At 37.2% G+C, this 72,089-nt stretch overlaps 1 protein-coding gene across 1 annotated transcript; it reads right to left on the reverse strand.

Moving 5' to 3' along the window:
• Nucleotides 1–32,708: 32,708 nt before the first annotated feature.
• On the reverse strand, nt 32,709–59,904 carry HPGD (15-hydroxyprostaglandin dehydrogenase; the record flags this gene model as incomplete). The annotated part of the gene is given in 7 exon segments (XM_082316589.1): nt 32,709–33,379; nt 34,465–34,628; nt 36,592–36,668; nt 44,666–44,762; nt 55,430–55,536; nt 59,530–59,778; nt 59,781–59,904. Coding segments are annotated over 7 exon segments (954 nt in total). The 3' UTR covers nt 32,709–33,243.
• Nucleotides 59,905–72,089: the final 12,185 nt, after the last annotated feature.

The raw sequence follows: 72,089 nt of genomic DNA on the forward strand, positions 1-72,089 counted from the left end.
TGCAACTGTGACAAAAATATTAGCACGATATTTTATAATTTCATCATTAATCTTTGGAACAGTCTTAATGTCATTTATTTTGTGATAATGCAATGAGAAAATATCACATATGGCAACATATATTTGTTTAATTTATATCAGAAATAAAATTAGTTCATTGCAACATTTTGCAAATACCTGAGGTACCCCAGTCTATTCATACAGGCATGATGTGCTTGCTAGAGGTATTTGACAGGCAAGTATCCAATATATGTTATATCATGTCCAGGAAACAGCAGTGTCTAGCTCTTTGCTAACCTTGCTGATATTGTGCCAAGTTCTGTGTTTGAAGTGGAAATGTTTTGCTGAAGATTTATTAATGTACACTATTAAAGCATGTTATACGTTGGTCAAGACAGATACAGAGATAGCTGGCATATTAAGGTACAGAATGTAAACTCCCCCAAACTCTATTTCTGCTTCTCTTTCCTCTCTTGCACCAAAAATCTCAGGCTATGAGATGTTCGTACTCATGTTATGAGTATGTTATGAGTATGAACTTAACCTGGGACAACAGTAAATTCCCCAAAAGGTCTCTGAGAAAATAACTTCACAGTCTTGAGATGCTGAAGAATATAAGACATATTATTCATTGGATAATATTTATTTGTTGAAAATATTACATACAACTTTCTTAATAATTTTGTTCTTGTTTCTCACAACTGGAACTGCAGCAGGTGGAGATAAGGGTTTCTGAATTGTGCCAAGGATGTGGTGGTGGTGCTGTCCTTGAAGAAGAGCCTGAGGAGGCAGGAGGGGAGGTGACCAGGATGGGTAGGGACTAATTCACATCTTTTACATAAGTAAATGACTAGAGTTATTTCCCATAATCATAAATATGTAAAAAGCTTTGTACTTAGTCTTTTTAAAAACTTTAATGTAGTACTTGTCTGTGGCAGCAGAAGTTTTACCTTTTCACTCTGTTTTAAAACACATCGACTTCTCCGTTTTAACAGATGTGCAAAACTGAGCAGATTTAATAGGCTACACAGAAGATGATCCTATATTTTCAGGATAAAAACACAGCATATTCTTCATAGAACTGCGCTTCTTGCTAATGCAAACTCCAGCTCAGCCTGAGAGCTGTGAAAGAAGTTAATGCATTAAAGTTCCCTATCCAACTAGCCACTTGTGGATGGAGAATTACTTGCGGGTTTTTTTGTTTTGTTTTTTAAATGTATGATTGCAATAAAAAATAGCTGGATTTTGCGACTGGAAATTGGACCCCTCTCCAGGCATGTGGTCCTGTATGTTATAAAGCTGACTGTAACTTTATTTTTATGTTCAACTCTGACTGCAAAAGCCTTCACAGCTTGTAGTTCTACTTTCAGTCAGCAAACTTGTTGTCGTTTGTCTAATTCTGAAATCTCCCATGGTGAGCTAGACAGAATTTTATTAAGACTTCAAGGTCTCTTTATTTTTGATAATGTTTCTATAAGTATATTTTGTAAAATACTGTATCATGGCAGTTAATTGTTATGCTACATACTTGAATTCTCAGATTACCAACATCTAGTTTCTCTTTGCTCTTCCAGTGGTAACTGGTATTTATGGTCTGGAGTAGACATAGTGATTGTCTCATTCTCAGTAGTTCATCAAAACTGAGGAGGGTCTCATTGTTTGTTGCAGTTTTCACTCGAGTAAAATATGTTCCATCCTACTGTTGGTCTCCCACCCCCCCTTGCCCAGTAATCTCTTTTGTGGCATTCAGGATCTTAGAATTCAGCAGTCTTCCTGCTGGGGACAATAAAACGACGCTGTCTTAAGAAAATGCTGTATACTCTTTTTCACCTCAGGAATGCTGTTTCTTAGAGCTGTTTGGGGGATGTAGTGTGCACCAAGATATATTCGTACTTATAGTGGCCTGTGGAAGTGTGGTAGAGAGGGATAAGGGAGAAGAATTAGGGAGATTAATGTGAAGATAGAGTAGGTCCAGGTGAAAGTGTAGAAGACCTGATGACGTTTGTTAAATATATCAAACTGACAGCCCATAAAAGAGGCATCAGAGCACGTTTGCAAAACTTCAGACTTGATAGTTCACGCTGTGAAGTTTTGTACCCTGTGTTGTGGTATTTTGCGTTTTTAACTTTTATGGGTGGTTCCTTCAACACTATCAATCTCCATATAATGAAATTCAGTAAATAGAAAATTAGACAAGTTCTTATCCTTTCGCTGAGTCTACATGATATAACACTAATTGTAAATGAATAATGATTACTTATCAGCCTTGAGTGAAAAATACACATGTTGTCGTTCTTACTGGCTATAGTGGGGAGGAAGTGTATTTTAACCTGTAAAGGGTGATGAAGAGCTTCATACACAGGTGCTTCCTTCATATTCACTGCAGAGGTGGTCCCAGTCTGGCCATGAATTCTGCTCAGTGATGGCTCCTCTGAGGGTGAGAAATGTTGTACAGGTGTTACTGGGGGCCTTACTGGAGCTGCTGAGCATGTAAAGGTTAAATCGTAGGGGAGGGGATGTGTTTGAAACGGAGATTTTACAAAGCTAGTTCTGGAAAATGAGAGCATTCAACAAGTTGGTCATTGAGATGCAGTCAGTGTGATATGACTTTTCCTCTCTGTTACTGGTTTTAGCTGAGTTGCACTTTAAACTGCAAGTTCGGTGCAGGATCTCTCATCCTTTTTGTGTTATAGAGTAGGAAAAGGTGTTCAAGTTAAACTGATACCGTCCTATTAAAAAAATGTTTACACTTCTAACAGGTAAGAGCAGCATACTAAAATAAAAGGAAATTTCCTTTTGAAATGGGGTTTGATCCAGCGAAGTCCAATCAATGCAATATGAATACTTTCCACAAGGTGGCGGTGTAGGTGTGTTTTTAACTTTTCTGAGCTAAAAAAAATTGTTCTGCAAAAAACAAAGCAGTATTGTGATAACCTAGCCGTTTATAACTATAAAATATTTACTGAGTAAGTTTTTTGTTATTGCAATTAGTCAAATCCTGAGTGATACACAACTTCAGTAACTTCCATTACCACTGGGTTTTAGTATCATTTATTGAAAATGTATATAACTGCTTTCTTGCCCTTTGTTTTGTGGTTAGAAGCTGTAAGCACTCTGAGCAATGAGGTGTCTGTTTAGATAATGTACAGTGAGGGAACACCAAAGATGATGAAAAACCTTTGCATCTTTTAGCCCAAAGGTAAAATAAGGGCTAAGGTTTGTCATCAAAACATAGAGTAGAAGTTCCTATGAGGAAAAAATATTTTGGTTTGATGTTAAGAAACAAAATTCCCCCTACCTTGTCCTACATTTTTTCAAGATGAGCCTGATAGTTGTGTTTTTTTTGGTGGTGTTTTTTTTTTTCGGGGGGGTGGGGGGATGGGTATCACCCCACCCCCGAAGTTAATTGAAGGTTTTAACTAATGCTTCTGCTCAATTTAACAAGGTGCATTTCATAAGTGTTTATATCAGTATGAATTTTGCTGCAGTGTATTTCATTCAGCAGGACTGATCACTCTCTCTGGCCCGTCAGGGAGTGGAATTTCACGTGCAGCCACAAATCCATATTCTGATTTTTAGAACTACTTAATCATGGAGATCTAGTACAAATCTCATGAGGAAATACTAGAAAGCCTGTACTTCGTATAGCAGTGCGTCTTGGAGAATACCAAAATCACAAAACTGTATTTTGACAAAATCACAGCCTTTTGTACATGTTGTTTTAGAGACTCTCCAGCAGATGTCCCTTGAGGACCTCGCATTTTGTACAGGAGCACCTGCTGCATCTGCAAAGGACTGGAAAACGTAGCTCAGAGGCTTTCCGGAGACAGCTACTAGCACTGCTTTCCAGAAAGAGCTGGACAGAATATCTTCTAGATTCTTTAATCTAGGAATTCCCAGAAAGGGCTTTCACAATACAGATAGGTATTGTTTTGAACAGAGCTGAGAGGTATCCAAAGACTTTATTTTTAAGACCCATGTGCCTTTTCTGATATTATAAGATGTTAATGTGTGTTCTGCCAGGCTGCCTTTTTTTTTTTTTTTTTTTTAGACTTTCCGGTAGGAAAAATTAGGAATAACCGTTTCTTTTTAAATAAAAAAATTAATCTACCTACAAACTTTTTATGTAACACTGTATTCTTCTCTTACTCTGAATATTCAGACTTTCAAAAAAGTGTATAAATAGTGGAGAAGTTATTATTTACACCTGTGAATGCAGAAGAAGTTTATCTGTCTGTAATGCAACATGGACTTCAAATGCAACTCTGCAAGGTCATGAAACAAAAAGGCTATATGAAGCTACTAGAAAAAGAAAAGGTATTATGGAACCACATTGAAAAAGTAAGCAAATTCAAATACCAGAGAATTACATAAGACTATTCTTAATTTGTTTAAAGCAAAAAAAAAGTATTGGTCATCTCATCACAGATGGTGCATTACCTTTATCTGCGCCTCCCTCTCCCCCCGCCCCCGATTCTTTCTTAGGAGAGGAAACCTAAATTATTCCCTTTTGAGAGAAATTCTTTGCCATTCTCAAAGTTTCAGGTTTCTTATAGGACATTCCAAAGGGCTTTGTCCTGTGTGTAGTGGGAGGAGAGGAGTTGGGGACACAAATATGCTAATCTGTGTTTCATTGGCTTGTTGAATGTGCGTCTGTGAATAATCTATTTCTGCTTGGATGTTTTAGATGCGCATCATGTTGTGGCAATAAAGATCAGCATATTGGTGCCCTTTATATGGGGGAATGACTGCTAGATTGATATATTTTTCAATTAAGTAGTACATTTTTAGGTCAAGAAATAGCCTTTGCATCTATGTTATTCTTTTAACTGATTTTTTTTCGCTGTGTTTTCGTGTGGCCAAAGAACAGTAGTTTTGTCTACTTGTTAGTTTGTGAGATCTGAGTGTTTTCATTTCTACAAAACTGGTGCAAACATTCAAAAGAAAATGAAGGACTCTGAAAGCACTTTATTTAGAATATTTTGAAGTCTTGGAAATAACCAATTAAAATTTAGAGGCAATATCATCTTTAGGCACTCAAAAGAAATTTTCTAGCTCACTATCTACATCATACAATAATAAATTACTGTAATACAATGTGTATTTGATGCTAATAACAAGTTGATGTATCTTAGAGCAGAGAAGAGAAATTATTCTTCCAGTCCAAAGGACAATTTATGAGACTATAAGGCTGAAAATTAAATGCAGTTGCATTATCCTGGTTCTTTGGAAAATGGTAAGGGAACTTCAACTAATCATAAGCAGTTAGCAACTGTGTTTTCATGTCTTACAAAGGAGGAAAATGGGCAATATTATATTTTGAAAATATCACTATTGGACTGATAAAATAGAATTTTGCAAACTGGATAGTTAATGCTACTTTTTGTCTGAATTGGACTTACCAAATGTTTGAAAACAGACTTCTGTGCATTAGTGTATAGTCAGAATTTCTATGTATATACACCTGTGGTCCTTTCTTTGGATACCTGTTTATCTGTGTGTGTATACGATTCTTAGAGGCCTGATAATGCATTCAATCCTCTACTTGTTATTAACTGCTGTTCGTATTACAAGTTTTAGAAGCAAGGCAGAATTATGCTCTTAAATAATAGAAACTGTGATTTACAAAAATTCCATGCATGTTGTTTGGTTTTTTTACTACATTTCTGGAATTAACCTGGTTCTGCCTATACTAGTGGTATCACTGTAAGAGAAATAATGAAAGCACTTCAAAACAAGGAAGATAGAGAGGCAAAGACTGGAGTTTAAACACTTGTCAAGCAATATATGTGACTGTAGAGTGTGTTTTGGAAGTGTAACTATAAGTGCTCTTCTATACATGTCAAGGATGAATAAAGGGCAGGAAAAGTTTCCACAGTTAAACTGGATTTGCTGATTTTTCTCTGAGAAAGGAGAAAAAGGCCATTACCTTGCCCTTTTGGGTTGTCCAGTAGGACTTGTGTTATGTTACCTAGGTTATCGAACAGTTTCAATATGCTGCTTAAATTTATATCAGCTTCTGAAGCTGATAGAGTGTTCAGGAACTTCCCTACTTGACTGGCAATTATTGTAGTAAAAAGTGTTTGGCAATCAGTGAAGTCATGGAAACTTACTCTACAGGTTAACTACTGATGTTTGTTTAGTAGATTTCAGTACCTTGTTGAGGTCTCAGTCACTGCTCTGAGGAATTTACAATCAAAGATAGGTAGAGATAACAAACCCACATTGTGTTTACTTGGCTGAAAATTGTTAGCCAAGCCAAACATGACACACCAGGCATGACAGATATCCTATAACTTGCATTCCACTATGAGTGTGCCAGTGAAAATAATTTAAGTATTTAAATTAAATACAGGAGGAATTAAATTGGAATTAGGAATGGAGGAATACAGTGGAAAATGAGGTAAATTGCATTTCCCAGTGAAAGCTTTAACAGGGGTGGATTTTTATGTTCAAAAATCATATGGAAGTTGGAGATAGGATTATTTTATTCTTCAGAGCGAACTGTTTACATAGAAAAGTGGCCTAGAAAGGGCTGAGCTTCAGTAATGTATATAAAAGTCAGGATGAGAGAAATAGGGTTTAATCCTGGAAGATTTGCAATTATTCCTCAGCATTTTGAAGATGAAAGAACAGATACTAACTTTGTGTGGGAAATTACTTACCTGACTGCCTTCAGAATAGATTTTTTTTTTTTTTTTTCTTGAAAGCAATTTGTCTCATTTGGTTTATTGGGTTAATGACAGCCCAGTCTCGAAGCTGAGTCACAAAGTGTGTCAATTACTTGGCAAGTTCAGTGCCAGCCTGCTCTATGCTCAGTTTGCTCTATTTGAAAACACACTACTTCATCAAACTGGTGTCAGTACTTCATGGAGCATTCGAGTGCAAGTCCCGCATAGTTTTGTGCTAAAATAGGCCATTGAATTTTAATCAAACTTAAAGCTGTCCTTTCTTATCTCATCTAACAGTGATAGTGATGTGCTTTATCACTTACGAGGAATCACTGTACATAAATTGAGTGTCTCGTCAATAAAACCATAGTTATCTATATAACACAATTGTTACAGGTCCATCGTAAAGGTCACCACAATTCTTGCTCAGTTTTACTGAACAGATTTATCTTGGCTTTGTGCAGTTAAATGGAAAAGATAAATAAAATATTAGAAATGATTTGCTTCTTTAATTTCAAATTTGAAGATGGATAAGGTAGATGGATTGAGTAAGTCCTGATTTGCCTTATTCAACTTCTGTGTGGTCTGGAGTCTCACACCTTTTTTACATCAGTTATGAGTTTTCTTATTTAATTTTTCTGTATGAACTGTATTCACATTTACGTGCTATGTTATTGCAACACTTGGCTGAGTTTACGTTACATTTGCTGTTTTGTTTCATTTGGCCCTTTTCATTTTTACTCTACAGCATTGTATATGTTCTCATTTGTTCAGATGGCAAAAGCTTCATGAGAAAATAGGAGGCAAAAATTTGAAGGGGGAAGCTGTGTGCTTTAAGGAGAGAAGCAATAATCTTCCCAGTCCCAAGACCTTGTAAAAAGAATTTTGGATTAAAAAAAAATGAGAAGACTGGTGTTATCAGGAGCTTTGAAGATGTGCACTTAAAAGGGCAAAACGAAATAACTTAAAAACTGGTAAACAGAAGGAAGAGCCATCAGAATAGTTAATAAAAGTAGGCACTGGAGAAAAATTAAGAGAAGGAATGCTTAGAAAGCCTTTTCTGAAAAAAAGCAGCTATTATGTATGGGGTGGGGGAAGGTGAGGATAAGAGGCAAGTCAGAAAGGCAGATGCATTTATGGGAAAGTTATAGGAACCAAAAAGGGTTTAAAAATAATAAAAAAAGCAAAAAGCCAAGGTCCTGCGATTTTGAGAGTAGCACTTCTTTAGAGTATGAAAATCATAGAATCATAGAATCGTTAAGGTTGGAAAAGACCCTTAAGATCACCGAGTCCAACCATTAACCTATCACTGCCAAGTCCACCACTAAACCATGTCCTTGAGCACCACATCTACCCGTGTTTTAAATACCTCCAGGGATGGAGACTCAACCACTTCCCTGGGCAGCCTGGTCCAGTGCTTGACTACCCTTTCGGTGAAGAAGTTTTTCCTAATATCCAACCTAAACTTCCCCTGGTGTGCAGCTTGAGGCTGTTTCCTCTCATCCTATCACTTGTTAGTAGGGAGAAGAGACCGACCCCCACCTGGCTACAACCTCCTTTCAGGTAGTTGTGGAGAGCAATAAGGTCTCCCCTCAGCCTCCTCTTCTCCAGGCTGAACAACCCCAGCTCCCTCAGCCGCTCCTCCGAAGACTTGTGCTCTGGACCCTTCACCAACTTCGTTGCCCTTCTTTGGACACGCTCCAGCACCGTGATATCCTTCTTGTAGTGAGGGGCCCAAAACTGAACACAGTACTCGAGGTGCACAGTACTCTACTTTGAGCAGGATTTTACCGTGGTTAATTATTGTGCAGATTACTAACTCGCAAAGTAACTTAAACCTTCCTATATTCTAGTTTCTTTTTGACATGCTTTCTGAGGTGAAATTTGCTGTGCAAAAGGTCTGCATAAATAGTTCTCCTCCTGTCTGGATTAGCTTTTGGCAGGCTCTAAAGAACACTGAATATAAATGCTTATTGAGTGATCCAGAGCATGAGAGGGTATGCATATGGTTTTTGCACAGAACAGGACATCAGACTCAATAAAGATTATTTCTTAGAATAAATAACATTAAGTCTGGTTTTGACTGTGAGAAGGAAGAGGGCTGATTACTAGTAATTAAGTTTTTCCTCTATGATAACTGTTTGTGAATATTGAGTGCAATAATGCACGTGAACCATCCTGTCTGGTAATCACACTTTGTGTTAAATTCAGTAGCAAATTTTTGACATTTCATTTGCTAAAGGGAGGTATGAGAATTAGGGAAAAGTATCTTTTTGTAATTAAGAGAAAGAAGTTATTTCTTCTCTCTGTCTTATCATTCCCAACTCCATGTCCAATAAAAATGGAACAAGGTCATTTTGCTTTATTTTGTTATTTTTTTTGTTTCAATGAGAATAACACTTCCAGGAGGCCTGTGCATTCAAGTTTAAGCAAGCTCAGGAGTATGTTTTAATTCAGGTGACCTCCCCAGCTTGTGGGACCTATGGATTATTCTCCTATTCAGTTTCCTAGTGGCAAAAGCTAGTGGGAGGAACAGGAAAGGGAAATGTCACTTGAAGGAAAACAAACAAAAAGCCCCAAAAAACTCCGCAGGAGTGGGAGGCTGCTTTAGAGAGAGGCAGTAGACCACATAATCGATTTACTATGGAGCTGGGTAGGAGTTGTGGCTGTGTTACCTGTGACCTGGATACAACATTGGTACTGATGGGAGTCACAGCGGGATATTTGTAACCTGAGGCATGCTACTGCATCGTTACTTCTACTGTTTCTGAAATCCTTAGCAAATGTGTATTTAACTAGTAGGTTTAAGGAATAGCACCTTTTATTTTACATGTTTCTAGTAAGGTAGTTCTGGAGTTGTAAAGACTTATGTGTGGAGCCCTGACAATCCTGACTTGCTCTGGATCTTATTATAAGCACGTGTCATATATGATAGTGGTAGGCCCATAGCAACGTCCTTTAGTGGAGAGATTACCAGGTAGGCACACATTTACAATAGGTTCTTCAAGATTCTGGAGAAACCTGAATGATGAAAATGGTCCCTAGGGGTCAGAGTGCATTTTTGCTTTTTTTTTCTTGAGGCAAAAGCATGAATGAGGAAGCTCCTGGTTGGTGATGCCCTGCCTGCAAGCGAATGATTTCCTTCTTTATTTCCTTAGGACTTTGTAGGGCTCTTGTACTTTCTAATTTGATCTAAATCATTTGAGCAGCAACGTATTGTTGAGAGCTATCAAGTGCCTTGTCCAGTTGCTAATCCTTTAACAAAAATATTTCAGATTTCTGATTTTATATTTACATTGTCCCGTATATCCTGGGATCATACTGTGCTCACTGGCAATATGCTGTTTGAGATGAATCAGATATGTGTTATGGCACTAGTAACATGGACCGGAGTATCTCACTGGAGTCCCCATAATAATAATAGTGAGTATGAGTCAGTGCAGGAGTGGCTAAGATTAACTCAGAGTTTCGGGGAGCCAAGAGATGATTCATCCTTTGAAATAAAGAGAAGCTGCTAATAAACATTAATAGACATTTTCAGTTTTGTTTGCAGCATACCAACACTTGCTGTAGATGTTGGGGAAGTAACACAAACTGAGCGAGTATCATGCCAACAGCAGCTTTGTAAGCAATGACTTAGTAGGTACACATTGAATTGTCGCTGCTGTGGATATCGGCACTCTCTAGTGCCAAGATAGAGCAACAAATCTTTACTGGTTTTGCTACTGCAGCAGCTGACTCTTTTTCCAGTCCTTAGTGCTGTTGTTTTACACTTGAAATTTGCTGGGCATTTCCTTAAATTACTGTATGTTAAGTGAGTTTTGACAACAACAAATATGTTTAATTTATAGTATTTAAAGTGACAAATGATGCAGATAACAGGAAAGCCGCTCTGGAGTAGATCCACTGGACAGAAGAATGAATTTGCTCTCCACAGGGTAGACATGTTTGCTCCTCCAACTTACAGTAGTTTTTGCATATCTGCCAAATCATTTTAACTGGGACCTCATGCTACTCTGCCTGCTGTGCCAGTCACTCTGAACCCCCGCTGCCTTGAAGCCGTCTTCACAATTCAATGCTGAACTGTACCCGGCTGTTGTCCCACGTGCTTCCAGCTCACGCAGAACTCGCTTGCTTCAGATAAACAACAGTGTGACACTTGTTTTGCTTAGCTGTCAGATAATGTCTTGGACCTCCTTGCTGGTGTGTCAACTTGTAAGAGAGCTTTTATGCTTTCTAGTTGCTGCAGATGTTGGGTTGTTTTTATCTGGTCAAAGGAAAGAAGAGAGGTCAGAGCCAGACTCGACAGTGTCATGATAAACTCCAATTGGTATCCAATGTGATACAGAGTTTTCTGCCCTCGGGCATTTTGATCCTCCCTACGCATTGCTCAAAGTGGAAGCTAGCCTGGTGTGTCACAAGCTGTCATCTTTTCCTGGTATATTTAATGTAACGTAAAACTGCTGCTTTTGTTGTCTGTGCAGTGCCTCAGACCGTGGTGGCCACTGCTCTTCCTTTGTCCAGCCAAAATAGTTTCATCGTGTAAACTAATAATGCTAAGTTTCTTTTAGAAGCAGAAACAGGAAAGACAGACCCAAGGATACTTTTACTGGCCACGTTTGTTCATGTCCTTGATTATTTTTTTTAAAGTTATTTATTCATTTTTGCCAGTATCAGGTGTTTAAGTGGGCCAAGAGCTACTTCACAAACGTTTTCAGAAAAAAAGCTATGTCAGGCATTTTTCTTAACACCCATACGCTCCTCTCATCTGGGTCACTGTAAAATTAATGTCTTCAATACATGCTCTTAAGCTGTGTTTTTAGTTCTTTTTTATCAAGAAGAAAAAGTGCTGCAATTTTCATTGCAGTTCATCTTCTGCGCTATTGATTTCTCACTGACCTTGTACCTGCCTTGAGGTCACCATTCACACAAACAACTGTCTGACATTTTTCTCAGCTTTCCTATTTGTCTTTTTGAACAGAATTCTCCTGTACGATGGGGAAAACACCTTTGTATCTGTGAACTCAGAAGTATTTTGCAATTTGTCATCTCTTTCAATGCTCAGATATCTCAAATTCAACATGTGCCCTGTTAAATGTTCACTAAATTCCTCCTCTCCAAAAAATGATTGGCCTAAAACCTTGAGAGCGCTGTTTGGTATGTGTCTGTATATGTCTGCTTTCACAGGAAAAACTAATTTAAAAAAAAGACTGTAAAGTACACATCTGCCCTTAGCATTTGATAATGTTTTACTTTCCTTAAGTGGAAAATGTTGAGTAGATAGTGATTTCAGAGGGACTGCCTCCACCCCTCCATTTTGAGTTTTTCTCTATTCATGGCTTATAACAACCTGGTTTATAAATTGGACTGAGCTGACTCTGATTGCATATTTGACCTATATCTTGTTAAAGTCTTTTGTTTGTTCTGATTACTTTTTTTGTGTGTGTGTGAGTATACTGGTTTTGGCTTGGATAGAGTTAATTTTCTTCATAGTAGCTAATATGAGGCTATGGTTTTGGATTTTTGCTGAAAACAGGGTTGATAATACAGGGATGTTTTAGTTATTGCTGAGCAGTGCTTACACAGCATCAAGGCCTTTTCTGCTTGTCACACCACCCCACCAGCGAGTAGGCTGGGGGTGCACAAGAAGCTGGGAGGGGACACGGCTGGGACAGCTGACCCCAACTGGCCAAAGGGCTATTCCATACCATACGATGTTTGCACTCAGCAATAAAAGCTAGGGGAAGAATGAGGAAGAGGGGACGTTTGGAGTTATGGTGTTCGTCTTCCCAAGTAACCATTAGGAGTGATGAATCCCTGCTTTTCTGGAAATGGCTATACAGCTTCCTGCTGATGGGAAGCAGTGAATGAATTCCGTATTTTGCTTTGCTTGTGCATGTAGCTTTTGTTTTACCTACTAAATTGTCTTTATCTCAATCCAGGAGTTTTCTCACTTCTACCCTTCGGATTATCTCCCCTGTCCCGTGGGGGTGAGGAGTGAGTGAGTGGCTGGGTGGGGCTTGGCTGCCTACTGGGGTTAAACCATGACAGTAAGTTGTCTTGCTCCAAACTTTTCTTATCCACTGTCTCCTAATGAACTCGGGAGTACTGTGCTGCATGCAAAGAGTTTATTGATCTGTCCTTACCTATTCAAAAGTGGATAATCCTTGGCTTCAAGTGAATAATCTGTTCATATGGAAAACATTCCGATGACACTGTATGGCTAGCTACCACATAAGATAGCACAATTGAGTTATCTAAAAGAGAGATGGAATTAAGAGCATATAAATATTATTTTGTTTAAAATAAATGTAAAACAATACTTTGGTGATCAGTGAAGCGATCACTATATTTTTTTTTTTTTATATGTTTGTGTTGCAGATTTTGTTATATCAATAAGGCACCTGACTAGTAATGTCCCATCTAGCAACTCTTCCGAAGAGAGTGTTGTGTTATTGTAATAATGTGTGTAATCTTAGTGAATTTCTATCTACCACAGGCAACAGGAATCTTTCTACCTTGGAAGCTGAATTACTTAGTACAAATACTTTTGTTTTTCTTTCTCATGCTATCCATTTTTACATGCTACTTCTACGGCATTCAAGCAGATTAACTTTCCTTTCATTTCAGACTTGAGTACACACATGTAATATTTGTCTCTTTCCCAGGTAGAACTGGTAAGTGTTATATAAATCAGATACTTCCTAAAACCGAATGTTACTCAAGAAAACTATACAAGTTTTCCCAAGTTGAGACATCTTTCTCCATACCTTCTTGCAAAAGTTGTGTCAACTCTATTTAATTACCATTGACGTGATATCTACTGTACAGGCTGTTTAGAGGCCTTTGTGTTGCAATGCAGTGTTCCTTTTCATTGTGGTATGACTAGATCGCTCTGCAGTACTGATCTCCATCATAACATGTTAAAATTTAACCCATTTATCTTCTGGACATAATGGGGTTTGCCAGGTACCACTACGCTTCTGTGTAGTGGTAGAAACCTTCCTTTGTGGAAAGCTTGCATCTTGAATAATTTAATGGGAAAACTTGTAAGCATTTTAGGCTTCCTGGATAAATATTTCTTAGACAATAGTTAGCAACATCTATATATATAAAAAAGTTTACATTGTTGAACATGGAGTGAGAAGAGAAGGGAAAGAAGAACAGAAGAGAGAGATGAGAATCTGGTTGTCTTTATGCTGAAGATATTTCAAGTTCTTAGTAAGGTAGAGAAATCATTGAAAAATTACAAGACAATTTAGTATTGAGCCAAGTGTCCTAAAAAGTACTGAGTTCTCAAGCAGATGGAGTCTACTGTGTTTTTCTTCCACTCTAAATAGTTGATTAATTCCTTCCAATTAAATGTACGTTTCAGAGTGGGAACATTCCTGTGGCCTTGCGAAGCCAGCCAAACTCGAGGTGATTCATAGTAAGACTCTCCTTTGTGGGGATCCTGAATTAATCAAAATACTTATGGAGAAAATAATGCAGATATCAAACACCCTGAAAGACGGAACAGTTTTGTTCAAATTCTTTTTATATGGTCTGCTGTTTTTATTAATCTAATTCTACATGCACACTGTACGTAAAATGATATTGTTATTGAAAAGAATGTAAACATGATACTTCCCCTCTTTCTGTTGTGTAATAAGTCTTCACATTGTTTTTAGTTTGGAAAATTAAAGTAGATTAGTCAGTTACTAATTATTTATTAAACAGAATAGTTGGCAGTGTGCCTTATTTTGGAAGTTTGCATCTCTGTACTGGCTCCTAGTGTCTCTCATATTAACTGTGAGCTATTTCCCTTTACTTTAAGGGTAGTCGGTGGCCTCTCTCTTTGCTGTCCCTCTTCTTTCACACTCAGCTTGCAACATGGCCTTCATCTCTGTACCAATAGTGATTATTAGTTCAGAAAAGTGGCGGAAAAAACCCTAGGAAAAAAAGTAAAAATCAACTTGTAGTTGCTTATGTTTTTGCATGTACAGATGCAAAGAATAAGAAGAATTTTTTAGTATAATCCACTGAGCTAGAATCCAATACAACAGGATGAAATCTGTAAAATAAAATTAAGATTTGAATACGTGAAAGCTTCTTAAGAGTGAAGTCTCTGAAGAAAGAGATATTTGATAGAAGTTGTGGAAATCCCAACATGGTGGACTTTTATAGAACAAACTGCACCAAATCCTGTCTATAAAGAGCAGCCTGTATTGAGATATGCTGGATGATCTAATCCAGCAGGTCTGTCTAGGTTTTTTTTGAATGACGTAGGAGGACTGGATGCCAAAGATAAAGAAAAAAGTTAACTTTGAAATCCTGTGCTGATGTTCTAATTATCTGATGTAATAATACCTAGCAACAAGAGGAACATAAGCTGGTATTAAGATGAGCTGCAAAATTAAAACTCACTCCAAAGTTTCATCTAAATCCATCTACTAGGTCACTTATTTCCCACTCAATACAAGAACACATCTTCATTGTAACTTTTCATTATCTTCTTTTGAAAACTATGACTTTTTCACAAGAAATTGCATTTATGTGACCTCATATATCAGAGAATAACATTTTTGAAGCTTTTGATGGAGAAAGTTAAAGGAGTTTACAAAGGACAATATTATCATAAAGCTTATTTAAACTTATTTTATGCTGAATTTTCTTTGCAGTTTGCCCAGTGGGAATATTCAACACTCACATTGAAAAAGCTCCCTTTTCAATTTCTTTTTTCAATTCACATTTGAGATTACTTTGAAGAAGACATAACTTCTTACAGGTAAACAGAGTACCGGAGCCGTGGAAAAAAATTAAATCGTTCTTTCGATCTGTTTCACAGCTTGCCTTAAAAATTAGAGGCATTTTAGGAAGGTCAGAATGACTTTTTCAAATTATATTGTCTGATTCTGAGAAGCAGCACTAGGTTCACTAAAGGCCTGTAGATAGTCACAGATAATATAAGAGAACATAAGGGAAACTACTTTGATGTTGATAGTACATTTCTGTAGAAAGTTGCGTAATAATTTCTTCTGAATTTTAATGATGACCAAACACTGCATAATTTGAACCTCATTGATGTATCTTGAGGGTGGTTATAGAGTAGAAACTTTGTACAAATTGTTTCTGTTTGCTGCCATTGGCAATCCTGCACTAGAAGTGCGTGTGTCTCGGCTGGGAAAAAGAACGGTCTTCTATCATTAGGCAATAGAATTGAGCAAGAGATGGGATCTTGTGCTGTGATGGAGAAATGAGATGTTTTGTTGGAAATACACCAGAAGGTCAAGAATTTTTATGTAACATCAAAGCCAAAGGACTAAAGAACAGGCTGCTGCTTTGCAGAGATAGCAAGATTATTCGTATTTTTACAGTTATTTTGAGGATAGATATCTTCTAGGCATGAATCAATTTCAGTTCATGGGAACAGCGTTCCATATTGATAGGGGTATCTCGTTATTGTCGCCTGCTTTCTGCTGACAGTGGTAGTGACTGCTATCAGAGAGAGGATATGGAAGTTTGACAATTTCTGTGTAGTCTGACACATTCACTGTTTACATAAAGCAAAGGGAAATACTTTCGCTCTACATTGCTTTTAGCTTTAATGGAGAAAACAGATCCAAAAAGAATAAATGAAAAGTCTGTGTGCCAGAGGAGTACTTCATAAAACACGCAGGAGAAGCTGCACGTGTTTCAGCTGTGTAACTTTTTTATTAATTTTTCTTTTCTCACCCTGTAGGCAGCAGAAACAGAAAAGACTATGCTGTCCCACTTCTTGGGCTCTCATAACAGTTTTGATCCCTCTTTTTCTCTTTAAAAAGACTGTAAACCAGCTACTGAATGTTCCGACTTATGTCATCTGCCTGACTATAGTCAGTTCTGGGATTCAGGATCTGCCCTGTTTACAGTGACTGAAATCGACAGATTTTCCTCCTTTATTGGATTTGTTTCTAACAGTGTAAATTAATTCTCCTGCATCATAATCCATTTTTTTTGTGTGGAAGTGTTTTAGGAAAAAGAACAAGATTAGAGTAATTACTATACAAAGTGTTCCCAAAAAGCCCAGCAAACAAAAGGAAGCCAAGATTGCGACAGATAAGGAATGTCATTATGAACATAGCTCAGGGCTATTGTGACTTGTGGCCAAAAATGCAGGAAGTAGTTTTCCTCCTGGATCCTTTTTAAATATAGGAACAAAATAAAAGTCTGGTGGTTGTAGGTATGGTGCGTGGGAGATACTGAAAGGTCATCTAAATGTCTGGGCAATAGGATGGAGGTATCCCCGTATTTAGGCACAACAAGAGCTTTCGAAAGGATGAACGATTTTTGTTTGCACGTATATGAATTCATAACTCCTGTTAATTTTTTTTAGGATGTTACCACTAATACGCCAGCATCTGAGACGGAATTACATAACTTCTTCGCAGCACTTCCTTCCTTAACAGTCAAATAATGTGGTAGGATGTCCCTGTTCTTATGGTCTGAACAGTATGTTCACAGAATTGCTTAGAAAAACTCTTCACTTCTGTTTCCATTATGTCAACTACAAGAAGTACATGCAGAAGCTTTAGGCATTTTAATAATTAACTGGAGAACTGTCTAGATTGATTAAAAACCCCAGACAAACACCATGCGTTTGAAACAAATTAACCCTGCTGAGATAATAAATCAAAACAATCTCCAGAACTTTACCTTCTTTACTGCAGATCAAATAGTGTACATGTTTATCTCTATGTGTGTTATTTTCCATGATTAATAGGTAATTTTCAGCTTTTATTTACAGTTCAACCAACAGTACTTTCACTGCTTTCTCAGGAGACTTTATTAACATTTATGTTTGTATATTATACACATGCTCTTTAATCCCTCTATAAATGTGTTCTTTATCAGGATTTTTTTTGGTGCGAGTTTAGCAAAGTATCTTACTATTGGGTTTTTGACTCCACCACGTTTTTCATGTTGTATTTCACAGTTAATTCTTGCAAATTCAAACTGGTATCATGTTCAGCAAAAAAATATAGTTTATTGCATATCTGGCCATCTCATTTTGCAGTTGCATATTTCCTGCAGCTCACTGCTTTTTTTTTTCCTGAATGTTTTGAAAAATGAAATTTTATCTGTAAATATTCTTCCTTTACTACTTATTCTGCATTTAAATTAATTCTTCCCCAAATCTTTGTACTAAACCCTGAGGGCAAACCAATTGCTTTCATTTTAGATTCAGACCAGCAGCTTCCAGAACAAACAGAAATGGAGTTTTGGTGAGATAAACACAGTTCGCACATTACAGGAACTCTTCCTTTAAAATTCAATCTGCAAATCAAAGTTCTTAGAATATGAAATTACAACACTTGGAGTGAAATAGTCTTCTGTGGCGTAGCTGGGAATGGGGTTGCTGTTGGTGGTAATCTTGCAGGTTGTTTCATTTCTTAGTGTTTCCCAGAGAAAGTGGTGTTTTGCTTTCTTCCACTAATGAAATGCTTGCTAGTTGCAGAGGGCAGCACTGGCTTGTATAAAAGGGACAGGTCAAGTGGTTGAAGAGCTACCCAGAGGTTTGTTTCAGTGCTCCTGAGCCATCAAGCACCCATATGAATTTTACTGTAAAAAATACTACCCCCATTAACGAAAATTGTAAAAGCCCATAGACTTGAAGGTAGGATTTGATCTTAAAGTCTGCCTGTTTCAGGTCCTCCCCTGTAGATGGTAGTGATTCTTTACTGCATGATCAATCATACAAAATATAGAGTATACTTCATTAATGTGAGAATGGGAACTGTAGTAAACCATAAGATAGCAGTGCAGAATGTGATTGCGAGAGTGGGCTTTCTATAATCTATTTAATTTTGCTTAAATTTCTCTCTGTCTGGATCCCCAGCAGGATTATAGATAGTGCAGAGAAAAATTATGAAGCAGCAGCATTCCAGAAATCATACAGTGGACTCTGGAGGAAAGCATGCAAGAAAATTAAGTAATGCATATTTCATTTCATTAGTGGTTAGAAATTATGTGGATCAGAATATAAACAAAAGCTGACAGTTGACAATTTTTGTCTCAAGGGAAACAAAATGTTTAATTTTAAGTTAAAGCATTTAGATTTGAAAAAATAAACTTAGATTTGTTGACAGGAAAAGTTTTAGGACTTTCATTTGCAACATTTAATTTCAATATTTTTTTTCATAATTTATAAATATTTTTGCAAAGAAAAAAGCTGAAAAAATTCATGCACATTTTCCAAATATTTTAGTGACAGTATACTGGCATTTTACCCCTATCAAGTTCTGTGGGGAAAATTTAATTCAGGTCTCAATGTTAAAAGGAGTTGTGGTAGTTTACAACATAGCCTTAAGTCAAGATTGACTATTGCTAGCTATAACAATGTAAATTTAAAGTTAAGATATTCAAGGTCTTGTGGAAGCAGTGGGGAGTCTTCTAAAAACCAGCCCAAGATTCTACCTTTTGGGAAACCTACCACAGGACTGTAAAATCATCACTGCAAGTTTTGTGAAAAGGCTTGTTTTTTTCCTCTAGGCTGCTTTTCCTAGAAGAGGATCACCTACCTAACCTATATTCAGCAAGTCATTTTTCTGAGAGAGAGGTTCTTGGTAAGTGTTTTGAGAAAGACTTTTGGTTTTGTTGTAGTATTAGTAATGTAAATATTTAGAGGCTATGTCAAAACAAGAGCTGAGTAAGAGATGAAAACAGAAAACATGGTATAATGTTTCAATTGTGTCTTTTTGTGTTGGAATTTCAGTTTTATTTATTATGACCTTTGTTATTCACTCTTTCTTTTCTAGTTTGATTATTTTTTTTTTTTTTTCTTTTTTTTGGCCAATCCCAGCCAGACGCTGATGGGTACTGATAACTTTTGAAAGTTCCTCTTCTTCAGTATGGGCAGTTTGAGAAAGAGGTTTAGGGTCAAGGTTGGTTCCAACAAGCTCCTGGATGAAAGAGGCACTTGAGTGTGGTCTAGCAAACAGGAGGAGAAGGAATGAGGTTCAGAATTACCTGTTCCTGTAAAGACAAACCATTTTTCATGTTCTTGTTGTGTCTTTTGCTGAGAAGAGCTTGTTAGGAGAAGATAAAGGGAAGTGTGCCTCTGCGTATGCACCACTTAGTACTTCAGCAGTTTTCCCTGTTTTTCCCCCCCACACTCTAAGAAGGCCACATCTGCAAACCTTTTTGCAGCAGAAAGTCAGATCTTCGTTATAACGAATGTAACTTTTCTGCAGCAAACTTTTTTTTTTTTTACTTAAATTAGGGCTACTGATTTTACACTGTGCTATTTCTGCTGAGAATAAATTTTACATGGAAATGTCCCAGGAAGTAGGAATTCCACAAGGCATTTTACTTGCAATGTTTTTCTCTATCTGCTCTTGATATTTGGTTAATAGACCTTTCATATTCTTCTGTAGCATTGGCTGGTGCAAGGTTTCTAGTGAGAGAGAGGATATTCATATTTATTAAAAAATGGTTTCATGGCATACCAGAAATCGCAAATTGTTTGGAAACCAAGGATACATGGAATCCTATGATTCAAGTCATACATGTGCAGAGAAATGAAAGAATTTTTTATAACAAACTAGCAGCAGACAGCTAAAAGGCAGAGAAAAAACATGAAGCCAAAAGAGAGAAAATTATAAATGTACAATTTAATTCCCCCAAAATTTCAGCGACTCTACATTGGCAAGTACCCTCTGTGATTTAGAAATTAAATATTATTAAAAGTTAATCCAGCAGGCTTTCCTCCAAGCGTAAGAAAGAAAAGCAGAACATGCAAGCCCGGTCATGTACTTACAAACATCTTCCTGCGTGGTCAGGATGTGGGCTTGCTAGTCATCCTTATGCCTCCATGATCCCACACCAGTGCTGATGCCGGTGCTCCCTAGTGGTATGAACTGGGTCAACCTTCTGAAAGTTGAGTCACTCATTGTGAAGTACAAAAGACTGTGGAGAAGCTCTTGGATTACTCGTGCTACTTTATCAGCAGCTGGCTGGTTTACAGGAACAGCTCATTGAGAAAGGCTATAGCATGACCAAATGGGATGAATGTTTGGCAGTGAAGGAAGAGGGGAAGCGTGGGTATAGTCAGGTTCTTGATTCCACTTTCTTTTCCCTTTTAACCTGTCATCCTAAGTTTCAGCCCTATCTGTGCATTTAACCGTGACCTTCAAAGCTGTAGCTTTTCAATAAGCTTACTAGTGTTATTCTGGTATTACGCAAGAAACAGAAGATGGCATTTGTTCCAGTTTTTCTCATGGAGCCTGTGTACTAAAAGTGATTATATGTAGGTTGGAAAAAACCCCCAAACCAACAAGCACACACATGGAGCTATATAAAGTATGTTTCTTTTTTCAAAAACTTATGAATTACAGGGTCTGTGGTACAGGTCATGCTTGTTACTACATATTGCCACATACGATAGCAGAAACATTGCAGTTCAGCCTTTTTCTGGAGCTTCATCAATAATAATGCAATGTGACCTTCAAAAACCTGCCTTGCTGCTTTAAGTGTTTACAAGAGAGTAAGGAAGGTATGGTGTGCTCTGTTATGTAAGTGGTTTTGAATAGTAACAGAAAGAAATGATCTTTCAACTCCCCAATCAGTTTCTTCCCTTCTAAAATATGTTGTACATTGAAGCCTAATCTGTTTGCAATGTAGTATGATAGAAGTATGACAACTAGTGTTCATGAGAAAACAGAAATCATAGTTGAATATCAGTTACTAGTTAAAAAATAAAATTGCTGCCCCTACACAATAGGGTAGTCACAGCACTTATTTATGCAGGATCAAAGTGAGTTTCAGTTCCAAACAGGAGCTCATGGATTCTTGAGAATAAATGACATGAGCTCAGGCCAGAAATGCTAGAAATGCTTTCTATGATGTAATAGCATACATTATCTTTGAAATAGAAGTGTTTTTCCCTGAGGTTCCTACCTGTCAAGGAAAACAACATAAGTGCATCTGATACTCCTAGTCTCAAATAGACCGAACAAATTCAGGATTGTGTTTATCACTGACAATAAAATTTTGTATGAAGCATTTTTTTGTCTTTTGGATAAAATGAAACTTCTACTTTTCTCCTTAATGCTAGAAAATATCAAACGCCTTTTGAAATTAGAGGTATGAGAATATTTTACTAAGAGTTTGATCTCTTTATGTGAGGAAGCCTGCCTTACTAAAGTAATCCCATTTAATTGGCCCTCCATTGTGAGAATTGTCTGCTTTTGCAAAGCCAAAAAATGTAAATGCTGCAGCAGAGATCTATGAGTGTAAGTTCCCTCGTTGGCCTTTCAGTCCATTTTGCCAGCTTGCTTTCTAAGCTTGCAGCTGTGTGTTTGCCATGATTTGCAAGCTGTAGAATTAGGACCAGAGAAGGATGCACTTGTTGCATACTCCAGATCAGCTGATCAATTCCTGCTGGCGCATGGGACAAGAAAGGGAGAGGAAGACAGCTACAGTAATGTCCCCAGACCTCCTCCTGGGCAGAATTGATGTTGGAGCCTAGAACTTATGGTCTTTTAGGAAGCAAATTCCTAGCCATTCAATGTACAGTGGGTCTTTATACCATTGCTTGTCACCATCTGTCATGAGCAATTTGTCAACAGATTAGAGTTCAAGCTGGTTGTGGGATGCTATGGTGGTCTGCAAATGAGTTCCAGAAGCACCATAGTATGGCCCACATAGAGGGTGTTAAAAAAGTAATGTGCAGAACCATAGAACAGGCCATGTTGGAAGGGACCTTGAAAGATCATCTGGTCCAGCCTTTCATGGGAAAGGGAGCCTAGATGAGATTATCTAGATGATCTAGACCATCATAGAGTTCTCTATCCCAGAGGAGATGCTTCTAACAAGGCTTTCTTGCACCTTGGGTGGATCTTGTCTGTCTCCTTACCCTTCATTCTCTTCACTGGAACTGGATCATGTTCTTCACAGAATCATAGAATCGTTAAGGTTGGAAAAGACCATTAAGATCATCGAGTCCAACCGTTAACCTAGCACTGCCAAGTCCACCACTAAACCATGTCGTTAAGCACCATGTCTACCTGTCTTTTAAATGCCTCCAGGGATGGAGACTCAACCGCTTCCCTGGGCAGCCTGTTCCAGTGCCTGCCTACCCTTTTGGTGAAGAATTTTTTCCTAATTTTTTGTAATATCCAACCTAAACCTCCCCTGTCGCATTTTTCCCCCCATAGGAATTTTGGCACTTCATCTCTGAGGCTCTGAACTGATCTCCAGCCAGTGGGTGACAAATTCCTCTTCAAGTTCTTCTCTATTTAGTCATCTGGTGAATGCGTTTCACCAGAATTCAAGTGAAACTAACCCAATACCGGTCTAATTCTAAATAAGGGGGGAAACATTCCGATTCTGTGTCCGCTAAGGTGACCTCAAGCTCTACAGATTCACTTCCTTAATGATTAATTTTACTTCACCTTCTGATCCTTGACCATCAGACACCCTACCTCAAAGTGTAAAAACATGAAGTTGTATGTGTGGAAAGGTCAAATATGAAAAATAATAATGCAATTTCATTTCAGGCTGGCACTAACAGAATGTGAAATTAAAAACAATGCTTCACTAGGTAAGAAAGAACTGATTGCATGTAGAGAGGCTCCAGTCCTCAACTATCAAATGTTCTATCTGATTCTAACCCACATCATTTAGAACAGGATACCCAGAAAAATCTGTTTCCTCCAGATCATGTTGACATAATGGTATACAAGGTAATTAATATTCTGGATTTCAACCTGGCCCACTGGAATCCTCAAAGGCAAAATGAGAGAAGAAAGCAAACAAAACATTTCCTTTCTTTTCCAGAGAAAGATAAATAGGAACAGCTAAGCAAGCTCTGACAAGCTTTAGAATCTGATATGAAATTGGATTGTATTATACCACCTAAAGAGGATGCCGGAGTCATCAAAATGATGAGTGGGTTGTTCCACTAAATAAACCTCTGTTTTAGGGGGAAAAAGTAAGACTTGGTGACTAGAAACTCTCTTAATCTAGAAGTGAAATGCTGTCTATGAGATGAAAAGCTGATGGTTTAAAAAGCCTAACAATTTTCTAGATATTAGAGGAAGCACAGCAAATAATCTTTCAAAACTTTTTTTTTTTGTTGTTGTTCTTGAGCCATTTAGTTAGGAAACAACTCCCAGAGGTGTGAAATCTGCAGGAGAATAATGGAACAGATCTCTGAATGGTGGAGACCAAGTATTTCAGTATTACATTCAACTTTAGCTTGAAAAGCAAACAAATATGCTTGAAGTTTACCACCCTTTTCCCTGTCCTTTCCCGAATTCGATTAAGTAGATGGAGAGAACGAGTGAGACAAACAGCCAGAATGTGCTTTCTCTCTCTGCATAGAGGTGGCTATGGGTATGCAGCAGTCTAAAGTCAATCATACTTGTGATGAAGTGATTGAGTTTGCTCTTTTGGTATATCTACCAAGTTCTGCTGTCAGAGAAGATACAGTATCCTGGTGGATTTTAAAGCTGTTCTTTTAATCAAAAGTGTGATGCATGGCAAGAGGTTTGCTTTTTACCAGCTTCAAGTTTTTCTCCTTTCTTTGGCCACCAGTTAAGAGGGTGGTGCAGGATGTAACAAAAAATACGCTGATCTCCACTGGATTTAATGAGTACAGTCTTAAAACTGATTTAATACAAATTTATCACTCCATTTCATTTTTTTGATATGTGAGTGGAGTTATGTATCCAACAACACATATACAGAACCCTCAAATGCTGCCAAAGAATACAAGTTATACAAGCGGGCATGTCACAGGCTGACTTAGTGACTCAGGTCTTGGCAGCTGCCCTATAAACAAAGCTACTGAATTGGTTTGAATCTGTCTAATCATAGAACTTCTTATGCAGCTCACTTTCAAAGATATGCTTTAAAGAATTACTAGAGAGTGAAAATTTGATCAAAATGCATGAATTACTAATGAGTTGAAAAATTAGAGTAGGCTTTAGAAATCCAATTATAATAGTTGTATTTCAGTCTCTGAGTTTTAATCAGACATGAATACATGCTAAATCTAAAGCAAAGATTTGCAAATCAACGTGCATTCTCTTTCTGTATTACTGTAATTTGCATTTCTGCTTTAGGACTCAGACTCCAGCTCCTGTGCCAAACACCATGGTCAGAACTGCTGATCACCTACAAAAATTAATTTCAAATATCAGACAAATGTTGAGGATCCAGTAGTGTAGGTTGCTTTGTGGATGACTAGAGACCTGTTCATACATTCTGAGTGTTTTAAATATACAAAAAATAACATGCAAGGGAAAAAAAAAAGTAGAGTAAATAACTAGAAACCAATAGCTATGATTCTGCAGGTCAGATCTTTCCTCAGAGTTATAATATTATAGAGGTAGCTGGGTTCCAAGAGAGGGTAGTCATGCTGCTTATTAACTGTTATTTGCCAGTTTATAAAAATGTAAAATGTATTTATACTCCAGAGTTCAATAGTAATGAGTGTTAAGTGTTAATATTTGTTGAGCATAAAATTGCATAAAATTGCCGGCTTAACTGATAGCAAGCCCCCTTAAGCAAATCCCTATAAATATTGAAAATTTAGAATGATTACTATACTCTAATGCTAGAGTCTTTACAGGTAGATTTGTGCTAATCTGCACCTGTGACTGTAAAGTCTCGTGACAGCTCTTTCTTTCTCTTTTCATTTCTTCTAGACTGTTGTTTGTTGACTTCCAGAACTGGGGATTCTGTCTCCTCACACTGGAGAGGAGGGAAAGAGTATTTGTGGTCAGTTTGGTTTGACATTGGCATTTAATTTAGAAATTGAATGCGAGATCTTAGTTTATGCATATTTTCAGCTACCATTAGTAAATCTTGACAGTTTGTCACACGCTCTGGAGCAGCATTTATTGTTAGTGCCCAAGTCCATGTAAGTTAACACTTTCTTCTGCATTTTCTCCAGAATTGTGCAGCTCAGAAGCTGTGACCCAGTACATTTGGAGATGAAATTTAGTTTTCAGGCATAGGCCAAAAATGACTTTGATCTCAATGTTTCTCTGAATATCCAGAAATTAAGGGAAGCTGGAGGCAAAAAGCTAAGACAGCTAACGAAGCTTGCTTTTCTCCAGAAGGCGGAGAGCAATGTCATGCAGGAGGCGTTGGAGTGAAGCAGAAAACTCCAACTCGTTTCTTTAGGGGATTCTTACATAGTTCTCGCCTTCCTTGACTACAAGTGCTGTCCAAAATGCCACAATGAGGAAGATTTGGCAAAGAGAGAAAAGCTCCAGACCTGCAGAACCTGTTAATGCCTCAGTGCTGTCTCATGACTCTTTGTCTATAGCACAGAGCTAGACTCTGATTCAGTTGACTAGTATGCTGGTTTCAGTCTTCTACTGAAGTGGATGGGGTCTAAGCATTTCCCTGAAGCTGAGCGTGCATTTTCAAGCATTGCTTTGCATACAGATGCTTCTGCAAAATGACTAATGTTTCAGCACCGAAGTTCCATTTAATTTAAGAACAAAAATATTTTGTTGTAAATACAGTGCCAAGGCTTGAAATTTACAGAAATTAAACACATTTAGTTTATTTAAACAACTATGAACGCTTTTCAAGCTATCACTAATTGAAAATGCCATTAACAAGGTTTAATATGTTTTTAGTCCCTGTGTCTGTGAAACAGACCCCACAAACCTTTGTTGGCACCCTGTAATATTTTAATTTATGCTACCAATATATTTTCATGGTCAAAAGTTCTAAGACTCTCCTCGGAAATGAGGTTTGAATTTCATTCCAGCATGTAGAGTGATTACTAAACCATTTTTCTTCCTTAAGCTGTATAAATATCTTTTCCAACAGTTTATGGTATGATGACAACTTGAAGGAAAATTAGTGGCCAAAAGTAACCTTATTATTGATACCAATATGTATACAGACTTTTTGTTGCTCATACAAATGAGTCTTATTCTTTTAGCCACAGAGTTTGCACCATGTACGTGTCATAGACAAATATCTGTACTGGAAGAAATAGCTACTTATCTTCAATTCAGCTTAGTAGTACGAACTTTGTAATTTATGGAAACATTTTGTTCTGTTTGTTTTTTTGAATGGTTGACATATTAAACATAATGAGGAATGACAAGGAATAATGAGACTACTCAGATGATATATTAGATGATTTTTCAAGGAACACAGTCCCAGAGATGGACCTCCTGAAAGCATTTTTGGTTTTGGCCACACTGTAACATAATTATTGTGGTGTTTTGTTTTGTTTTGTTTTGTTTTTTTGTTTTTGGTTTTTTTTGTTTTTTTTGTTTGTTTTGTTTTGTTTTGTTTTTGCAGAACTCATTGTTGCACTCAGTGGAGAGTTCTGTTCAATAAATGCAATGGCAATGTATGCTCTCTTCTTTTTTACTTGCCATTATTCTTTGGATGGGTAGCTTTCAAATGGAAGTTGGTTTTTTGGAGGCATTTGTTTTGTTTTGTTTTGTTTTCCCCTTCTACAATTAAAAAGTAATACTAGCAGCTCTGACACCGGGAGGAGAAAAACCCATATGAAAAAAAAGTAAATTCCTCCTGCCACAAAGACTCTTGTCATAAAATATTTGGGAAATGCTCAGTGCATAGAATCACAAGTATTTTGGTGACTATGAAATTGATCGATCTGTGATAATGTGAAAAATAATATATAAGATATTATAACAGATAAGGCAATAGATTTACCTCAGCAGGTGGAATTTTAGAGATACATAATATGTCAAAGATTATACATCAGTTAATGTGTGAGTGTTTAAATTAAAGAGCAAATCTAATTTTGATATAATTCAGGAACTGAGAAGAAAAATGAAATTGCAAATTGGACTTAGACGAAGTAAAACCTGCTCAATGAAATGTAGTTTATATAGAATTAAGCATATTCCATGAACTTCACAGAACAGATTTGGCAGATGAACATCACTGAAAAATAATGTTTTACAACTTTTAGAAAAGTTACTAGCTTCAGGTAGACGCATAAATGGTGTGTGTTGCTCTAGAACAAAAGATAATTCCTATTGTGTGTGTATTCTGCGAGCGTGTAGATATATAGATACATATATGTGGAGATGTGTGTGTGTGTGTGTGTGTGTATAAAAATATAAAATAGTCATGTACAGAGGGTGTAAAAATGAAAGTATAGTAGTCCCGTATGGAGTCAATATGTGCTGTTCTTCCTCTAGGAAAACGTGAGTATAAGATGAAGTGCTGGTGCAGCATTGGGCGTGTATGAATACCTAGCTGCATTTTCTCTAGCCTTGCATTAATACATACCAAGGAAAGTAACTCTCTCAAATCAAAACAGCAGCAGTAGTTTTGATAAGTGTCAGCTAATTTGTAAGCATTGCTGAGGGCGGTGTATTTAAACAGCCTTACAGAGAAGAAAAAAGCTCCATAAAGGAACACTGTATCTGTTTGAAGTGAAATTGCCAGAAGGATTTTGTACAAGGAAGATGATTCACTTTTGTAACAGCTGATCCAGAATAAGTGGCAGAGATTTCAGTATTCTCTGCCCATCTGTGGGTCTGTCTTGAGAACTGCAGCATTCACGTGTATGTGAGGTTAACTGCTTGTAGTGTTAATTGCAGCAATACATCTTCAAGGTCAAACGCTGTACAAGATTCTGAAGTGTTAGTCATTTATGCAAACAAGAATGGCTAGATGAGCTAAAATACAACTATTTTTCTGAAGAGTTTTACATTCCTATGTTCCAAAAATATCTTTATTTCCTCTTCTCTTCTGTGGGTTTTGTTTGCAGCTGTGGGAAAGTGCACTCAAAGTTGTCTTTGTGCTTTTTTCTGAAAGCAGGCAGAAGTGTGCTCGTTCTCATGTCCTATAGTAAAGAGTTCAAAACCGTGTAACAGAGGGCCTTATTTCGTATTCTTCTTTAGTTTCTCAAGATTGTGGCTGCTGAGGAAAGCTCGCATTGCAAAGAGAAAAATGCTGCTGAGATACCTTGGGCCATTTCTGTGGAGTGGAGCATCATGTGAGCTAATAAATTGGTCTTACAGTTTGTCTGAAGTCAGTGAAATGAGTGATGTCTTAAGTGACTGTGCTCTTGGTGACTGCTGAAGAGGTGCAGTTGTGTTTTGGTGTAGCCAGAGCGTAGTTCACTGCTGAAATGTTTAACGTAGTCCAATGGAAAGATTCAGAGGAGGAGTTGGTAAGGTCAGGGTGATAGATAAGGGATTAGACATATCTTTTGCATTCTTCTTGGATGTCACTACAATGAATTTCTGCTTCACGAGGCTAAATCTAGAGCCTTAAATCATCCAGAAATCCTGGACCAGATATCAGACCTGTCACTAGGTGATCATGCTGTCCTGTGTGGCCTTTCTTCTGGGTGAGAGCAGGAGGGCTAGAAACGCTCTGATGAAAGTAAAAGCTGAAAAAGTGCAATTCTGTGGCAAAAAATTAATTCTGCCTCTGCAGTGGTAGTAATCTCAGTAAGGTTTGCCCAGCAGATGCCAGCAGTGAATTAGCACAGAGCTTGTGGAAAAATAAAAGGAGCTGAATATGTAACTGTTGCAAATGCTTCACTGCTTAAAGCATGATTGCTTGAAATAGATTAATTTTTTTCATTAACTTTAATTTTTACTGTGAAGATCCTAATTTTATTCTCTGAATCCCTGAGAATAGTGTGTTAGACTACTCCTTATACAAGTCAGAAAACATTCAGGTTTAGATTTGGTCCACAGTTCATAATAATGGCCTTCCACATAAACAATAGGATTAAGTTACTTATTTCAAAGATGTTTTAGGTTTAGCCTCTTTGCATCTCATATATTTTTTTACCTGACCTCTTCTCTTCCTGTTTACTGTCCTCTTCAGAGTAAGAGCATAAGTTGTCTTCTTTACTGTCCCTCTCAGTTTGAATTACAAATTTGACCTGACATTAAACTGTTCCTTTTTGTACTGGGGGGGCGGAATCTAAGTCATATGGTATTATCCTTCACTTTCATTGAACCATCTGGACTCCTGGAGCCAGAGCCGAAAACTGTCAACATCTCTTGATGCAAAGCAAATAGACTTAGCTAAAAGGGAAGTTCAAGCTGCAGAATCATCCTGTAGAAAGTTTAGAGCAGTTCAACACTGGAGGAAGGAAGTCATTATCTGTCAGAAGAGCCCCATCCTGCCCAAAAGCTGGACTAGATATCTAGTGCTGTTCCTTTAAAGATTAGGCTCATATTTAAGATTTCAGTGGAAACCAGATTTTGGTTTGACTGAGGTTTACTTTTGGTTTGCTGTTTGGAAAACTTAACAAGAGGAAGACGTCTAGTCTCTCATATCAAGACTTTCTTAATTTAAGGAAACTACAAAGAGGACTTGTTACTGCATGGCTCACCCACGCAATAATAAAATTGATACACATATGATTTTATGATACACATAACACAAGTCAATTCCAGGTCCTTCTGAACTGTACAGAATATAATGTGTTACCCACATTAGTATGTTGATGACTGTGGTTAAGTACCTTTTCAAAAAGATTTCCTTGAATTAAGGTGTTAAATAACACAAATAAAGTAACACAGTCACGTCGCAATGCAGTTGAAATGCCTTATGATTTGGGCTTGCATGTAGGATCGTAAACACTTAAAAAATGGAATCACTAGTAATATTTCTTCTTTACGCTTAAAAGATTCCTATTTGAAACTGTAAAGACTCACTGAAAAGTAAACTCATGTCACATGGAATTGAATGTTCATTACAAATAATAATCATTATATGAGTCTAGATTATTACTTGTCATTTTATGTTCTTGGCAATTAGTATCTCTCATTTAAAATATTTATTTTTCCTTTTGGCTGAGTTTCCCTGCAAAACTGGAACAGTCGTCTTGAAAAATTATGATCTCCCAGGCAAAATAAATTAAGTCTTGGAATTATGTCAAGACTTTTAACTGAAGATGAAGTTTCAAAACAATCTTTGTGCAGAAATGAAACTCACCTTCTCCCTTCAACTCATCTTTCTGCCTACTGCTTCTCTGGGTGTTTCTGTCTGTAAATCAAACATATGCTCTTTTTCTTGCTTTCTGGAAGACTTCCAAAGGTTGGGGGGAAGTCTTACAGGAAACCTTTCCAAAACATATTTAGGACTTGTTCTTCCTGTGCAGATAAAACCCTCAGATGTGTTTTAATACAGACTAACTGAACCTGGAAAACTGTAAAATTTGGTTTGGGGCATATTTTTTTTTTTAATTAAAAGGTAGAAATTTGATGGCTATTTTTCCTATTAGAATTTGCGTCAAAGGTTTTACTTCATTGTTACTTCCTTGTTTCTTTCAGTGAGTTCCAGATGTGCTAATAATTTGAGATTTATCTTAGCATAAATGTTTATTTGATCAAATGAGCATGTATTGCATTCTGAGACTTCCTTATCGGATTATCAGATGGAAGTGAACGCAGTCTCTGCCTTTCATGAAGTTTTCCGTATGGGTTTGATTTGAAAACATGTGTCTTTGAGTTACAAAAATAATCCAGAAGAAAAGACCTATACATACGAGAAAGATATGGCTTTAATTCTTTCCCAGATATAGGCTCAGATTTTCCCAGTGTCCTGGAGTCTAATTGCATATTTTATTAATCTAATTTTGTCTTGTGTGACTATTGATATACCACATAAATGGAATCCATTTTTAGAATACTGCTAATTCACAGAATTAGAATTTTGTACCAGTCCAATGCCACAAGTTAATTGTGCAATGTCTAAAGTGATTGGCTCTAATTAACTTTAAATTTCTTTGTGTTTTTCTTCCTCCTAGGACCATACATCAAACTTCTGGCCTCTTATTACTAACATTCTTAAATTATATATTCTTTCAGTGATCCCTTGGAAAACTCAACCCTCCCTGTTTAACAGGTATTTCTTTTGGGGCAGCAAGGAGATGAACAAAAGTAGTGAAGGCAACAATATATCATCAGTATAAATACTGACATTTACAATATTCCCATTGTTATTTGAAATATGTTATTAAGAGTGCTGAGTTACTATCTAACTTAGTGTGGTGTTTGCTAGTTACATGGTTTGCATATATTATCATTATTATTAAACCTTCCCTTGTTTATAAACTACATTGAAATACTGCTTAACAAGGAGAGAAGCAGAGGCAGATGACTGCCAGTGTTAGGACCTATACTAAAGAAGCACGCTGACTTTAAGTTTACATCACATCTTTTGCACTACTCTGTCACATATTAGGAAATGCTCTGATTTTAATGAGACAAAACTAGAAATTAATACAATCAAATCAAATAGTAGTTGTTAGTCCAGAGGGATATACAGATGCTTCCAGGGATGCTGATGGTGTGGCTAGCATCATGCGTGCATTCCAAATAGCGTTAACGTAGCCAAAACTGGAGGCAGGGGGAGAATGATGAGTAATTCAACATATGTGTGTCTGATTCTTTTCTTCTCCCCACAGCCTTATTACTCCCTGACTTCCACAGAAGTTAAATATTTGTGTTTCCACTCTTTCAGTTACAATGCTGAAAAAAAACAATGCTCACATGAGTGAAATTAAAGTCAGTACTTCTAAGGAGGGTAAATATTAACTTTTCCCAGCTTTCCCAGGAGTTATTAAATCTTATACTATAAGCCTGAATAAATTACTGTGTAAAAATTTATTTTTGTGTAACCCATGGAGTACCAAGGTTTCTTTCATAAATGTAGATGGGGATTGACCTGGATTCAGAAGGTCCGGTGGCGCTCAGGAGGTAGGAAGCTCATTTTTTATTTTCATTGCCACTATATGATATGCTCCGTCTAAGAATATGTATCATGATACCAAAATGGACATGTATAAAACACAAAACCCCCAGATTATTCAGGATTTAACTGAGGTTTTAATCAATCAAGGCAAGGAATTAGATTTATAGGTCTAGAAAATGAGATTTAATGAGTAAGTAGACATTTCAATCAATGCCAAAGTATTCATCCTTGTATATACAGAGAGAGAAAATTCATATACATATCTCTATAACAGAAAACAAAATATTTCTGAACTATTTTATAAATAGCTAAAATCCAAGAAGATAAAAATATGTACTTTATTGTGTGATATGCAACATATTCAGTTGCATATATAAATGAGGAAAGAGAATTTTGCCTCTTGTTCTATTTTACATTTCCTAAGAGAAAGTAAATTATTAACTCCTTATGGGTATATTTGTGTTCTAGATTCCTGAACTGAGTTCCTGGTCTGAAGATTTCATGATGTAAATCATGCTTATAACAGTGAAAAGAATTATACAAAGTAAGTCAGGTCCACCAAAATATGCTTGGAGTATGTAGACCAGAACTACCAGAAGGAAAACACTGGCCCCTATTACTACGTAATCAAAAATCTTCAGAGCAGTGTGTTTATTCTACTGAATAAATACTATTATTAGTGCTTATAGAATCAAAATAGGGTGCTAATGTCTTCCTACACCAGGTTTTCTTCTTCATCTCTGTTATTAGGATTCAAATGTTGAACACCGTCGCTGCTTTAGATGCAACACTAACCTTTTTTTTCCAAAAATTACCCTCTTCAAAAGTTTTTATATTTAAGAAAAGCCAAAAATAATTAGCATAAAACAATTATTTATGTCTTTGATGTAAAAGGTGTTTGGCTGTATTGTTGAAAATGAATCCCTTGGGATGCGGTAATCTTCATAACTTCTCCATTTAGAGTATCATCTTCAATTATTGTTATCAGTCCCTCAGCAATTATTGATGGGCTGAAAAAAAAAAAAGTTATTTCAGAATCATGATGTAATAGAACATATGAAAAGGACAAGTAAAGAAACTCAATGTAAATCTATATACCCTAAAAACTAAACAATATGGTATTTAAACAAATTTATTTTCAAGAAAAGCAGGGGTGCTATGAGTGTTTCAGGAGAGAAATTTAGTCTCCTCAATCAGGACATACAACATAAAGCAGCAACTTTACAAATCATCATTTGTTTGCTCTAGTTACTGCTAAATCCCTGTGGACATCCAGCTGCTACTGAGCTTCCTATCAAAAGTTTTCTCTGTCAGGGCAATGGACAGAAGTAATCCTTACACAATCCTCCGCAGCTTTTTGCTGTTGACTTATCCTGTTTCTGTAGCAGGACTGACATACAAATTAGCATAAGGAGAATTTTGTCACATGCCGTTTGCTGTGGTCAATAGGTGCAATATATTTTACATATGAAAAAGTGTGGGTGAAACAACACAGTCATACAATTTCCTTTATGCAGAAGTATCTGAGGAGCTAATTGTTAGAGACCAACAAAGTGTTAAAAAAATATCACTTTATGCTTGTCTTGTTCTCACACTCTTTCCTAGCTGTCTGCTCTTGGCCTTTGTTGGCAATACTGTAACGGGCTAGGTAACTCTTTGATCTGATCCACTATCATCGCTACTGCGTTCTTATGAACTTAGTCCAGTTTTGTCAGTTCTTGGTCTGATTTCTATCTTGGTTCACGTGCAAATTTTGTGGAAATTCAATACAAGTTATATATCTCACAACAAGTTTGATTAAACAAATTTATGGAACACCAAGGGCTAACAAAAACTAATACACCATCTTTAACTTGGGAATTTGATCTGCACTTTGCTGGGAAATGGGAATGCAGAAAGGGAAATATCACTATGTAGGTGATACTCTTAAAATAGCCTTAGATATCTGGCATTTGTTCCTTGTATACAGGATAACACATTTGATAGACTTTCATCTGAGGCAGCATTTCCCTTTAATTTTTCTGGAAGTGCTATTGTGTATGCTTGTTCTTCATTAGCAAAAGGCAAAAAAAACCCTGTATCTGACTTGACTTACTCCATCACGCCATAGAACTGCATCATATTTTTGATCTCATCCTTATATGAATAATATTGTCCCATATTCTCTTCTTTATCTATTGACTGAAGAATTGGTGTGTTGACAAATCCAGGACAAATTGTGTTGAGTCTCACTCCGTAGTTTTCCATATTAGCAGCTAACTAGAGAAGAGAAAAAGTTAGGCATTTGTCATCAACATTTTAAAACAGGATTGTGTAAGTAATTTTTTAAAGAATGAAATTTACCACTACGTACTTTTCAGCCATGCCAAGTAAGCAAATTTTGTTACTACTGATTGTTTTGTTTCAACACCTAAGTTTGAAGCACGTTTTCTCTAGTAATTGTACTAGATTACTAGGAAAAAAAAAAATCTGTTTTCCTGGGAGAACAATTCTACAAGAATTCAACACTCTTCTTTCCATGCAGCTGGTTTTTTTTATTCCTAATATTTTTGTTATTGGTGCCCTTAACATGTCATTAACAGTATTCTAGGGTGATGATATAACTCTCGTAAGCAAAACCAAGTAAAAAGTATCTCCCAAATGTATGCTTCCAATCTTATAAGAACTTTCTTATTAAAAGAAGACTATCTGAAATCAAATCAAGATTTAACTCTAAGATTGTATTTACCTCCTCATGTCAACAGAAATAGGATTTGGTCTCTACCCCTAGAACTGTAATGCTAAACCTTTCCAGCAGCTCTATTGTCCCGGCCAATGGATGAATCTATCACTGAGCATGTCCACTGGAAAGTCCCTGTGAACTCCAGGAAAGAGGGAGTTTTTTCAGAAAGCAGCTCAGGAACGTAAGCAGCACAAATTATTCTGGGAATGGTAGGACCCTTCATTTGTGGTGCTACCAAGGCACGTGTGTAGCAGAGAAGTCTGATCAGCATCCAGGCATATGTTGAATGCTGGATGAACTTTCTTAGTGGTGGCACAGAACTTACGAACTATACATGATATATCCAAGAATAACCATAATTGTTCCACGCTGAGTTCTATTTATTTTAACATTTAACAGGAATCCTTTCTGGTGTTCTGTAAATCACATGTCATTTTCATGATGTGGTAGTCTGCGCTTTTGGTCTGGAGAAGAAAAGAAACTGAAGTCCTAGATATTTTGTATCATACCTGTCCAACGTTAGGCTGTACTGCCTTTCCTGGTAAATACAGTGATTCGCTATGTTTATTATTCTTTTTCTCTTCAGCATTCTCATGTTCCACAGAGACAGCATTTCCTCTAATTTTCTAGCAGAACCTTTATTTTTGAACTGGTGATGTTTATATTATCATGAGAAAACAAAAACGGAAAACCAGGTGTCAGGTTCATGCTGTGGCTAACGTGTTATGTGCAACACTTATCCATACCAGTCTGTTTAGGTTAATCTAAAAAAGAAGTTATTGGGGTGAGGGCATAAAATACGGATAAGCTATCCAAATGATCATTTCAGGTACTTTATTCTGGAAATTAGATTGGAAATCTTATATGAGTAAACTATCTTTAAGCTTAGCCTATGAAAGTGTAATCGTATTTGCTCCCTCCAGGTTATTTTATCTTGCTGCTTGTTCAGTTTAACTAGAAAGTTTTGTAGTCAGAGCCTAAGACTTACTCTATGGTCATATAACATCTAACAGGTCCCATTGTGAATGTGTCATTTTGCATTTCCAGCGTATTAAGAGTTGGTAAGAACAAATAATGGTAAACATTTTCGTGTTCAAATCATTTTTTGTACACTTTAGTGCCTATTTATCATAAAAGAAGTCATCAGCCTGACTTACAAATAAGGAAACCAAAATGTTAAATGACTGAGATGGAGTTATGAAAAATATTTTTAAAGCTTGGATAAGAATTTGACTTTTGGTTTCCTCCCACTGTCCTTAAATTACTTTGCAACATCTTTCTTCCATGCTCCCAAAACCTCAAATAGGTCATAAACACACACATGCCTTACTTATTCCATCTTTGGATTCCCTTTGTGAAAGGAGGGAACTTCCACTGCTTCAGACACTTCATTTTCTTTAAGAAAATTAGTTCCAGTTGTGTGACAATAGAGAGGGAACATGAGAAACTTAGCATGTTCCCAAGGAGCTGCTGATACTGTTTTCAAAAACACATACTTACTGCTATTGACCGTGTGAATCCAATTACACCATGCTTTGTAGCACAGTACACAGGTTGGAATGCAGCAGGCATGAGTCCTTTAAAATAAAAAGGTAGCTGAATAAAGATGTTGAGTAATCCTATTTATGATTACCTTAAACACACATATAGGTCTATAATGTGAAATATAATTGATGGATTTGTAGAGATGCAACAAAATAGCTTAGTAAAAATTTGCAAAAGAAGAGTAATGAAAGAAGTATAACTTTTAAGAGGAAGAGTTGTATCTATGAAGTATGACTTAAAATGGAGGACAGGATCTGGAAGAAAACACTCAAGGATGAGATTTTTGAGCCTTCTTCTATGAATCTGTAAAGTATTTAAAGTATATGAAGTAAGTAAAGTATTTTAGATAAACTTTGATTGCTGATACCCTAGCTGCTGATATGTAAACTGGGCACCCGCAATTATTTACAGGGATTTCAGGGAGGAAGTATGGGAAAAGGTAAGTGAAATAGCAAAATTCATTTTGACTGCTGTAACTGATTTAATATTATCTTTTTAATATATCAAAACATAAATGTAATGTCTGACTTAAATCCCTTGCTTATATTGCTTCTGTGGAATAGTAACAAAACTTAGCCTCAGATAAAACTTTTCCGCTAGCCCTAATGCGAGAGAGAAGTATGAGTGTGCTGCACAGCTGACTGAAGCACAGTCAGCCAATACATCTGCCTGTGCAATAGTGTTACTGCTTATTTATTTGACGATGTGATTAGTACTATAACAAATACATACGCTTTTGCTTAGTGGTTTTTACTCAAAGGAGCAACTATAAACAAAGTAATTCAGACTTGATGCACCATCTGAGGCATTGTAAAAATTATTTTACTTACAATACTACTCTGGTAATATTTCATAGGTGATAGTTTTTTTAAAGATATTTAAATGACATAGGGAAGCCATTTTGCAATAAGCAAATGGAAAAAGCACTAAGAAGTGAATGTAGGACCTTAGTGCAGATAAGTGAGTAAACATTGTGAATGGAATGATAAGATGAAGACCTCAGATAGTGAGCAGAAAGAAACAAAAGCAAAGATGTGGATAGGAAAGCTTTTTGAATTATTTTCTAGATTGAATTAGACTGACTGAAGAGGATTTCATGGTATGGTACGTCCTACAGCGGGCCCTGTTCTGCAATGAAAAGCCAGGATGAAGATTTTTTGGAAGGGAACAGGAAAAAGGTAACAATCCTGGGTAATATCATTGCTATTCCCTGTAAAGAAAAGGAGAAGCAAAATGACTGCTAACATTGTGAACTTTTATGGGGGGAGTGGGAGAGCAAAGAAGTACTATTTATAGTAGAGAAGGGAGAGAACAGAGGTTTTGGAAGAAAATTAAGAACTTAATTCTAGTAAGACTGAGTTTGATGGCAAAAAGCTGGTCAAGAAGAGATGACAGACCATGAGTGTATATACATTTCTGCCCATTATGCCAACAATTTCCACTATACAATGACAGCTGAACTGGACCACATGGATGCTGTAGTTCCACCTAGGGTCTTGTGAGTAGCAAACCACAGCCTGTCCTGAAGTTAGAGGATAAAATTTGTCTGTGTTCCCGAATGTGGTATTGTAAAACTGGATACTGATTTTGATGCGTTAACGTTTGATTCTAATGGAAGTTATCCCAATTAATATCTTGGATATGTTTTTTCATTCTTCATATTTCATATCTTTAAGTGATACAATCAAGAAAGGCTGTGACTTATCTCAGTGGAGATGAAGAATATACTACCCAGCTTTAAGTGTGGATTTGCCAGAAAAATTATGTATGCCAGAGACTTGCGTGGGGTTTTTGCTCTGGAATCCATTTTGTCTGAAGGAAAAAACTTTCTAAGATGGCATATAGCTCTAATTACAGCTCTGACAGCTTCAAGGTTTTATCTTGGTTTAAATGCTATAATGGTGATCCAGTGAAAGCAACACTGTTATTAGTACTGTTCAGTGGTGGGAAATGAAGAACTTAACCTAGTGTCTGGTTGTTCTCTTAAACTCGTATTTATCTGCTTAGCTTGGATTAATGTGTTATGCTTCTAATTGAGAACTTGCTTTATGAGAAATGGTTTTTGTGTTGTCTCCTCTGGGTTGTGATTGTAACACAGGATTAATATTGCTCTGTTTGGTGACTTTTGATGATCATCGCCATTCTTCAAATAATTGGAAACATTGGACTATTAGCACATTAGAAATATTATGATACTCCTTTTTTAAACTCCTGAGTAGTTTTACATGTTTTAAAGAAAAAAAACAATCCCAATGAGACTGCAGTTAACAGACACACAAAAGACAAAATCTACTGGGAAACACAGAGGAAGAATTTAATTTTTTAAAATTTTTTTAAACATAGCAAGACAAATTACTTGAGAGGGAAGAGAAACTAAAGAAATAAACAAAGGAAGGGCACAGCTCACAATGATGAAGTGGAATAAGGTTCAAAGACTTACTTAAATGTCAAAAGACAGCAGGAATAACTAGGCAGGAAGGGAGGAACAAATAACTCATTTTTTTAAATCAAAGCCTTAAGACCAGTTCTTTTCTAACTGAAATTATTATTTTTGCTAAAATGGAGAACCAAGAAGAAATCAATTGACTCATTTTTAGCCAAAGCAGTGACAATGAAGACTAGTCCTAGCATCCTTCACCCAAAACAATGACAGTCCTGTCTCACTTTTGTTCCCGAGTTTGGTACCCAGATCAAGTATTTTCAGATGAACCACTGTGTGACATTGATCCTGCTCTGCCTGAGTACTTATTCAACCAGTGAGCAAAGGATGAGTTCATAGCATATTAGTTAAGGCATTAAATTTTTAGAAAATCTGGATTCTATTTGCTGCTCCTATGAATAGTTAATTATCTTATGCAAAGTGGAACGGCAGTGAAGCAGACTAGAGAACATTATGCACACAGTAACGGGGGGAGGAAGGGGAGGCTGTTCAAATGGATGATGATGGGGCAGTGTACTGCTGGAAAGTGATATATGTGGTTTTCAATCTTCCTTTGCAAGGGGAGGCCACTACTCCTGAATTTTCCTCTCTCTGGATGTTGCTGCATCACTGAACTGTTACATGAAAGGTGACAGGGAACTTCCTTCTCCCCTCAAACGATCTTCATTGAGAACCAGTTGGTGAATTACAAATGATTTCATGATGACTGAAGGTGCCCTTTGGTTTACCAAAAACAGTTCAAGCAGACCAGCAGTAATCCTGTGCGCCAGTGTTAACTGTGCTTTTTTTTGTTTTTCTCAGTTCCTGGCAGCTGACAGAGACAGTTCTTGCCCTTGATTATCCTCTTAGTCCCCGTGTTACAGTGTCGATACCACTGTACCATTTGAGATGTGATGTCAGGCTTCTCACTACAGCTGCTTATTTATCATGGTCAATAGTTTCAGTATCCCCATCTTAAGAAATTCCTGTTGGAGGGGGGAGATTGTATCAATAAGCTTGAATTGTATCAGTAAGCTTTGTTGAAACCAGTATTTCCTTTCAGTCCACGGAAGAGCTTTGACGAATACAGAATTAAGCATTTTTCCCCAGGTATGCTTTCCCACTGGACACATGTTGCCCTCAGAGATTTGAACAAGTCTCTTTTTTTTTATTTGAATAAGATATATTAGCTTTTAGATGACCTTTCCGCCCCCTGTTCTCTCCATGGGTGCACTGTTAGGCAGCTTGAGAAAAATGTAATTTCTGTTTGATAGTATCTTTAAGTTTCATTAATTCTTGGAATAGCATACTTCATATTTGGATGAGTGTGGCACAGGGAATACAAGAACCAAAGTCTGTTTTCTAACGTGGCTGTTGATCTCAGGGAGGCTTTGGGCTCATCAGAAAGCAGTGCTTCTACGCTATGATTATGCAGTGATGAGGCTCTATTCTCAGTTATACTTTAGACAGATATATTCACTATTAAAACATTTAAATATTCCATTAAAATATTGAAATTTTCTTTCGCTAATGTGATAATCACAGTATCGTGTGGCATCCTAAAACTCTAAATTTCATTGTTTCTGAAAAAGATATGTGAAAATGCTGAAAGGTAAGTTTTGGCAAACTGATGGAACCTATTTAAAAGCAAACCAAAAGTGCACTTCTCCATATGTTGGGAAATATTGCCAAACTAATTTGTTTTCCTTTCTATCTTAGGTTTGTTTTTATAAAATATACTTATCAAAGCCTATTGCAGCACGTAGAATACTTACAAATAAATAACATCTCAAGATTTAGCCATATTTGTTTAAATTAAATGTCTTTCCAAACCACATTACAGAAATCTCTTTTGTCGCCCGTAGGCAAAAGTCTGGATAAACAGTATGGAACATGCTTACAATGTTCTTTGAAGGCCAAAGCCTCTTTTGAAGAAGCGGATATGTAACTAGAGAAACAAACTAGGGGCGTGATAGTCCTACAGTGACGAGAGAATTGATTCTCTCATTCTTACGAATAGGGAGGGGGTACAAGATCACATTCATTATGTCAGTTATACTGCTGTGATCTGTGTCAAAACAAAGGAGACACAGAAATCCTAGCAAAAATTCTAAGCTGTGTCATTTCTAGGAAATTTTTTAACAGTGAAGTGAAGTCTCAAGGGAATAGTTTCTAAATTTTCTAACCTCGTTCCTGTGAATTCCGCTCAGCATCTTCTTTTTTCACAAAGGGCAGGGAAGAGAAGCTCTTCCGTGATGCTGTGAACCGAAGGTCCCAGTTGTACAGCCATTTACACTTTTGCTCCACTGTCTTACTGTGAGTCTTGCCTTTACTCAATGATGTTAAACATATGCTTAGCTTTGTTCTTGTAATATATATGTATGATCAAGTCTTAAAGAAGCCTGTTTGCTGTGAGAGGTACTTCAAGTATTTCTTTTGGCTGAAGCTCTCTATAGGAGGAGGACAAACTGGCTGCTTGTGGAGCCTGAGTGCTTGAAGTTGAGTGCAATTTAACCAGTGATAGGGCTGTACAACAGAAAGGTATCCAGATACGCTACACGTTGAGCAACCTCTCATAAAAAGCTAGCATGATCTGATGCTAAGTATTTTACTAGTTTTTAAGCCCTCTATGAATACTTTGATTTTTTTTTTTTTTTAAATCTGCTAGAACCCAGACAGATATAAAGTCAGTTTTACAGAATATCTTCTTGAAAGTATGAAGGTTATCAAAACAAAAGTGCATGAACGCACATGAATTCCCTTTCCCCCTTTACTTAATAAAAGTGTGTAGGTACCAGCCACCAAAAGGTAAGAGACAATGCTAAATTTAATTATATAAATAATCTCAGGAGTTAAATAGTTTTGTATGCTTTTTCTGTTCCTTCTAACTATTCTGTTAAACAAAATTAAAATTAACATATGTAGCTTCCTACAGAAGAAATTTTAGAACATTTTAAATTTGAAATGAAGTTTATTACAATTACAATTTTGCATTACAATGCAAAAACCAGCAGCCATTGGCATTATCTTTTATGGGGGCAAGTTCGCAGTAAAACACATTTCCCATTATCTCAGTTGTTTAGCGGCATTCCTTCCTCTTGATATGAATGCACGAATCTCATAAAATTAAGGAAGTTTTGTAGCTTTGAGATGCAGTGGGTTAGACACACAGTTAGTGTCTTGTGGAGACACTAAAGAAAGGAAGATTCAGTACTGGAAAGAAAGGTGGATGCTCTGGCTTTCATCCAGCTGAATGAACGTTTTAAGCATCCACTTCATAGGAAGCATTTAAGTAGTTCGGGGGGGGGGGGTTGGAAATATAAACCAGTAAGGCTTGGTTCTGTCCCTAGTTCAAATCATTGGCAAAATTCCCATGGTGAAGAACTGGAAACTAATTAGTGAGTAAAGCAAATATTATTGAATGTTACGTAAGCGCTAAATATAACTCTTCTTGCTGTTCAGCAAGACACAAGAATATTTGCTGTCTGCAGAGTGTATCTGATAAAATCTTGTAGAGAACTTGGACGGGGGGATCAAAACCACTCAAAAGTTTAATGATCCACAGAAGCTAGCTCTGAGAAAAGGAAACACCAGAAGAGAATGTTAAACAAGCCAATGGCAGTTTGCCTTTTATATATGGAGTAAGCTGCAGGACTTAGACCTTCAGACTGAAAGGAAGAATTAGGGTCACAAAGCACAAATAGTAGTAAATAAATAAATGATAAAAATCAGTGTATGTCAGCTTTTTTAATGTGTTTTTCCTTATGACCTTGGAAACAATTGCTAAATACAAACTATGTAAAAGCAAACAAAGCAAAGAACACTGTTTTTGACAGGTTCCCACAATCATTATGGCACAATGTTAATGTTAAAAAAGTAAGTACATAAATACAAATTTTAATCAAATAATTAAAATGGCACATATAAGCTCTTACCAAACCAAGAAAAGCCAAGCTATTAAGTCTTAAAATCAAAATAATTTTGTGTTCGAGACTAGTTAGAAATGGAATCAAACTGCTTGCTACCTTTGCTCTTTCTTAAGCACTGCATGGGCATCAGCACTTCTGTGAAAATGTTTAATCTTTTACTTGTGTTGATGAACTCTTGTACTGCAGTAGCAGTTTTCTTCAGGTTAATTTGGTCCCAATACAATGTCCATTTGAGCCAATGGAGATAAGCTTACTGGCACCAGTAGGCAATGGTAGGCAGTATTGCAAGTGCTGACTTAAAGGTACGTGGAGACTTTTAATAAAGGACCCATCACTCATATGAGACATGTGCATATATTAAATCAGATCCTCAAGATCCACAAGCGTTATGTCAATAGGGTGAACTGGACTTCTCATCACAACAGCCAAGGTTTACAGGAGGATTTAATAGTACTAAGAACATTCGCACCTATCGAGCACTAATCCCCATTCACACTCGGGAACTATGGCCACTGCTGTCTTACTGGCTTTTCATTGTTAAAACACATAGGAATACCCTGGAATAAAATGACTATTCTGCATGGATACCAAAGAAAGCACTGACAATCCAAGTGTAAGCCAGCATACGTATTATTTTTCCCAGACAGTATGCCAGTAGCAAGACAGAACAAACTCTTCAAACAAACAAGAGAGAATGCAAGTATTTCCCCACAAATTTTTTTGAGGAAGGGGGTGTGAGGTGCCATCATTCTCTATTTACCGTTTCCTCTTCAGTTGTGCTTTTTTGCTATGAGCCCAGCCCCCACAACCTGTGTACCTACAGGAAAGGGAGAAGGATTCTGCCTCACAACTGAGCAGCAATAACCCTGACTGACGTAGAAGCCATATAATTCTATTTTTATACCAATAAATTGAAATGCAGTTGTAGCATAGATAAGTAGTGAGCAAACAATGTGCTAGCTTAAGCTCAATGAAGTGTGACTGTTCATTTTATGGCTTCTCAAGCAGAGGTAGATCACATCTGAGAGGACTTGGAGCATGGGCAGAGTTGGTGTGTGACAATCTTCATTAATAAAGTAGATACAGTCTAATCTTAAATATTCCTACAGCTGTGCTCCTATGGAGTTGAATGGAGGACTTGCTACTGCTTCCTTGCCTTCTGTGAAAAAAGATTATCTGATTTTCCATATTTGATGCCCAATATATCTGATTATTTTTTATATTATAAAGTATTTAAAGTAACCCTGAATTCACATTAGGTCTACATATTAGACTTTGTTTCTTACACGCGGTGTGGTAGACATAATGTTTTAATTCAGCAGTGTTATTGAATAGTGTTGAATAAGCAGAATGAATTGAGGCTAGTTAGGTTTTGCTCAATGATGTGTGGCAGTACTGAAACCTGAAAAAAAACCTATTTACATCATGCTCAAGATTATTAAATATGAGACCGATAGGTTAGGAAAATTACTGAATTTTTCATTGAACTAAGTTTAACAAAGCAAATGAAAGTTGTGGTCCTTTGATATTACTTTGGTTGCTATGATGAAAACCAGATCAAAACGGGCATAAACAGGAAAGAACCATAAGAGAGAAGAAAAAGTGTGACTAATCAGTATGATTCATTTATTTTAGAAACAAACCAGTGAGTAGAAAGTGTTTATACAGAAAATATTCTTACCTGCCAAAGATGAGATATTAATGATTACTCCTCCATCTCCTCCATTGCCTTTTCTCATGTATTCTAGGCCGAGGTAGGTTCCTCTAATCACAGATGTCTGTTATAGGGGGGAAAGGGATGATTATGTTCAAAATATGTTTCTTTTGTGCTCCTGAAAACTGAATTTTACTTTAATTTGTGGTGCCTAGAACCTATATTGCTTTACCAGTGATCTTACTTATACTTGGAAGATTATAAACAGAGATGACATTCCACAGTAATGCAACTCAGTAACTTCAGAAGCACAATTGCAATGCATAGAAATAATAGCAACTTAATTATTTTTCTTATTAAGGTATCAATAATCAAACTAAAACGTTACAGCGTGAAATAAATGCTGTAAAGGAAATGAAATGCAGAATGTGTAAATAATTTATAGATGAAACACACACTTTACCTGAGGATATGTGGTGGATGAACTGATCCAATTCCCAGCATTTTTATTGAGACAAACTGCTCTACATTATAAAAAATGTAGAGACTGGATCTGAAGATAACACTAACACTAATAACTCCATTTGGCTCAAGGCATGAGATCCCTTTTTAGGATTAAGTTATATGTTATATTTCTCATCCCAGGATATTAAAAATCTGTATTCTTTTCTGACTGAAGTTACTGGACTTTTACCATTCCTCTCAAAAGAAGGTTAACACAGACAAATACAGATAAGGTAAAAAAGCATTTGAAGAGGTGTAAACCATAATATTAGCTGCAGCATGTGATTTCTAATTTTTTTTTTTTTTAAAGAAAGATCCTTGAGGAAGAAAATTTTACTGAGACCTGTATAATCTTGATTTCTTAAAATCTGTTTTTGAACCCTACTGCAGTCAGAACTTCTGCTGGGATTCATCTCGCCAAAAGTCAGACTTTTAAACTGAGACGGCTAAAGATACGCTGAGCCTGGGGTTATCAGCCTCCTAAACGAATCAAGTGGTTAAGTCTTTCTAAGCAAGTAAGTCATTTTGCCAGAGACTTTAAAAAGTGATAACAGAAAGGCATCAGACAGTGCTGCTAGGGTAAGATACTAACTTTAGTGAAATGTTGCAATATTACTGCATTAGTGATGAATTTCATAATTATTTACTGATTTTGTTAATCTCTCCATAACCAGTTCACATTTGGTTTACAGTTTCTACTTAAAATGAACAAATGTATTGAGTTACTTTTATTTTTCTGGAAATATTATTTCAGTTTTTAAATGAGAACCCAATTTACATTTTATTACTGTTTAGTGCTATTTATTTGACCCAAATAAATTAAGATGTGCAAAAGATGAAGTGGCCCTACAAATATGTTCACATCTGTGCACAACTACTTCACTAAGAGTTTTGATCAGGGAGGGTCTACAGAATTGTGAATCATGGAGAAGGAAATCTCCCAAAGTAATAAAAAAAAACAGTAAAAAAAAAAATCTGTATATGACTGAAACCTAATGGATAGTGGTTAGGTGTACTGGAAAGAAAAGGCTTTTAAAATCAGATCATTAAATATTTTTCTACCATTATTTAAATTCCCAAACCAAAATTGGAACAATTTAAAGATATGTATTACATTTCATTTTTATTAGCTGATAGTTTTAGACATACGTGTTATAAAACATAAAGTAAAAGTCCTAATTCAAGTTCAGTTGCCCTTCATGCTTATTGGTTTTAACAGGAATCAGATTTGGAAAAGGTCTTTTCCAACTTAAACGATTTTATGATTCTATGATTCTATGTCCTACTTCATTAATACTGCTTGTTCGTTGCCCAAGTAACATGAAGTTAAGCTGCCTATTGACAGAGATAAAAAAACTTGAGACCTCATTACCAAGTTTGCTTTGGAATTTCGGTAAAGAATCAGCTTTTTTCATTTTCTATAGTTGCAGCATTTTATGTGACATTTTCAATATCAATATATTTTCAGTATACCAATTTCCTGGAATAATGTAAAAAAAAAATCACAAAATATGAATAGTTTAAAGTTCACTTTAAACTTTTCTTAAACAAAAAATTCTCATAAAAACCCTTTTTAGTTTTCTCCTGGAAAGTTTTGTCTTAAGTAACATACTTCTAAAAATGTTTTGATTAATATCAAAAGAATGTTATTGATTAAATGTTTTAACAGAAACTTTCCAAAGAACTGTCTTCAGTGGCTTGTAAAATACCAAACTAAATCTGATTTGTCTCGCATGTCCTGGAAAGTTTCAGAGCTGTTATAAATGTAGCCAAGTGCTGTTTAATGTTGATTGTCACATGTAAATTTTAAAAGATTTATTGAAAACCAAGATCGTTAATGCCCAGTAGCATTGCTGTAAGGTATACTTATTCTGAACATAAACTCATTGTCAGCTCAACTGAAATTAGACTTGGACTTAAGGCTGGGTGGTGTTTTTTAATATATATATATATATATATACACACACGACAGGGTGTACACAAGACATTTTAGAAAGCAAGGGGTTAATGCTGTCTAGGGAGAGCAGGTGCAGGTCCTATCATGCCCTGGAGCAGTGGCTTAGCCTGCTGAACAGAAAAAGAGAATTCCACTCAGGATGATTAGAGGAAATAAATCAGTTGGAGAAGGAAGTAGCTTGGGGCTCCCTGAAGATTTTTCTATTCCTCCAGCCTTCTCATTCAAAGAGATAATAGAGCTAGATGAGTCTTTGGCCAAACCACAATTATAAGACAAGGAAAAAGTGGGTAGCTTGACTCTCCTGTCAAAATCACTGTACTGCTCTTTTTTCTCTCTAGACTCCATTAACTTAGCATTTCTTCAAGTGGCTGGGGAAGCCTCCTTTATGTAGGTATTGTGAGAGGTTGTCTTCAGAATTAATGCAGACTTTCATTCGGATATTACCCTTACACGTGCTGTTATCCTTGCAAAAAACTTCTCATCGAGTGTGGCTAATCTCGGGTGGCATGGTTATTTCTGATGTTTGGGCTGGCAACATAAAGAATTATTCTGGAGATAATCTCTGAACCAAATATACAGGGTGAGAGGAGCCTAGCTGCCTGCACACTCAGCAGATGGCACTTCAGATGAAAGGCGTGGTGTGATAGATCTCCCAGGAGATCTCCAGGAAAGAAAGTCCTCTCAATAGTCCTCCAAGGAAGACCAGCAGTGGCTGAACTTACTGTAGTATGAAAGTTGTACAATGCGTGCTTAGAAGTCTTAGTGCCTCTTTCCAATCGAGCCTGTCGATCCAGCTGAGTTAGTGAAGCTGGCTCTCATATCTGGGTGCCAAACACTCAAATGGGAAAGAGGTTTTCCAAAGAACAATAGCATGTTCGTTTTGTTATGAAATCCATCTTTGCAAGTGCATAAATTGCAGCCTCAGGCCTCCTCTCATATGAAATGCAACTTTGGATTCCTATTTGTTGACGTCAGAATACTTCATCTGAATTCTAGAAGAAAGCTTATCAGCTATTACTTCACTATACCATGAAATACTAGAAAGTAAAACAGGCAAAAGAGTAGGAAAGTAGTCAAATTTGAAACTAAGTGCAGGTAAAGTGAAAACTGGGACAGCCGACTCTCACCTAGTTTTTTTGCTCCTGGCTATTGAAAACTAGTATCATTAAAACCAGAAAGTAATCTAAATAGTTATCCTCCTAGCTGTTGAAAAACCTGTAATCTTAGTGATACTGCTGTTTGTTTTCTAACCAAAGTACAGTATTTTACTATAGCACATAATGAAGATGGACCATTAAGGTGCACTGCAGGTCTGAGTGTGCTCCCAAGCGAGGCAATTTTACTCTTCAACAGCCAGTAGAAAATGAGTAGTGAGTGTGGGAATATCTCCTAGTATTAGCTTCTATAAATTGCAGATTTAAATTAGAGGAGATCTGAAGCATTCTGAAACACCATACAGTAATAAACCCAAAACTTAGTATCTGACAGCATGGTGAACTTCGCAAAATAATTGCGCAAATACTCAAAACATTTGCAGTTGCTTTTGGAAGCATCACATCTGTAATCAGTAACTTATTTAACAAATTGTTAAATGGCACTTTAGGTATTAGTGTCAAAATCAGAAACAAAACAAAAATCTGTGATTCTTGACATTTCTATGTATCCCACAGCTGTATAGTTTTAATTGTATTGTTCTAAAAGAAATCATATATTGAAACTCGGATTCTAATAAGACTCCAAGTCTTCAATAGAGACCCAATTCATTTTTTTCTGGCGTTAGGAACCAGTGTTAGCTAGTGTTGTACAGTGTTCTTGTATTCCAACGTTGCACCTGTAAGTGAATTTTCATACTCTGTGTTTCATTTTAGCTTGGTCTATTAAAAAAAAAAAAAAGTGTTCTTCAGTGATGGTGCCCAGAGCATCGTTAATTGTCATCGTTTGTAAGTGACAGCTGCTTTGAAAGTAATTTAGTACACAGTGCTTTTTTTTCTAGTGTTTCAAGGCAGGTCTTCCAACTGACATAGTTTCTTATACATATTTAATACAGTTTCCCTTGCCACTTCTTGTCTGATACTTCTGCTGTCTCCTTATGCATGCTCATATTTTATGCTGAGAAACTATATCTACAGTCCTTCAGTGCTGAAGATGACTACTCTATTGTTATCAAGGTGATAAGGCAATATGAATTCCTTTGAGAGAACAAAATGGTAACCAGTAATCGGTCCTAACATTATATGTAGGTTTCTGAGCTGATGTAGCTCAGTGCGAGGGATACTTAACAAAAAACAAATGAAAGAGCCATTGACTTGTGGTTTCATAAAGCAGGTTCGCACAGAGCTGGAATTTGACCCAAGATCATTCAACTTTTATACTGTGATGTTGTAGATTGATGGCTATCTATAAGGAAACATTTCAAAGTACTTTATGACTTGCATAAGACAAACTTCAAAAGTCTGAAACTAAGTGCTGCTAGTGATATCCATGGAAAATTTTAGCATTTTGCTGTTGGACAGAGAGGTGGGACTGATTTTGTCTTTAATGTCGATTTTTTTTAGGAAGCAGACAGGTTGTAGCAAGCATGCAAGTCCCTTGGCATTCCTACGTATGGGTTAGTTTACTTGCTATGTGAAATGAAATTGCAGGCTCTTGAGTTTGAATTTGCAGCTCAAACTGTGGAAAACAAGAAGCCTAGGGAGGGAGAGGCAGAAAGGAGAAAGGAATGTGCAGTAGGATTTGATCATTTACTAGAAATCAGTAGTTTTTGTACAATGTGGGAGTGAAATATTATGTTTTAGTGTTTAACTGTGCGGTTTTCTTTACTTTCCCCTTCCCCCACCCCATTCCTGAAGGATGTAGGAGTAGTATTGCATTTTGAGTAGCTGAGCTTAAGTAGTTCTTAGTTCAAAGAAATTTGCTTTTCATTGTACTTCAACATTGGTTACTGTAAACATACTTTAAAACTGTAAGCTGAGAAGTTCATTCACTTACTGTGCAATTAAGGTAAGTCTGTGTCCTTCCTAGTGCAATGTGAACAACAGAAATAGCTATACTTACAGGCTTCCTTATGCACTTAGAGGACTGACCCTCATGCCACTGCTTTCAAGGTAAGTGGTACTTCTCACTTTTTGGTGCCCACATCTCTCCCTAGGCACTTAGTCCTCCTTCTGACATCAAATTATGCTGAAGAATAAGGAACTAAGCCATTGAGCAACAGAGCTAGTGTATTTCTGGTTGTCTTAGAATGCAAGCTTCGTAAACTAGTTACCTATGCCATTTTATCCTCTACAGATAGCACCCTTTTTTTTTGTTTCTATGTTGGTAGCATTAAGAAGCAGTGCTTGCCTCCATCTGTACTGCGGGACCTGGTGGTAATTCCCACCTGCTGAATCCAGCTGTGTGTCCTGGCCACGTTATTTTGGGATGAAAGTTCAGCCCTTGTCATTTCTTCTGGTACACTGGGAAAGGAGAGCAAGGGGTATGGACCAGAAAGTTGCAGCATGCTCGCAAGGGATCCCTTTTACGGCTTGCACAATGGAACAGATCATGAAGTCTTTGTCCCAAAACTAAATAAAATGAATCACTTCTGAAATTTGCCTAGTTACCTTTCTGGTTCCTGCCAAAACATTAATTGGCCTTTTGAGGAATAGTTCCTTACTGATGAGCAAATGAATTTATTTTGCAAGGTTTGCTAGTTGCTAGAGCTTTTATTTCACCGTGAGCTATGTCGAACAGAGCCACACGTATATATACAGTGTTGCATTCTCTTCTCTGTAGTACCAATCTAAGTATTTTGCAGGGACAAACCCTGAGTTAGGTAGGCTTCATTTTAGAAAAGGACTTTTCTAAATTCACAGAGACTTGTTACCTTTGTCATTTATGGAAATAAATTATGCAAACCCATGAAAAATGTAAAAACTTGGAATTGTTGGGTACTGCCACATTTTGCCTTGTAATGAAGGATGTGACTGACATGTACCTGAACGAATTTTACATGTGGGCAACACTTTAATTGGATCCCATAAGACTGTTTTTTTTTTTTTTTTGGCATGCCCAAGTTATGGCCTGCAATTTAAAGTTTTGCCAGAATAATGTGTTAAAATGTGCACAATCATCACATAAACAGGAGATATTTGTGATTTTGCTGTCAAATTCTTTCGTGAGTCTATTTAATTTCATTTGGGGAATCAGTTAAATATACCTGCAAAATAATTAATATTTTGGCATAAGAACATAATAAGATAGCCAAAATGTTCTGTAAAGTGCTTCTATACTTTTGATTCAGGTAATATTTAAAATGTGAACATATGTGATACCAGTACTGCTACATTTAATTGTATACTGCAACCTACATCAGTTTTCAGAAACCTTTGATACAAGTACAAAAAAGGAACTTCCAAGTAAATTTGGGGATTATCTTAGTATAAATTGTGCTAAGTGCATTTGTAAGGAGAAAATATACTGTAATTATAGCAGCCACTATAATTACAGTGGTTCCAGAAAGCCTACATCATCAACACAAGACAAAATTAGGGAAGCTTCTTAGAACACTAAATTGTGTTTAACTAACGTATATGTTCAAGGCTCATAAAGATGTGGGTGCTTTTTTTTCTTTAGGAAGAGGAAAAAAAAGCCAGATTATAAAATTTCTGGATTCCTTAGGCATAAGTTCATATGAAGTTGAACACAAGAAACACTGTTCTTGTCATGCTGGAGGACTGTAGGTAGGACTCTTGATAACAATGTATGTGTCATATGTCCTTGTGCTGTTCTGTGCATGGGGTGTGTGTGTATGATGGACTGTTGAAACTACGCTGGTAATATCCATTTAAAATGGAATTTGTGTATGGTTGCCAAGATCTTTTTTTATATACCATAATGACAAGAGTGCACATTCGTATGGGTATGAGTAGTTGAAGCTGCCATTGATCAAGCTGATATCAATCAAGTCAACACTATCAGCTTTCGAGTTTTGAGGTGAGGAATGGATAGCATTGCTGGAATCATAGAATCATAGAATACCAGGTTGGAAGGGACCTCAAGGATCATCTGGTCCAACCTTTCTAGTCAAGAATTTGCACAGTGTAGACGAGATGGCCCAGCACCATGTCCAGCTGAGTCTTAAATGTGTTCAGCGTAGCGGAGTCAACCACTTCCCTGGGGAGGTTATTCCAACGATTGACTGTTCCCATTGTGAAAAATTTTCCTCTCATGTCCAATCGGAATCTCCCTTGGGAGTAACTTGTACCCATGAATACTTAACTAAAAAAGTTAATAGAAATATTAATAAAGTAATGAAAGGGTGGATGTTGTTTAGCAGAAAATATAGCAAAATGGTGGAAAGTACTGCAACAAAAATCTCTTTTTAGCGGTTGATACTCTTCCTTCCCACCCCCACCCCCACCCCCCCCCCACCCCCCCCGCCATGTTTATCAAGCTGTGTTTTCTTGCTCTCAGGAAACTGTAATGGATACAAGTAGGAATTGGATTTTATTCCCTCTTTTTTCCTTCTAAATTAAGTCCCACTTTTTGAACCTGCTTCTTCATTTCTGTTCTTCATGCTTTCTCAAGCAGTACTATCAGGGAACTTCCTTACACTCCTTTAAAAATGTTCCTGAAGACCAACTGGTTCTGTGAACTGTTTTAGCCATAAAGAACACACCCCATATGTGTTTGTTCTGATTTATCTTGTTCTGTACTGCTCTACTTATGTACTTTGTACTTTAAACTGGGGCAGAGAATATTTGTTGTATCAATATATAAATGATACCACTAAGATGAAGACTATCATGTAGGTTTTTTTTTTTTTCCCCCCCTTTTTTAAAGTAGAAAACATGTGCATAATGTGTATCAAAATGAGTTGCCATAGAAGTTATTCTTTTTCTTAGGGGTAATACAAAGGATACTTAAAATGTCTGACATCAGGGAAATAGAGACATTTTAAAATCATGTATTTCATACATATTTTGCTCCTTTCTCTACAAGAAGCAAAAAAATATTTTATGGAACCAGCCAATATAACATATTACATGCAGCAGCTGTTATTCTTCCATTGTTATAATTAAAAAGCAAAAAGTAAAAAATGTTGTATCTTGGTTTATGGAAATTGCCGTAACTAGATAGAAATACCCTACGGAAATAAGCTAGTTAGTTGACTCAAGGTTGGACAGGGAAAGAACATTCAAATCAAAAGATAAATTAGGATATTTGGATCTTAGAGTGCCCTTGATTTAACCCATATGGCTGTACTTCTACTCTGCTTGGACATTTTAGATGTTCTTATTCCAGTCACGAGCATGTATTGATGAAATTTTTCAACTTTCAATTATGAATTAAGTCATGAAGACATTTATGCTGAACTTACCTATACAATAATCTATAAACTATATAATCCTCCTTTTTCTTAATTTTTAGGGGCAGTAGCTTGATGGTTAAGCGTATAGATTTTTAAGACTTGGATTCCAGTTTTTCTGCTATTTGAGGTAGTTCAAACCCACCTATGGTCTGCTTCAGCCCAATCACTGGTGATAAGACAAAAAGAATAGCAGAAGGAGGTTCTCGGTGCCTTCTGTTTGAAGCTCTTGGCATTGGAAAATTGTCTGGACATCACTCTAAGTTAGGATATTTACCTGGATATTAAATATCTTCAAGATTTGCTGATCAGAAATGCCTTCATTTTTTAAGCTGAATTTAAAGGTGAATCACAAACAAATATGTTTCTCACATGGACTTTAATTTTTCTGGTGATGACTAACTATCTGTGCTTGCAAATTTGACAGGTGGATGGCTGCTTACAGTAACTTATATCCTGTGTTAAACCAGGCACAAAAATAAAGAGAAATCAGTCATCTAGAACACAGGTAAAGTCGTCTTTCAAATTCAAGGTATCTGTACTAATGAATATTGATGTTGAATAAAACTGAGGATGTCACACTCCTGTTACTTCACAATATGAAGTTTCCAGATGTTTAATTTGTCAGAATATTTTAGAAATGAAAGAGGGAGAAAGAAATATGTGTAGTTAAATCTTAAAGAAAATGTGAAGAAATGGCAAAGGAAATTGAACAAATGTATTTCTCTTATTGTGGAAATTTTAATCTGTGGTCTCAGTTCAGTCCCTTCCAAGAATAAGCAAATTTGACCTTGGATAGATATAAAACATCAAGAAAAACTATTATTAAATCTAACTTTTTTTCAATACAGATTTTCCCATTAATTTTTCTATAACTTGTCTCATATACAGCATGTGTTATTTATCCTGGTGTGTTTTTTTTTTTTTTTTTGTTAGTTTGTTTTCATGGAGGCATTAGGATTCAAAGGCTCAGGTACTTTTGTCCTTAAAACTTTTGACAAAAACAAACTTTTAATTTTCTTATCATGAGCTTTCTTGTTACATTGACAAATTCCAACTGACTGATTGCAGAAAACTCCACATTGCACTCTTCCAAGCTTCCTTTTGCCACTTTCTTTGCAGATCTAGATTGTAACACTTTGTAAGTATGGTCATAGGGGTGACTTGCTGAATCACCATCAAATTAGAACTTCGCAGCTGGTAGAATACAAGCTAGTCAGAATTTTATTAATCTAGAAAGTTGGTCTTTCCTTTAGAGCTTAGATCTAGCAGTGTAGTCTAAATTAAAAAAAAAAAAAAAATCAACTGAGAAACAGATATTGTGGTCTCGCTTGATGAGATACCAGGTAATATCAAAGACCTCGTAATAGTCTGTTTGAAAATAAATTTTACAGGCTCCTTGAACATACTGGGTTTTAGCAAGTCCTTTTAAGTGGTGTGCTTCTATCAGTGATGATGGTGAAATGGCCTACATTAAAAGCTCAGATTGTATGCTTGCTTTACTGGTGAAGAAAATGTGGAGCTCTTGGTGGAACAAGTTTTCTTGTAATACCAACAAATGGCAACTTATTCTCTAATGCACACCAGCTGAGTCTCACAAGTAACTAAAATGTTCTAAAACATTCATATAAACAGACTGACCTTCTGCAGATGCAGCTCTACTGCTTTGGGCACCAAATTGTTACACCTACCTGGGATTTCATTGGGTTTTATAGAAAGAGAATTTTGTCCGGTGTCAGCCTGAGTACCTCTATACAGTGCTGTACATCTTGGATAGACAACTTAAAGGATCCACCACACACTTTTTTTTTTTTTTTTTTGTTAGTACCTATGCAGTTATGTGGTTATTGTTTCAATAGATGTGTTTACCAATCCAACAACTCATGTTCTGTGTTTTGACACAATCTGTAGAAGTCAAGGGCTGTTAAGTGTATTCGAACATTAAATAAAGTATGAACACGTGAAAGGAGATAATGCTTACCAAGTTAATTTGTATAGTGCTTTCCCAGTCCTTCTCATTGTTCACACCAGCATTATTAACCACAATATCCAGCCTTCCAAAATGTTCAATTACTTTTTTGAAAGCACCTATAGTAAGATCCAAGGGTGAAATTTCTTAGCACTTACGGAAAGTAAGATATAAAAATACAATGCATGCATAGAAATTAATGTTTTATTAGCCTACCAAAATGTCTTCACTGTTTTCTTAACCACTAATGAGCAACATGAAATCAAATTCTTTATCTAACCATTCATCGATATTAAACATATTCAGGAAAACTGAAAGGATTAAGATGCCATAGTTGCCTTTTCATTCAGTTTTATAATGCCTGATAACAGGAGCTAATGAAAGTTCTTAGCACCCATACATTTTGTATTAGATAGGATGTTTGGCACCCTAATTATATAAATCGAGCATTTATAGCTTGATTTGTAACAGTTCGATATTGCTAGTGAATTCAAGATTTGGCACCACCTATTTTAAATGAAAAAATAAAAGCTTCGTGTGTTTGGAACAATTTTCTTTATTGAGTCTGAATTTAACCTAAGAATGCAATTCTTATTCAGTGATATAACTAATATGAATCTTTCGACTACAAATAACTTGTCATAATTCTTGTTTAAATTTATCCATTTATGAATAAATTGTTATACATCCTAATGTTGATGAAAATAGTGACCTGTCTTCCGAAGAATTTCAAAATAAAGAACTGGGAAGCTTCCACAATGACACTGTGTTCTCCCAGGTGACAGGGTTGAACTAAGATAAAAGATGTGTATGGAAAAACATGATGATGTCATAGTGATAAGCAAACTCATCTAGGCTGGCTCTGCTTTCACAGGATAGCTGGATGAGATGACCTCCAGATGTTCATTCCAGACTAAGATTTTCCATGACTGCAGACATTATCTGACATGTATGTATAGCTTGTTTTTTTTTCCCCTCCAAATATTGTTCCTCATCACTAAATATTTATTACTATGTAAACCAAGATACTACCCCCCCAAGATTGCTTTAAAAAACATTGTTTGGTGACTGACTAAAAATTTAGAGTATTTCAGGTATACTAAAATTATGCTTGACAGGCCTTAAAGAAACCACTTCACTAAAAGGTGCCCATCTTAATTCTCTGATCTTTAGTCTTTGGCTATTAGTGTCAATCAGGAGCATAGCAGCAGCTTTGAGACATCTACCTTTTTTGCAGCAGTTGCAGGGGTTTACGAAGTTTTTTTTTTTCTTGCACCACACGGTCTTTACTGTTACAGGCTTTTCTTTGCCTGAATGCTGCAGGTCCATCACAGTCATCATCTTGTCATCAGAACAAGAGCTGGGCAGCTGATGGGAAAGGTTTTATGCGTCCAACTGCCTTTATTGTACAGATTTTTCTAATATTCTTATTCTGTACTAGAATATTTTAATATTACTAAAGCCTGTATTTTTGGCTGTCTGCCTTTTTGGCTTTTTTTATGTTTGTTGCTAATTGATTCTCTGGTTTCTCCACTTAACTCTTTAATTGCTTCTCATCTTTCCAATCCTGCATCAGCAAGGGCAAATGAAACCCTTTGACTTTATTAGGAGCAGAACTGATTATTTAACTTAGTTTCAATTAGTAAAATAAATACAATTTGGGTCCTCAATTAGCTTCCAAATTTTGGAAACTGGCTCTCTGATTCCCTGTGAAGCCTTCTCTAAATAGCATCTTTCATCAACCTCATTCTTAATAGAATCTATTGCCTTCAAAAAGCACCATGGGTAATAGTACTTTTGCCAATTTTTTGTTTATTAAATTCACACAGTCTTGACTAAATGCAGTTTTCTAGTATACACATTAAGAAAAGAGCCAAATGCTTTTCAGCTGTTTGCATATCTATGTTAAAATAAAGAATGATTACCACATTTGGAATATTTCTGGTAGAAGTTTACCTGCCTACAGTAACCCCATCTATTACCTATCCACAAAAAGAAGAATCTCATTATAGATTCTTAATAAAGTTATCACATCAGTGTAAATTGACTTGTTCTTCCCTTTTGAATGTAGAATAATTCTGTGTTTACATTGCACGCTACTTAGTGCTTATGGAATCATAAAAATTAATAGCAGATGATCCTATGAAATATTGAATGAAGAGAAATGAAAAATGAAGAGGAGGATCCATTTTAAAGAAGAGGTAAGAAAAACAGTAGAAAGTAAGTACAAACACCAGTTATATGTGAGCTTCCTAAATATTCATGGAAAGCAAAAGTAAATGTATGGTGATTTTTCAAAAGTGGGACAAGATAGAAGATTTTTGTGGGGGACTATATGAAAGAGCCACCAGAGAAAAAAGCACAGGCAAGACTTGAAAGCAGATGAAGCAGCTGATTTCCTGCAGATAAACCTTATGTACCTAGATACTAGTTCTAGTACTGTGACTTGCTTCATACTGAAAGGGCTAAAGTTAAACTAAGAGAAACTTCATTCACGCACATCACCTTTAACATAAAAAGCAAGTACAGGACTTGACATATCCACTAAGAACTTTAAACACTAGGAGTGAAATTAATCTGAGTTTATTAAGTGGTGGCTTGCAGTTACAAGTGAAAAAATAGGAAAATAAAGCAGTAAAAAAAAAAAAAATCCAACCAACAAAACCACTAAAAAATACCCCAGAAACCCCAAAAGCTTGTAAGACATGATTGCAAATTTATGCTAAGAAACCTGCAGCAGGAATAATGCAGTATCAGAGAAGCATAAGCAGCAGCTGCCCGTTTTCGCTCTCGCTCTTTGCAAGAGCCCATCCTGATCCTACTCTGATGGCTCTTTTCCTACTAACTTGGTTCCAAAACCTCCCCATCCTCCTCACTCCAGTTCCCAGTGCACACCCTGTTGGTCCTGTACTAGCCTGGCACTAAAGAGGGGAGGAATCATGGAAGAGAAAGCACACTGAGGTAACACCCATGCTGCAGCACATGCTATTCCTACCCCTAGGATGCTTTTTCTTGCTCCTAGGTTACTCCTCTCACTTGGAAAAAAAAAAGTCAATAATCAACCTAGCTGATAAAAACTTTGTTTGCTACTTAGAGCAGATCTCAAATTTAAAGTCCACCATATCTCTTACAGGCAGACAATGTCAAGCTCTGGAATTAGGCATAATCACGCTAGCTCGGTGCAGCGAACAATATTGCCGAATTCTGAACTAACTGCACTCTTTTGTGAAAGAGGAGTGGATATGCTCAGTCACCACTGTTAAGAAAGTTGCCAGTGAAGTGTGGTGAATAAATGCAGAACTGAAAATGTTCACATCTAGCGTGGCACAAATGAATGTGGGGAAAGGGCACTGACAAAAGTGATGTCAAAATCTGAACCTGAGTCACTACCTATGAATGTATCTCTTTAATAATTAAACTTTGCTGAAGTGACGTGCCTGTTATGAAATATGGTGAAGGGTACATCAACATTATACGATGCTCTAAGAACTCAGTAGGGAACATCATTTATTCACTAAGTGAAAACGTAAATGCAAATCATACATGAGGGAAGCTCCTTGCCGTTCCCTGCATCTGCAAAACCTGTGCGAAAGGTTATCAACCCATGTTTAACACCGTGATAAAGCAGTGTGCCGTCTTTTGCCACTTCTGCTTTCAGCTGCAGCAGCACAGGTTGAAAGCGTGCTGTATGGAAAGAGCACTGCAACCCAGAGCAGAATTTATTACTCCTGTGATGAGGGAATGCAGCTTGGAGTCTGTACTGAAACCTCATAAAAAGCAAGTCCGTGCTTTAAAGTTCATATATATTGCTCATAAAATAACAATTATCTTCTACAGAGGCTTTCATGCAAAAATATCATACACAGCACTCAATGGAAGTGATTTCTTTGGCTTTTCTTTACGATGTGCCAAGTAACATGGTGAAATACAGGCATGCTGGTAGTAATATTTGACATCTGCAGGTTCAGAAACAAATCCTTTTTGAGTCACTGTCAGAAGCGATTGGGAGTAGGCTGTCCTCCAGAAACCTTAATTGCACACGTATTGGTGCAGCAGCCCAGGCTCTGTCAGGTTGCTGCATGTTGAGCCGGAGCGGACAGCTTCCTCCTTACCTTGCAGCTGCTCCTGGTCCGTAACGTCGCACTGGATGAACACCGTCCGCTGCGCTTCGAACTGCTCGTCCAGGGCCGCCTTGCTCTCCTGCCCGGCCTCGGAGTTGCGGTCCAGCAGGGCTACCTGCCCGGGAGGGAGGGAGGGAAGGGCTGAGCGGCGGGCGGACGGACCGACGGACGGACGGACGGCTGCCGAGACGAGGCGAGGGGGCTGCCGCCGCCCCGCGCCCGCGGGTGCCGGTGGCGGGGGGCAGAGGGGAGGGGGCCCTTGCCGGGCCTTACCTTCGCGCCCTTGCCCAGCAGCGCCTGGACGAAAGCCCTGCCGATGCCCTGCGCCCCGCCGGTGACCAGAGCCACCTTGCCATTGACGTGCATGGTCGCCGCGCCGCTGCCGCCGGACCCGCGCCCGCCGAGCCGGAGCAACCTAGCGCGGTGTCACCTGCCCGGTTTCCTCCCTCCTTCGCTCCCTCCCTCCTGCCCTCCCTCCTGCCCTCCTCCTCCTCCTCCTCTTCCTCCTCCTGCCGCTGCTGCTGCTGCTGCGGCTCATTCCCCCCCGCTCCCCTCTCGTGTGACCGAGAGCCGCCCGGAGCTGCCTGGGCGGGGGGAGCAGGGGTGGAGCAGGTCATTAAATGCTTCTCCCGAGTGCCTGGATGAACCCCAGAGACCAAGGGCCGGAGAGGGGACCAGCTCCAGCCCCTCTTGGGCCCCCCGGGCTTTCCGGCGCGGCCCGGCTCCGGCCGGGGCCCCCGGGGAAGGGTGCCCGGGGCAGCTGCCTCTCGCCGCGGAGGGGGGAGAGCCTTCGCGCCTCCATAAATCGCGTGAGAAACGGCTACGAGCGCTGATAAGGGCTCTTGGCAGCTCCTCTGGCTGCGTGCGTTTTCCTTGGCCCAAGCTGCGTGAGCAGCAGGGGGAGGAATTGAAGGAAAGTTCAGTCTCGGAAAAAAAACAAACATAGAGGCTTTTTTCACACTTCAAAATACCACAGCAGCCTTCTCCCTCTCATTCTGCCAACAAATAGAGTCCGTTTGTATGAAAAAGCAGCCATTAAATAATGGATACTAGACATACCACGATAAGTGCTTTCTAGAAATTTTCAGGTCTGTGGATAACATAGCTCGCACCTTAAAAAATGTTTAACAGCTTTTGCAGCTTATAAGCCAAATTCTGGTACACAATGTGGATTATATGCAACTAAAATTTATGAATACTAAGATATATATCACCGTACAGTAGAAATAAGAGCAACCTTAACGATCTAAAAGCTGAAAGCAATTTTCTTGTTCATTAGCCTGTTACAAGATTTGCAAATGTTATCCCATAGAAAATACAATGTTCTGGAGCATTGGGTAGATGGGAAAAAGCTCTATAAACATATACACATCACGTATGTGCGTGTGTATGTTAGCACACACGCTTGTCTTTTGAGTTCTCTGTTTTCTTTTGCCTGGTGTATCAGGTTTAAACTTTTTGCTTGTGCTTTCAAGGCCCTGAAGTACTCTGACTCAGACTTCATCATTAATGTCTGTTGTCCTTTTTCCTTGCTTCTCAGCAACAGTGTGCCTATTTTGCCCCATCCCTTATCCCAGCTGCCTGTTTCCTGCCTTCATCTATGGAATTCCCTTTTTTTGTGTTATCTAGAAGAAACAAATTATATCGCTCTGAACACCAGCAGACTGTTACAGAACCATTAAGGTAACTATGTTACCTAATTGAGTAAATTGAGTAACCCAAGATCTTGTTATTATAACCTTTGTCCTTAAAAATGTGAACTAATATAATCCAGCTGCTAAACTGGATAGCAGCCATATAGTTTTCCTTAAGATCATGATTCAGAGCACTTCATACAAGCAGTCAGAGCTGGCCTTTGGGATTAGTGACTTGTTTGAATATCATACCTGTGTTTCTGGGAGGGTTCCAGATTGCTTTGGAGCTGTGAAATTTGTGCCACCTAAACTGCCATGCCTAATGAACTCTTTCCCAACCAGCTGAGCCAGCTTCCCTAATTTGTTGAGAGACAAGTACAGTGCCAGGTCAAAGGCACATCACGAGAACGGTATTACCACACAGGGACCTAACAATAGCATTACAAAGGAGTCTTTCACCCTCAACCCAACCCTGAAAAAGCCCTCTCCCCCTGCTCCAACCTTTGGCCAAGTCATGATCAACATCTGTCACGGTCTTTATTTCCACAGCATATTAATATTTTTTTAAAAGTGCTATGCAAAGGAAGACCCCTCTGCGTTTCCAAACAGCTGTAGTTGGAATGACCTTTGGCAACCGTTTTCTAAATTGTTGGTAACTTGGCATGAACGTCAAGAACAATCTGGACTCTTCAGAGATGCTGGAATGTCTTAAAGATCTGAGTGCACACGCCGTTTCTGTAAAACAAATCTTCTAAGACTGTGTCCCAAAGATCAGCTTGGTTGAATATAATCCTGGGTATCATTGGTTGAAATCGTGTAAATGTATGGTGATAAACTAACCCAGGGTTTCTAGCTCTGATTTTGTTGGCTGAATGGACTCTTTCCATTATTCCATTCAAGAATCTAAATGACACGTCTTGCAAGACGGCAAAAAAGGCTCCACATCGGTAGCCATAACCTTGGCAAAATATATTTGAAATTCGAATCAGTGTTCCTAGCTAGAACAGTATGTGCCAATCCTCCAAATCCAGGAGGAAGCAGTAGAAGGATGGCTCTGTGATTTACCCCTGGAGCCAGCAGAGATTGCTTGGCTGTAAGGGATGTGTGTGCGTTGCTCCTTCAAACCAACTCGCTACAGGTACTCTTAAGAACTTTGCTGCAACATAGTCCTTTGTCACCCCAGGCTGGTAATATGACCAACTGCATAAAAGACAAAATGTTGCCCATAGGAAAAAGCTCTTTGTAGACATTTACCTTGTTAGAAATCCAGAGTTAGCACCTCAGTCTTCTTGCTGAAACTTGGGGGGGGGCAGTTATGAAATATTTTTTCTCCATGATTCATAAATTGACAGTTTTTGAACCTTGCCTTCAATTTTCATGAAAGCTTTCATAGAAGCATGAGGACTTCCACTTTTTAATGTTTCAGTTGTCTACTATCTATCCTTAAGAAAAACCAGTACCCGAATTCATATAAAAAGCTGGAAGAGCTGTCACAACAGGCAGTAACATACTATAAAGGATCCATCTTCCTAAGTGGCCAGCTTACAGAAGACTGAGTATATGCTTTGGGTACGTTATTCTGTGTGTGAGAAAAGCTGATATGCTCATTTAAGGAAATGTGAGATAGTTAAAAATGATGTTACATTCTTCAATGGTAGAGTCAGACCAAATCATATCACATTTATGATTTTTTTCACTGAAAAGTGCAGTAACACTTGCCCTAGGGGTTTGTTATCCAATATGTTAGCTAAATTCAAAAATATCACAAACAACTATTGTCTGAAATCACAGGCATGAAAAGATATTAAATGACTCCATGAATGTTTGATTTGGGTGCTTTGAGAGACAAGTAATTCCATATAGGTAATCTGCACTTTCTGTTCAAAGTTAAGAAATAACAATAATACTAAATAATGTCTTAGATGTTGAAGCTGTTCAGATTAAATCTTTCACACACGTCCCCTGCTAACAGTGCAATGCTGAATGCATAGTAACATTTGCATGGCATTTGTGTGCAGAATGTGATTTCATTTACTGTTTTCTAGTAGACCTTTTGGTTAGCAATACAATGTCTTTTTTGCTTTCTTCTCATGGCTGTGGTGCTTCCTCTTCCATTTCCCTCCATTTACTTACATTTATTCTTTTCCACAGCCCATGGCTTATGTTCCACTGTTCCGCATAGACCACAGTGGCATCAAAGCGTGAAGAGACTCCAGGTGGTTTTAATCTGTTTTTGGAAAGGAGACAGGAATATGATCTCTCTCAGTCATATGTCACCCTGTTCACCCAAAAATACTTTTTCAAAAAGCAACCCATGCCTCATTTTTGTTACCATCTCTTCATACTCTGCAAGGTGCTATTCAAGTTGCTATGAAAACTAAATAAACAATATCACACCTGTGGATAGATTATCACGCAATGCATACAGGAAGGCATCCAGACACAGTTATGCAGCATGTGTAGTTTGGTATGCAGTTTAGTGTGTTTCCCCAGCTTCTGCTGAGAAGAATGGGTAGAAAGCAAAGCTAGAGAAATACCCCAAAATGTCGAGCTTTGTGTGGGGTAATTAAAAGACAGATTTCAGGTCACATACTTAATGCTGTGTGACCAAGCCTTCCTTAACAAGAAACTTAAGTTTTCAGAAAGTATAAGAGAGTTTTCAATGTCCAAGAGTTTTTTTCATAACGTGATTTCTGTATGATCTCTCTGTATGCCCTAAGTTAGAAAGGCAGCAATTACGGCATAAGAAGATGAGGTTATGCAGCTATGCTTTATTTCAGATATTATACCTAGCTGTGTATGCAAAATAATTCAAGACAGAGAGACTGGCTGCCAGAAATGTCAAACTAACTTAGAGGGCAAGAAACTGAATGAACAACAGGCTCAGAGGTTTGCCAAAATGCATTTTTACAGCACGACATCATATCAGCTCATGCTAGGTCAGTGGCTACATTATTTTGCTCATCCAGGACAAGAGCAGTACATGCACAAAAATGTCACATACTTGGGGAGAATAAGAGAACACAGGGTACATCAAAGCAGGGTATAAGAAAATAGTCATGAAAAATCTATTACCAGAGCTCATACTAAACGAGTTGTTTAAGATGTCAAGACTTCCATTGTGAGATTTGGAGGAAGACACTAAAACAAACAGCCCTGTGGTTGTCTGTCTTTTCAAAAATAGCAGGCAGGATAGGAGAGAGCATAATGTGTTTTTTGAAAATATGAGAAATAGCAATTTAAGTTAGTAGTATTGTCAGAATAGAAATGGAAGTTAATGCCTTAGCAGTATATGAGAATAAAAAGGCTTGGTTTAGCAGCTTAAGGAGGATCACAAAGTGAAGACTAGATCACCTTGCTTTCTAAAGTCGAAAAGGGAAGTCACTAGAGACATTCAAGAAGGGAGCGAGAAACTTGTACAGTGCAATTTCCTGATTTGTAAGAATATCTAGAAAGTATGCAGTTTTTGTGAAAAGATTTGTCAGAGCACATGGGAGGATATTACAGTAAATGAGAAGTAAGAGAGGTGACGAGCGGTTTTTAGATTGCCTTTAACTGGCATTAGAGAAGAAGGAATGCTGCATTAGAGAGCATCCTGTCACTTTGGAAACATCCACTAAGACTGAAAGAAAGGTTTCGGAATGAAGAAAATTATCTAGTGGAAGACATCTAGTGAAGAGGCGTAAGAAATAGCTGCCTAGGAAGCTAAGGACAAGGAGATTTAGGAATCCAGCCTTGGATACTTATTCAGAGAGGCTTTCTAGCTCTCCAGCTTGCCTTTCCTTGATCAAATTCCTACTGTCATGCTCAACATTACCACAGCCTGTATCTTAGGCATCGCAATGGTTAATTTTTCAATCCATTGTCCTGCATACAGGTCAAATAACTGGGGAACAATAAGCTGCTAGTGTTTCACCTTAGATTCTTAATGCTTTTAAAGAAAAAACACTCAAAGCAATTAAGGTAACACAGTGCTCAATGAGGATATCAGTATTCTTATTTAAATCGCTTTTTAAAAGTCACTAGATAACTTAGGGAATATGGGGTTAATTCCATGCCCGAGAACCAATAACACATTTTAAAAAATTATAGTCTACTGGAAGAATGAGAACATGAGCATGAGTGTGTACGGCCAGGGCAGTACAGGCCTTGCTAGGAGGGCAGTTCTGCAAGGTGTGTTAAACTTCTCGAGCCTCGAGCCAGGCTCTAAATGAATAAGGAAGGATTCAGTGTTAAAGCATGCCCTGCCCTTTCTCTATCTGATATAATTATAGGAGAACCTTTAAAACCCGTATTTGGCACTGTCTTTAAACACCACAGCAGTATGGCAGCTGGCAGTAAAAACAAAACAAAAATATGTGAACCCCTCCCATGCCTCTTGCAACTTTGGCAACACACTATATGAAGGACTGTCTACCCTATTCATTTGATTATCAACTCGTCGAGCAGTGCAAATAGCTGTACATTTGGAAAGAAATTGTTGTAGGCTTATACTGAAACTGTAAAAGGCTTCTTAAAAGGCTAGTGTGACCAATTATAATCAGCCCAGCCACCCAGTCATGTAACATATATTTCTTAGAACTGTGTAATTCTGGTGCAACTGCATCGTTGTCTACTTCCTTACAGGATTATAACCACATAGATAAAACTCATGCTTTTTGATATTTGTTGAAATGCTGGAGTCTTATTAATTATCTTATTTGATAAATACTACTAATGTGCTTTCTTTGACTTAATATTCAGTTGAAGAGAGAAGGAATACATTTTTGATTATGTTTTAACTTTTAAAAAGTAAGAACCTAAAAAAAAAGAGAGAAATCCTAGAAAACCTTCATTCCAACTTTGAAAAATAATGAATTAGTAGGGAGCCATGAATCCAATGAATCCTCTTTATTCTGCTCTCCACATTTCTGTAGGGTCTGACGGTCATAGTTGTCTTTAAAGTTAATATTTTGGCTCCCCTCCTCTACACATAATCACTGTCTAGGTACATCAGTTTCTGAGTGTTCTGGTTTAGGAAAAAAATATCACATACAGAGCTTTTTTAAGGTGGAACAGAGTATTTTGTGCTACAGAGTGATTGTTATATGTATGTCTTAGGGAAGTCAGAGAGCTTCCACAATTACCTTGTGTGCAAAAACCTGGAAGTGCTACAGAATATTTGTACTGTGAATACTCTAGATTACCAGCCAGTCGGAAGAATGATGTGGTAACACTCAGAAATAATACAGAAAAGTGAACCAAAACTCAAAGAAAAGGTATGAAAAAGGAAGCAAAGGAACTGATGAGTGATGTACTTGCTAGAAATGACATATCACTTAAGATGATATTAAGAAATGAGTTGAAAATCTCAAATGTCAACACTATGGCACTTTTGCTTACAAGAAGTTCATGCTTTTAAATTATTTGTTATGCTTAGTGTTATGAATACATGCAATTGAATCAGAAACTGAGTAACAACAACAACAAAAGTTATATAAAACTACCAGAATCAAGTTCTTAATATCTTACGGAAATCCAACTGCTGATATTAGTTGGTGAAAATACAAAAACAACCCACAAATCTTTATTTCAGGCATGGTCAATGTAACCTGAAATGTAGATATTAAAAATAACAGCAGTTATTTAAAAAAAACTATGCAAATGTGTAATAGAGTAGTTCTATGTCAAAGGGCAGACCATAGCTAATACTTAAAATTTAAGCCAGTAGCCTGTTTGTGAAGTATTTTAACTATTAGAATTTTTCAGTCAATTACTGGATATTATTTCTGATCATTTAAAATGTTTCCAACTACAAAATAAACTGCATTTGCTAGTCAATTGAGAACAATGTACTATGGGCTCTCTAGCGGAGATCCTCAGATGCATCTTGACTTACAAAGGAACATTCAGGGTTTTAAGGAACTCATCTATGCAGCTTGGTAAAAGGAGCATGTTATGCTGGCATAAGCACCTTTTTTTTTTTCTTTTTAATGAATGCAGCCACACTCATCCTTCTGTCCACATTAAAAGCTCTAACTGAAATATTTAGTACAAATCTATGTGGAGATCAGGCATCACCTGCACATGCTGAATTCATTTGCTGAGACCTACAAATTAGTTCCTGTTTGTGTAAGAGTGTTTACTTCATGTGACCAACAGGAAGAAACCGAAATCCTCAATGTAATTATTGAGCTAAGTTCAAATTGGCCATTATATTCTAGGGTATCTGGAAATCTTACTAAAAAGTACATTCCTCTAAGATGATATAAATACCTAGATAGCTCTCTTCCATTTTATATTTCTGCTATTCAAACATGCAGAAATAAACATCCATTTTCAGAATTAAAGACATCTGAACGCCTTTCTTGCTACTGGAAAAATTATATCTATCTTTGACTATGTTATGAAACTCGAGACCTCTTGACATAGTTTTGCTGGGATGGTAAATCTATAAAGCATTGCAAAAATTTTTATGTGAAGCCATATAAATAAGTCTTCCAAGACATTTCAGAAATTGTCTAAAAACGGAATCCACAGCCACATCAAATATGGTAACATACTTAGGTATTCAATAAGGTCACCAGTATGTAATTTTACATGATAACACAGAAAACCCAATAAAGAATTATTGTGAAATAAATGAGGACCTGGAATTTTAGAATGTCATATGCAAAGGGAGATGCATAACACACAATTAAGACTGTGGTCTGAAGTAAATCAAACAATTTATTTAAGATCTAAGAACAGATTCAAACTAACATAAAGTACCATTGCAGGTGACTGTGAAGCTTTTTTTCCCAATGGTGGACAAAAAGCTGAATATGTGCCAGCACTGTGCCCTTGCAGCAAAGGCAGCAAACCGCCTCCTGGGCTACATTAAGCAGAGCATCACCAGCAGGTTGAGGGAGATGCTCCTTCCCCTCTGCTCAGCCCTGGTGAGATATAGCTGGCATGCTAGGTCCAGCAGGTTCAGCGAAGAGCCACTAAGATGATTAAGGGACTGAAGCATCTAACATAGGAGGAGAGGCTGCGAGAGCTGGCACTGTTCAGCCTGGAGAAAAGAAGGCTGAGGGGGATCTCCTCAATATGTGTAAATACCTGATAGGAGGGTGTAAAGAAGACGCAGCCAAAGTCAGTGGTGCCCAGTGACAGGACAATTGGTAATGGGCAAAAATTGAAATTCAGGAAATACCACTTAAACACCAGAAAAAACTTTTTTCTGGTGAATGTGAGCACTGGAGTGTGTTGCCCAGAGAGCTTGTGGAGTCTCCATCCTTGAGTACAGTCAAAATTTAAATGGATACAGTGTTGAGCAACCTGCTTAGGTGACCCTGCTTTGAGCAGGTGGGTTGGACTTGATGGTTTCCAGAGGTTCCTGCCAACCTAACATTTTGTGATTCTGTGAATATCGTAAGGACAGTTTCCACTTGTAATGTTCTCAAGTTAAATCACCAGCCAGTGGATTTAAATAAACGTAAATACTTTTTGTTTAATGTTTAATATGAATATAGGTATGGTTGGACTATAAATGCTTCCAGTGCACAAAAGAGTTAAGGTCATAAATACGCTATAAACAAGAACAAATGATTACTCCCTACAGCTCATTAACGTAACATTATGAATTTACATTTGCAGAGCAACCTGGGATCGCTTTGCAGAAGCACAGAAGGAAAGCAGAACACTTTGCCGTCTTTTCCAGAAAATAGCTTTTACCGAAGTAATACAACTGTACAAGGAACCTTTGAACATGCATCACAACATCTAAAAGGTGTTCAACAAAGCAATGCACTTACTTCAAACTAGAGAAGTAATTGATTACAATGATGAAGAAAGCCCACTGATACCAAGGTATGCTGGATTACCTGAAAACTCCATATGAGGCTTCCTCACTTAGGAAGCTGCTTTGATTTGCAGTGTGTGTATTGTCCACCTATGTCCCTGATGCATACTGTGAGCCTCCATGGAAGTGGAGTCAGACAGTTTCTGACAGAAAAGTAGCTGATACACTGTTTATAATGTTTTCATATTTTTCAATTAGTAGTTACAGTACAAAATTAAAAAAACCTCAACAATTATTGGATTAATTCCATCTTGAAGTAAATCAGACAGCGGCTGGCAGCAAAAATAGTTTAACCTTAGTTCATCTCATATATGCACATTCATAAAAAGAATAGTATGAAAAGATTAAGGTCACGTATGTCTATGAACTGGGGACAATAAAAAAGGTTTCCAGAAAATATTTAATTTTGTTCATGCACTGAAATTACTGCAGTGCACAAACTATTTTCTTCAAATTTAACGTTTTTAAAAAATTATTTTATTTTTAACTTTAACGATTATAGATCTTCATGAAAGAGAACATAAACCATTTGCTTAGAAATTATTATGTGTGGGTAACCATAAACAGGGTCAGTAGCACAATCTAAGAAGTTGTCTCACCTTTCTCGTTAGAATTAGTCCACTTAAAATTCTTCTAATTCTGCCATGTCAAAAGTAAGAAATTTTCATATCAGATGTTTCTTCAAATTGGAAAACTGCAGGTAAAGACAAGTTAAATAAGAATTAAGACTACTAAGATTTGTTTGGTTAAGTCCATTCAATAGTAGTCAGGCATTTGAATTAGCTCTGGTCTAAGGCAGACCCCTAGAGTTCCCACAAGGAGAGAAGGGAAGCCTTGGAAGTTTCATAGTCCACATTGTTCTGTTGTTTTGGAACAATTAATGAGGCATTACCTTTTTCTGCAAAGTAGAGGCTCTACTTTCCTGCTTGTTCCTCCCTCTGAGCCCCAATATTAGCTATATCCTTCTATGTTTAAGCAGCTGTGTGAAAAGGCTCTACAGTGACTATAAATAACATCTTACAAAGGATATTTTCTCCGTGATACCAACAGGTGTTTTATGACAGCTAACTCAATTTTCATATTTATTAAGTCTGATAAAAATGTTTAATTTTCTAATAGAGCATTGCTAAGTTCTGCTTTGTTTTCGTTACTATTTCACTGCAACATTGAGAAATCTGGACGAATCTGAACAAATAAATCAGGAAACTCTCTTTTGGGGATAAAATGCACGATGTAATCGTATTTCATTTTCTAAACCTTTCCTTTAATTTAACATTTTGATGATGACATTTAGTGCTAAAACTGCATATGTAGGAGTGTGTTAGAAGGTTGAGGATTAGAATAAAAAAATTAAAAAATGAAGACGTAGATAAGGTGAAGACGGAACTAATGTACATAAAGACATTTGAATGGAAACTAGTTTAACACAGGAATATTCCATTTAAACCCAACATTTGTTTTGATGGTGGGATTAAGTAAGGAATACATCAACGTTGAGATCATGAAGCAGTGGTTGCCTTGGAGAAGGTGAACACACGTGAACAGGTAAGGACATTGCTAGTCATGTTTATATGGATTAAATGCGTTATCTGGTATATTCAAACTGTTAATGCAGGATCGGACGAGATGATTAAAAAGAATTCCTAACTCTTGTGGCCTTTTGTAGATTTAAACACAGATACATATTGTATTTCGCCCTCAGCTGTGGGCCTTCTGTGCTTTGGCCGTGTCACGTAGAGCTACATCTGCAAAAGGACTTCAGTAGTTTTCAAACAAGTGCTCAGCTGCTGCATGCTTTGGATGTTTTTGTTTTTACCAGGAAAACTGTCTCGCTGACGGTGTTAATGTGTAAAGTGTAAACTGCATGTTAATCTTTGTCTAGCACATGCATAAACCCATTTGGGTAAAATCTTCCAGTCTCCTGACCAGCCCTATATGCTGCGATGTCAGCAGCGGGCACAGATACTGATTTGGGCTTTGTACATAATACCATGGCAACGCCTCTCTCGCTAGATTATGTTGTTGTGCAACTCCTACTTTTCAAAATCATTCCATGGCAAAATATTTACTTAGTCTGTGGTTCTTTTCTTTTTCCTTTCAGAGAAAGGGGAAGGTTCAAATCCACATTTCTCTTGGGAGGCGTCATTTACCCACCTAAATTTAAGCTGCTTTAGGGCTTTAGTGCTTCTGGTGTTCTTGTGATACAGGGCAACAATGAAATTTCATGAGGCCAGATACAAAGTGAAATATAAAGGCAAGGACACAGCAAATACCTTCCTTTTATTGTTTCCTATTTACTGCCTTGGAACATATTTAGAAACGTGTACAGTGAATGAGCTGAACAATCTTGTATTCAGCTAGGCAGACTGTTTATTGGGATACCTAATTTCCCTCCTGTATTTTATAATGCACCGCTGTTGATGGAGTTAACAGGTCTTTATAAATGAAACACATACATAACTACTGAGATACAGACATCTTTTTATGGATCTAGACCTTCATCCTTATGTGACTGAATTTCATTTTTTGGAGTGGCGATTGTCAATACCTTAGCGTTATACTATTAAATACTTTTTTCTAGTTTTGTGAAATGCTTTATCAGTTAAGAGAGGACTATAGCTCCTATTTGCATTGTTTCATGCCCTGTAATGTCACTGAATAACAGTATAATGTTTGAGATGTTAGGGATCACTTCTTAGTTTTTTCAAAAGACAAGTGAAAAGAAATCCTGAAAACTGAGAAGTAAAAAATCCAAAATAAGAATACAAGAACACAGGGAAATACTCTACCAAAAAATCTATGAACCATGAAAGATCAGAATGAGTCCTGGTGACAACCTCGGTGTTTTGTGAATGTGAAGTGAATCAGACTGGGTCATTCCACCTTTCTAACTCCCTGTACCACACCACGTTCCAAGTCACTATTCTCTATAAGTAGGGATGTTCAGTGTTTCAGTATTAAGAAAGCCCAAACCTCTTATGGAACCACGTTTATTTTGGCAAGTTTCAAAGAAAAAAATAATTAGAACAAGACTGTTCTTATTTCATTAGTAATGATAAGATTTCTTTTGGCAAAATGAATGTGTTTCATTCTGA

Source organism: Platalea leucorodia (assembly GCF_965183815.1).
Source record: "Platalea leucorodia genome assembly, chromosome: 6".
NCBI classification, from domain to species: Eukaryota; Metazoa; Chordata; class Aves; order Pelecaniformes; family Threskiornithidae; genus Platalea; species Platalea leucorodia.